This window comes from Thermobia domestica, chromosome 15, assembly GCF_964235325.1.
Source record: "Thermobia domestica chromosome 15, izTheDome1.hap1.1, whole genome shotgun sequence".
NCBI classification, from domain to species: domain Eukaryota; kingdom Metazoa; phylum Arthropoda; class Insecta; order Zygentoma; family Lepismatidae; genus Thermobia; species Thermobia domestica.
In genome coordinates this window covers 21,024,806-21,096,894 of record NC_137468.1, presented here as the reverse complement: position 1 = coordinate 21,096,894, position 72,089 = coordinate 21,024,806, and the positions used below count along the sequence as shown (strand labels likewise).

Sequence of the window (72,089 nt, the reverse complement as noted above, 5' to 3'; positions counted from 1 at the left end):
AACTTTCGAGTAATACTTTGGACATCACATTAGCTCCTTGATCGTCCGTTTTCCGGAATGCTTCAAAGATCTCTTTTTTCTCTCCTTCCAGTTCGATCTCAGGAGACAAAGTGTGGGAGCTTTAAGTAGTTCAGTGCATTAGTAGGAGGATGTGAGTGGATTTTGGTTAGGGATAGGAGGTAAAAGTGACTTCTTTAGGAAAATCAACTTTGTTCTCAGATTAACTTTCCATTATCGGATAAAATGAGTTTCTAATTGACTAGACAAAGGGAGAAGAGAAAGAGTAATATTTTCTCCCAACCATCGAACGAAATCATTTTCTTCCCTATTAGCAACGCTATGTCTTTCTTCTGCCTTTTCAATTCCTTCTTTGGTTGAGTAACTTTTAGCACTGAAGCTATATGAAGCGTCAATCTATAGTTTCAGGTAGAATTATAACCACGTGAGCTCCCACTTAGAATCGAACCCGGATCTTCCGCACCAGTTAATCACTTTTAAATGAATTATTATGCGATAATCATTGAATTATTTAATTAATGCTAATCCTAAACAATACAATTTACTCAACTCAAATATTAACTAGGGGGCTAGTGGCTCAGTGATTCAGTGGTTACGTATGTTGTGTGGGTCCCTGGTTCGATCCCCGGCCAAGTAAGTTTGTGCTGGACATCGTATTCGTAGGTTTTCTCGGATTATTCCTGCTTCTCTCATACTTTCTCATTCTACTAATTCTTCTATCATAATTTATTTGCTTTAAACACCGACTCCCTTAGCCTAAGGGACATAATCGTTTGACGTTAAACTGAAATATTTGATTTCATTCCATTTTATAATATGACTTAGTTTAACTTATGTAGAATTTACTTCTATCTACGACTTTTTGTAACAGTAACCGACTACCCATAAGTTTGATTAAGAGTTTCAATTACCATCTTTTGAGGAATTAGTGAAATATATTTTAGGCTCTTCTGATTATAATGAAAAATAACTGGTTTTAATATTCTATTAAAAATGTAGCGAAGCTCCTCTTTACTCAAGCATTCGTTTGTCTGGATACTCTGGTAAATGAAATTTTCAGCATTAGAAATAGGGCCAAGCTCTTTCCGTTTTATTCTGAGAACACAATTTTTCAGACTAAAGCGAGCATAGTGAGCGAAGCTCCTCTTTAATCGACTTGCGCGTTCGTGTGTCCAAATACTCCTCCAAGATGCCTGAACCAAATTTAACATGGTGATTCGAAAGCACGTACTAAGTGTCGCAAGGGGTCGTAGTCCCGATCGGATATACCATTGAGGAATAATCATCGAAATCAATTTGGGTGCCCATAGACTTAACATCGAATAAGCATTTGGCGGTTGAATTCTCATTCTAAACATTGAAAAATAGAATTTTCAGCATTAGAAATAGAACGAAGCCTTTTTAGATTTGTTCTAGGAACTCAATTTTTCAAAGCTATTATGCTTTCTGCTGATATGCCAAATTCCGTTATTTGCATGTCGCGTTCGTTGACGAAAACTATTGCTTCACTAAAAATAGGAATAGTCTATAAAGGTCGATCGCTTTGCTTCAAATTTGCGATTATTGCATAGTTAGTGATACTACTGATCGCTGACCGCTAGAAGCAGCAGCATGTTCAATGGCGGGCCTTCTATCTGTTTATATGAGCGATCTCAGATTGATGATCTGGACCTCATGAATGGGTAACAACAAATTCAGCCTTCATTCCGTGTGGCATTTTCTTGTGTGGCTACACGAAGTAGAACATGTACGTAGATGTCCAAACCTCGTACAATGGAGGAATTGGAGGAACAGACTCAAGAACTTATTACCAACATCCCATTTGAGTTTGTTCAGAACAGTATTAATTATATTCCTTGTCTATGAGGAAGCTCGTTAACAATATATATACCTATGTTGAGATTTTTTGTTCTTCTTCATATTTTCTTTTGTTTTCTTATCTAAAGAAGGACATGTATATGTTATTTTTCTAATAAATAAGAATCAATACTACGAAATTCATAACAGTATTTTTATATATAATTGTTTTTCATCCACCCTGTGTCCTGGGACTAACTTCGTCACTAATACCAATTCCCTTTATTATGTATTCAAAACCCAGGAGAACATGCACTTTAGCTTCCATAGTAATGATTACATTCTCCCTTAGGTAATTAGTAATGGACAAGGGAAATTCCCGGATTCAAATCAAATGCTCTTCAAAGGGAATTACTCTGCTTTCAAAGGGATTTTAATGAGTTTCCTCCGCTCTCACCAGTTAAATACCTCTTATTTCACGTTGAATAGTCAAACGACAGTATGCAAATATGTTCATCACAGGTAGCCACAAAAATTCTCATTATCATCACAAGAATAGTTTTGTTCAAAGACGTAAAGGTAGCGTCAACCACGTTAGTATTCGTGCTTGACTGAGTTAAGTACGTGAGTCAAATTCATTCTTAAACGAAATTCATTTGACTTTTAAATATTTATTTTAAAATATATATTTTTCTATAAAGGAGAATTTTAGTAGTATTTTGTGACTATAAATGATTGCGATGTTTATTGATTTATGATAGCATTTGACCAAACAAAAAGTGCTCAAAGTCAACCAATATTGAAGAGGTCCTTTCTTGTTTCTCGTGAAGGTAATTACCTCAGTTTACTGTCATTTAAAGAAAATCATCAGAATAATTGCAACCATTTTCGAGAAAGAGACTAATGCATTTTTGTAATTTAATGATTGTTTTCAACACATAGTACCGGATTCGGGTCTTCTCCACGAAAGAAAAAAACGACAACCATTAGTGACGAGAAAGTTCATATTGTTGTTATCTTTCTTGTTTGAAGGATTCCTGGTGGAGATTCTGTAGTTAAGATTCAAGATTAAAGCTTGGTAAACCGTCACGTTAAACAGGAATTTAAAAAGAACCCCAAACAAACCGTTACTGATAAACTGCTCTCAAGTTTTGACTTTTGCACGTCCTCATACGCCGACAGAAAAATTCCCATGCGTAGACCAGACATTGGTAACAACAACATAAAAAAATGAAGGACGTAGGTTCAACAGTAAGGGAGATAAAAATTCGGAACCGTGGTTCTATTTTCTACTGTGGTCTAACTTCTGTTTCTTGGATCTAGCATCCTCCCTAATTGTCACAGAGACATGAAGCTTACCGCATTGGAAAGCTTATGGGATCCACTTGCCAACGACGTATCGTTTGTGCCCCCTGTACCTAACCTGTAGAAAAAGAAGAAGAAGAAACCTTGAAAAAAATTGGGAAAATCTACACTTTTACCTTTCTTGGGCTCTGGCAACCCTAATAATCGTTCTACGCATGAAAAAATCTTGTTTCTTTCTTTAAATCAAAGGTCGCTTTAATATAAGTATTATACATAAAACGACTTTGTGAGGCAAATTACACATCTACATTGTCATTGCCTACGTTAACACTGTCCTCACCATATTCATTTAAACAGTTAAAACATTCAGTTTCTTGGCACACACCACAAGCAATAGCAAATAGAAGGTCATACCATAATACAGTGTACAAGACAATTCGTTTTATAGAAACATAACACCTATATATAAAGCAAAAGAATGGGAAGACGAAAGACTTTGGGAGGCAAATTACACATATACTTCGTTAACGCCTACGCTAACACTGTCCTCACCATATTCATTTAAACAGTTAAAACATTCAGTTTGTTGGCACACACCACAAGCAATAGCACATGGAAGGCCATGCTTTCTGCAAGTACAATACGTTCTTGCACACCTGGTAGCACAGTTGCAATGAACAATGGTGAGCAAATTCCATACCCATCAAACACGATGGTTGATGTGCCATATTTACGAACCGTATACTCACCAAATGATGTAGCGATATTGTCGTACGAACTGCCTTTACACCATGGTAGTCTATGTAACAGAGATCCTCCGTCTAAGACACACAGAATATTGTCTGGCTCCATTTCCTCAAACTGTGCGGTCTGCTGCTTGCTGAACTCTAGTATCGCATGGGCCAGTGGGGCTTTGTCTGCCTTACGCATCATGCTGGGTGACTCAAATAAAGCTGGTGGCTAGGCACATAATTCATGCGCTAAGGTCTCCTCTAAATATGTGCTGCCGCATTAGCGACAACTAACTGTCTTTGAAACAAAATATTCGAATCGACGGAGATATTGCTGCTGATATTAACACTACTCCGGGATGGTAGAGTTTTGACTTTGTCTTCACGTTTCCACTTCACAGTGAACAGGTCTTTGCCAGATAGTTTCTTCGCAAGCTCTGCCCCAACTGAAAATAAATTATGGACGTTGACCGAGGAATCCGCTGTGACGCCAGTGGCAATGTTTCTCAACGATTTGTCTCCGTCAAATGATGAGATGGGCTGCAGTCGTGCAAGAATGCGACTTGTGTCACTGATATCACTTAACATTCTTGATGTTTTGGCTTCTTTATGTTGTTCGCTAGTGACATATGCTATGTGAGTAAGAGTTTGCATCGCCAGATTGTACTCGGAGCATGCTGGCATTGAGAGCACCCACAAAGATCGTTGCATCTCCGACATTCCACTCCCATGGGTTAGACCCCCAGTATATTTTAGCGATCTCATCAGAACCTGCTCTATGACTAGATCAGAGGACAACCCAGCCCAATAACCGTTGCTTCTTCTAATAACTCCGAACCTATTTTGAAAGCTTTCGCAAACTGTTGGATTAACCGATGACTGCGTTAACATTGTTTGCAGGTACAAGCACGTCGACTTCAAATAATTGAAGTGTCCTGCTGCAGCGAATATGCGAATGCACTCTGCTATAGCATCAAGGTGATCCTCCCAGCTTCCTGTTCGGTCTGCTGCCACCAGTTTCCTTGCTGTAGTCAACATGCCCTGATATGCAAGCCACAGCTGACTTGTTTTTGATGTGTTAATAAGTTTTGACTTTCGTTCTTCTATTTTTTTCTTAGGCTTCTTGAAGAAGAGGCGAAGAACTAGCTCCAGTTACAGTAATCTCACCCGACATCAGGCTCTGGTAGAGAGAGTAAGCATCGTTGATAGTTCTCTGTGTTCCGTTATCGGTCTCCAGAAAAACGTTCTCCATAAGCAATGCACTTAATGCGAGGCCAACCATCATGCGCGCACGGAAGGCTCTTGCTACGGACTTGCCACTTAACATATGTACAACCGAATTTTCTCCATAAACCTCATGCAAGATTTCACGTAAGCCTATACTATCCATCAGGGAACCAATTGCTCCTAGAAGGTTCATCAGAGTATGAAATAAGCCCGACAGGAGAACCGTGTCCTTAATACTAGTGTTATGTGCTCTGTGATGCAGGATACGTGTAACTTTCCAAAACAGTGGTTGGTCTAAGGTGATGATTGGTGTGACTTTATATTTTCTCTCAAGAGTATTCAGGTACACTAAAGTGGAATTGATGCATAACATATCAGATGGATGGAGGTCAATAATCGGTAAGCAGAGAACAGTGGATTTCCCTAGATGATGAAGAGATGGATCTGTGTGAATGGTTCCTGACCAGTTTGGTGTGCGTGACGGAAAGTGCCAGGAAAGTTTCCAAAAAATATCCTGGGAGCTTTCGTTCGGTGATGGTGCTGTTACCAGTTCACAGTTCACCTTTTCAAGAATAGCTTTGGCTTCAGTGTATGCATGAATGGGAACACTGGCAATGGACTTCACATCAGCATCAGAGACGGGCTTCCGAAGAATGGTTAGACTGGTAATGGTGGATGGAGTAATGGCTGCCAACATCCCCATACCATGGAATGTGCCTAAACCACTCAGCGTTTGGAGATTATGGTCTACATTATCCACCGCAAAGAGGAGAGTCTGGTCTGCTGACATTTCGATCACATGAGTACCAAATGTACATGCAGCACAGCGTTCAAACCGCTGCACTTCCGCGTATAAAGAGCAAAATCCCAGGTGATGCAGCGTGTCAATCAGATGTTTCGATCGATAGTGGTGGTGCAACTGCAAAGCAACATCTAACTGCAGAGGAGTTAATATAGCTCTTGGTCTGGCTGCTTGCATCAAACACTGGCCAATCGATGCTATTTTTGTTTCATTGTCCTTTTCGGCAAAAAGTGTGGAACAGAATAGTTTAAGGAAAGGTAGAATGTACTAAAGGGATTCCTTAATGGTCAAGTCGCTGCGGTGAAGGATATGTTTTACTTCCAGTTTGTAGTTTGGATTTTATGTCGCTTTTGATCAGTCGAGCAACGGTTTCTATTATTCTATTTTTCCTTTTCTTGGTCATACTCTCGTGGTAAATTACGATATTCCCGTAGAATGTGATTGGCAGTTTCTCGAAGTGTAACGAAGTCGTTTTTTCCACTGTCACTTGAAATTATATTTTTTTCACCGAACTACTCCGTTAGTTGACGCTTCATGTGCCGTCTGTCATATGCAATGTGATCAGTCCCTTCGAGAAATGTGCCCATTTTTGTAACAAGTTCTCTCACAGTTAGTTGCTCATCATCGCGCTCTTCCAAATAACTACAGATGCACTGAAATGCTCGAATTCTCTCATCATTTGTAGGTCGCCCAGCCCGGAATTTTTTTTGACGCTGACTGACTATCGGTGCAGTATTGTTGAGGAATTGCTCTACCTGTTCGAAAGTTGATACTACATGATCTTTGATAGACACAATCTGCTGCATGAAGATCAGATGAGAAGTACTCAAATCGACCTCGGACAGTTTGTGACCAGGTATCATTTCGTTCATTGCAACACTTTAAAATGCTGTGTGAAAATGCTTGTGTTTTCACTCGCACATTTTCTGATTTCAACACGTGACGGTCATCAAATAAGACAGACGCTAAGCAAAACAGGCAGTCACTGTTGCTGTTGAAGGACCCATCCGACGAGCGAGTAACTCGTTTTTGAATCGGCGATGACGTTTTTCTTTTTAGGGCAATCGCAATATTGTTTTAATCAATGTAACGTTTGCGACAAGAGACATGAACCATCATACCTGCAGCGGCGAGAATGTTACTACCGCGAGCCTTACTGGCATTGTTCACTCCTTCAGCTCCCTTTTCTTGAAGTCTGATGAGGTTATCGTCAGGATCTAGGGGTCTGCAGATGATACACAAACGTGTAAGGGAATCAGCCATGGTTCTTCAGTGCCTAGGTTCATGCAAGACTATAACATGTAGAAAAGCTTATGAAACCCCATTTCCAACGACGTATCGTTTGTGCCCCCTGTATCCAACGATTATCAGGGTTGCCAGAGCCCAAGAAAGGTAAAAGTGTAGATTTTCCCAATTTTTTCAAGGTTTCGTCTCCTTCTTTTTCTTCAGGTTGGGTACAGGGGGCACAAACAATACGTCGTTTTTAAGTGGATTCCATAAGCTTTCCAACGCGGTATGTTTCATGCCTCTGTGACAATTAGGGAGGATGCTAGATCGAAGAAACAGAAGTTAGACCACAGTAGAAAATATTCAGAGTGACCCTCCTTGGTCCCCGGTTTCGAATTTTTATCTCCCTTACTGTTGAACCTACGTCCTCCATTTCTTTATATTGTTGTTACCAATGTCTGGTCTACGCGTGGGAATTTTTCTGTTCGCGTATGAGGACGTACAGTGTTGCCAGGGTCTAAGAAATATCAATTAAAAAAACAAAAATCGACTTCTTCTTCTTCTTCTACGGGTTGGGCATGATGGGTACAAAAGTAACTTCGTTGGAATTTGTGGTCTATGAGCGTTCCAGCGAGGTATCATTCATGTCTCTGTGTCAATTAAGAGGGCTACTAGGGCCGCTAACGTAAAGGTCTACGATTTTTTCGAAAAACCATGGTCCGCCATTTTGAAAACCGGTTTTGGGGGTGTTCCCGTGGTCCGATTTTGTCGGATTTTGAATATGTTATTCAGTAGTAATTCCTGAATCGAAAATTGTTTAAAAAGCTTGTGTTGCAATTTTGCCCAGCTTGAGAGTAAAATTGCTCTAGATTTCCTGGACTACATAAACAAATGATGCAAACAAATTTATCATTGCAAGATTGGAATAAGAAATCCTATTGGAGTGTACTTTCCGATATTATAATGACTTCCGGGGTTGTTTACTCTTAAAGTATTGATAAAAAACTATAGAAGAATGCACATTTTCTTCCAGCTCTACAATAAGCAGGCTGTGATTTAACGTAGTGATAAACATGTACAAGATAATAACCATTTCTTTCTTACTTGTTAATATGGACTGCAAACACTAAAATCAATTTTTATTTCCATCATGTACACTATATGCTTTTAATTGTATATACACACTAAGGATTTTCAACCTATAGATCATGACCTAGTGCTAGTAGGAAAAAGATGCTTGATAGTCTCAGATAAGAATAACCTTTCTTGATTAAGACTCTCGTCATTGGTCTAGTGGATAGCGGATATACTTATGGTGATCTTGCGTTCAATTCCAGCTGGGAGAACATTGTACAAACTACAGTGATTGCAGTCTACACTATAAATGGGGTCTTGTAAATCCTTTCGGCTGCCAAAGAACAAAAATGTTTAAAACAATCAGTCGAATCTTAAGGTTAACAAGTGTTTCTATCCGTAGAAGAATATTTTGAATTATTGAGCAAGGAATTAAGTGATCCATGTCCTTCTCACCAGTAGAGTATCCAGATTTTTGTTTCGGAGGGGCCTTAGTGCCATTTTTTGTTGCTCAGGAAGATTTAGTTTTAATAATAAAAATAATATGATACTTACACATTTCTTTGAAATGCTGGCTTCTTGAAATATTTTTCGTTGTTTTTCGATTACTGTTTTTGCACTTTCTTCGACAAATTTCACACCACTACTGTGTTTTCTTTCGCTCTACCCACTTTTCCCAAATGGTTTTCGAATTTTCATCTGAATTAACATCTTTAGAGTTTTCTCCGTTGTTTTTAGTTTGTTTGTTCATTCGTTTTCCTAAAAGAAATTAACACAATTGTCTTTTTTCTGCTTGAACCACTTTTGTAAAATATTTCCGACATTTTGTAATTCAAAATAAGTTATTATTTAGACACACTAAACACGTCTAATTTAAGCAAATCTTCTGAACTGCTCTAATTGATCAAACACTAGAGATTGCCGTGGCATAGTCACACGCTATAAGTCGTTACTATTGTTTTTCACCCTCTCCTGTTAACAGTTTTCCATCAAATATATTTTATCTGAATGAAACCAAAACAGCAAGGAAAAATCTTTATTTCTACCCCTCCTTTGTTTATTTTTCTTTTTTCCTTATAGTTTAAGGAAACTAGCTGCAGAGCATTTAACGAAATCAATTGATCACCGTTATCTTTGATGCTAATTGCCGCTAAAAGCTAATTGTATTAAATCAAGATATACTGTTGTAGTTAATCATATTGGGAACGACGGTGAATGATTCAAAATAGACAAGGACAGGTCACAGTTTTGTTATTTTTGGCGAGGTCAATGATTTCTTAGGCTCAAATACGTCCGTTGCTTCTTGAACTAAGGTAAATATTTTTCTTTCGGAACCTTCTTTTATGATTAGAAAGGAACCAATTCTTTTCAGTATTGCCTGGCTCAGTCTGCAAACTTTGGCTTTGGGTCAAAGAAGATATGTGAAAACTTGTGCCATTGCTATGTTAAACAATAGAATAATAACTTTTAGGTTACCATATGCATATAGGTCCTCCACATTCTCTTTATTTCTTTCTTTTGAACAGCAGAGATCCTTGTAAAACTCGAGTTCCATACACCCCAAAATGCAAACACCTTTAAAGAATAAAGACGACATTGGTGAACATATCTTGTCTAGGAAGTGTTTAGTGACATGTTTTGTTTTGAAATAGAGTTCATGAAAGGCAATTGTTTTCGTTCCGAGAAAAGAATTACAAATATCAAAGTACCAAAGTACATTGTCGGGACCCTGTGAGGGGGGCGTCCGTCCTTGCCCCCATTCCCTACGCCACTACTTTTTACTATCTTAAAGTGAGAAATGGTGTTCTTGAGTCTACGTAGAGACCAAATCGACTTGAAGCTCTTCCAGATTTACTATTGAATAACCATTAAACACAAAATAGCCGACTTACGGAAAAAAGAAGGAAAGAAAGAAATCAAACAAAAGAGACATGAAAAGTCGAGGAATTCAACAAATACACACTCAGTCTATGAATATAAATTCTCTTAAACATCTTCATTTGAATAATTTGTTTCAGAAGTAACAAAAAAATCTCTTTTATATTTTTGGTTAAGTCAAGTGTTCTCGGAATGAGTTCTTCATTTTGTCCTTGTTGCTGACAATTTCATTCAAATAATGCTTCGTAAGGTTCTTGTACTACTAGGAAACCGTTCAGCTAACGGACTTTCTTCTTTTAACAATATTGTAGCTGGATATAACACAAGTTTACAACTTGTCAATCTTTTAAAAAGAATATTCAGAATCAAATATATTTTAACTTCAACTCTTTTTTTATATATATATAAACTTGAACTACTTAATAAGAGGGCCACAGTTTAGTCTTCGTCTGTAATAGCTTACAGGGATGGCTCGTGCAGGGAATTTCTTCTCCGGAGAGACAAATATCCTCCTCGGGGCCACATATTTTATCGTGCACTTTGTATATTTTTGTTATGGTGCTATACACACCCAATGTATTAACATCATTTCATCATTTTCAGCATCCCAAGTTTCAAAATTACAATAGCTAAATATCATAACGAATAGAAAATAAATATACTCCATAGGGTCTCCACAAAATCTCTTAACAACTAGGAAAGCAAATTATGAAATATGTTATTAAAATTTATTCTCACTCAGTCCTATCAAAGTTTGTAATCACATTGCTTTTGTATAATTTAAAGCATCTTGTTGATGAAAGAGAGACTGTTGAATAAAGTCCTTTAAAAATGGCTATTCCTCTAGAAAAAACAATGCGTATTTTAGTTTATTGAAATAAAATTGGATACACAGACTTAGTGAAACTACAGGACTAAGCACTTAAAACATTCATGGTCAGGTCCATCAGTTCACGCATGTAACAAGCATTTTATGAAAACAGGGATAGTATTGGATAAAGGAGTGGTTGGCAAGAACAACGCAAGAAAACGGCCATGCAAAATAATATTTTGTTCGTTTTCTTATACAATATGTCCCTGCTGCTGTCAGATAATTACAATTACCACGACTTCTCAACTGTGGATGAGTTTCTACACAAGAACTAATGATTGTACCGTTATAAAGTACAGTTCTTACAGTCAGTCGAGCTAAATGATAAACCAAGACCGAAAGAGATTACACTTATGTAAATTTCTGGAACGAATGTCTGAGGATACACGGTTCATCAACCGGATTTGCTTTTTTAGTGCTACAACTTTTCAAGTTTCAGACAAATTGAATGCACATAATGTAAGAATGTGGGAGTCAGACAAACAAAAAAGCATGTGATGAGGGAACTTCACCAAAACATTTGAAAAATGAATCCTGGTGCAGAATCGAGTGCAATCGATTCATTCGCGGTTTGTTTATGTAACTATGTCTTATGACTACTATTCTTTCTTACAACTGACATCATTCACAAAATCTTAAATTTTCCAATGCTATATTAGTACCATTAACTCGTACATACCTTAATATAATGATTCTGTAAAACATGAAATGTAAATTGGGGAGTTATAATGTCTTTCGTCGAACTTCTTAGATATTTTGTTCAACTGAGTGTAAGCTATTTTCCGCAAATAAATCAACCTGCACACATGTATCTGTCTATTTATCTACCAGTTCCACCATAATACTTATAAAACCACCAGATATTTTTAACTTAGTTAGTGCTTCCTTCAACTTTACTAAATAAAACTGCTCACTGTAATCTGTTCAGAATAAGGAGGTAAAAGAAAAAGTGGTTGAACTCCATTCATGTTGTAAATTTGAACATAAAGTAATGTAATAACAAACTAATTCCCAAGAACTCAAGCCACTTACATATATTATAAATGTTACACTCAAATGTTTCAAATCTTGTGTAATTTTCACCCAGTGAACATTAGTGAAAATATTGTGAACATTAAGGAAGAGTGTCTGTCACTGAATCAGAGAACTACGCGTAAATTTGAAGGTATTTTTATCACCATCCCATCTATCTTGCCAAAAATAGGTGGGGTTTAGAAGCTTAATATGATGAATAGGTATCGCGATACCTTTAAAAGAATATTTGGGAGTACATTTTGTGATTGATGTAAACCATTAATTTTCTTGTACATTTTTGTCGAGCTTAAGCAGACGGTTACGTCAGCTTTGCAGTAGTTAACCTTTAGTAGTTTTTTGTTTTATAACATATTTTAGTGTAGATATATTTACACTTTAATGTCTGGAGAACATAAGCTTAAATTGAGTAACACTGTTTTCTAATTAGAGCTCGCAAAATACCGTTTGGAGCTGAATTACTATATTTTGGCCAAGTAACAAAATGTATTAGATACGCTACGCTGCTCTAGAACTTCAAGCGTTAGTATTATTTCATGCACTTCCACGTGGCTGTGCTAAAACGATTCTTGTTAACACACATTACCATTATTACATATGCAAAGCCCATAAGGACATGCATGTAAGTAATTCTCTAATCAGTGTTTGATTCTCACTACACAATTAATTAACAATACCTGAATAAGCTAAATGGATTAAAGCCAAACGCCTTGTTAAGGGATTGCGTTGTTTCCAAAAGGGAACCAATGGTCTCTCGGGCTTTGTCTGTCTCTTATTGCATGTACAGTGATGAAAGGACAGAATGAAGATACCTCAGGGTTTAGAAACAATCATCCTCATTAACATCACATAGTTCTGTTCATAAAAGCAAATTATAGAATAAACCGCTCTGATAGTCTGGCTCAATCGAGTTTGATGTCAGAGTCAATTTTTGTATTGCTAATTTAGGCTTTCAAAGAAATAAAAAAAGTTTCCATTTTTTTCCGAGAGTAAAAATAAAAATACTAAAGGATTAGTATTATACATATATTTATATATTGTATGGTATATGAACAAAAACGTTTAAGGGTTTGACGTGAAAATTACAGCAAACGATATTCACCTCAGCAGGAATAACTGTTTCTCCTTTGTACGTTGAAATAATAATGTACAGGATGAGCTTATTGATAATAGTCTTATATTGTGTTCTCAAACATGATCACGATAGTTTAAACTTAGCCCTCGTTGGTAAGTAGGCAGCGTTCTTACTTTACATACATACTTCAAATTCTGTTGCCAGTAATGAGCATTTTATGAGTTTTAGAAGCAAATACTATGAAGACCTCTTAAATATAAACCTATGTTTTCATTTAGTTTTACAAGGAAATGCCACGAAGGCCTCTTAAATACAACCCATGGTCGACTCCATTCCACTAACCTTACCACAAGAGTTGATCCGTTGCACACTGTTCTGGCAAGTTGCTCCTGGGACTAATTTTAAGGAATAAACTCCTTTCGAAGAATACGTGATGCTGCTGTTTGTAACTAAATGTTTCTGTACCTAAGATCAAACCTAGATTTCTATTCGGAAGGAAGAATGTTTGCCATTTAACCAAGAGGGAGTGCAGAAACAGTTTAATGCGCTGTCTGAAACCAGAGTGAACAAACTACTTTTTCATGTTTTATGAGAAATTAACATTTTTGGAAAGAGTAACAACTTGACACGAACTGCTGCTAGTGGAAAAGTTTCGTGTGTCCGTTTCTTCAGTTAGTTTTCATACTCAGTTCGTTGTAGTGTAAGATTCATATGCGTAATTCACATGGTTTTATCCCTACACTCCGAAATCGTCGAAAATGTAGTTATTTCACGTTGGTTTCAGGAAGCTCAATTATTAGTGGTACTTCATTTGATGCAAGAAAAATTTTTGGTGGGAGCTCATGAAGTTTGAAGTTTGAATATTTTGTTAAATTGTAGTCTCACATCTTGTAGAGCTTCATAATGAGTTTATAATTTTGATATTCCGAATAAGCTCATCAGAATCCCTCAATATTTTCCTAGTCTGATACACGTAGCGTCAGTGTTTTCAGTGTATGTTTTGCAGGAGTTCATCTCTCGATAAACCCGTTTATCGTTCAACTATAAATTTTGTTTTGACATAGCCTGTAACGCAGTAGCTGAGTTTAAATTAAACATCAATAAACATTCCTATCTGAAGTAGGATGGGTAAACTAAGGTACATTCCCCATTGAGTGATTGCCTCAAATAAATACATAAATAAATAAATAAATTTTACAGCTATACGCTTTCAAATACAGACATACGAAGGTACATCTAAAAGTTGTTGTGTATAGATGAAGGACGCCTAGTTCCACAACTTTTCCCTTACGGCTAAAATAACAAAGCAGGAGTTTCGTCTGCTTATTCAATATATTTGAGGTTGACTTTCTTTTTATCTAGAGGCCTTACCCTCGATCCGCAACTTAAGGGTACATCATGTCATGGTGACAAGAACCCATATTTCTATTTATATCCTTTGTCAGCAGCGATATAGGCAGATCCTTGCCTCCCTATGACACAGGCATTAATGTTACAAACCACGATGAGAGAGGAAATTGAGAATCTATCCCCGCCTAACCCCCAACCACTCCACCTATTGTTCTGGGTCCGCCCCTGAACAGTGAGTCTCAGCAAGACAAGACGTACAGCCTAAAGTGGGATCTTAACCACTGAGGTGGGTTCGATGCTCTCCTATCGGAAATCGGATCCGAGACCTGATGTAGCAGACGGATATGCTAAGCCTCCAGACCAGCGAGGTGAGTACTATTTATATTTGAATGGGGATTGGTGCATACATTGACCCATTTCATACATCATCCACTTACAACATTGGAGTATATTTTTATTTATCTTATGCAAAGTTATACGTTACTGTAAATAAATGACTTGATATACTATGAAAAGCTAAGTCGCTAAAATAGTAACTTAGTGGTTAGTGGATTAGACCCATGATACCAGACAGTATTGTCGTGGATGTCGTTGCGATATATGAGATGAATATTATAGTGTAGATTAGGGCTGTTATAAAGAGCATTCCTAACAAGACATGTGTGATAAATATTGGCTGGAACTAGCAATAGATTTTAGGTATCTACTGTATAGTGTTTTTAGGAAGCGCCATGTTAGCATGATTCAAAGCGAAGGCAAAATTTAGGAGGGCTTTACGTAACCACCCATCTCCATCTGTGGAAGTGAATAAATGGTTTTCATTACTCATGTTATGTAGTAAAAAACACTGTATTCTTATTTTCCCGTACTTTTGGTTGCGGCTGCAAATGTTCTTTTATTATTATTATTATTATTATTATTATTATTATTATTATTATTATTATTATTATTATTATTATTATTATTATTAATTCATCCTGAGAACATTTCTAACTGTTGTAGTTTGTTATGTCTGACTGAGCACTTTACGCATTTTCCACTCATAGTGGAAGTATGAAATAGTTGATATATCTTCTGGTTTTAGTCATTTTTGTACTTCTGTAGAACCATTTCTTCGTATTTATTTCAGTTATGCCTTCGTGGGCTACCAAGCTACTTACGAGTCATATCATACAGTATATTACGTATTTTATGAAATAGGAAACGAAAAGAAGATGTTGTATTCTTTCGTCAAAGTAATTCGAGAAGAAAATGAAAGTACTTGAGCATTAATTAAAACTGAAAACTAGAGATTTGAAAATCAGTATTAAAGAGGGGTGGAGAGAAATTAACAAGAATCATCTGAATTATAACGCTGTGACTCCGAGTTTCCCCAGAGTCAATTACGTTCTAATGTAACTGCTCTTCTACTTTTGAGACCAGAAATTCGTCCGTTTCTTACCAAAGCACAGACTAATGGAATCATTAGCACCTAAAGCTAGCACTGCAACAGATATTCATTTTTCAAACTACTACAAAACTCGATCACCAAATGAACAAATTCTAAACGTTGATTACATATAACATTAAAAGGATTTTGCAGTTTATTTGAGCAGATAGTAAAGATTTCTTTATATTATTAAAAATTAAGTATTATACCAGCGCTGCGTTTAGACAAGTTGTAACGCTAGCAACCTTTAGCACAGATAAAATTAATAGAACATACAATCATTTTGGTTTGGATGATTTTAATATTAAAAATGGCTCTTAAAATCAAACTTTTTACTTCTCAGGTTCTAATTATTTGCTCTATAACTAATAATTTTTGTGCCTTACATGATCATATCTTGTTTACATGTTTATAAATTGTTCCTGGTGTGCGCTGAATAAACGTATATATTATTGGCTGTTTTATGATACCAACTTTACGTTTAATAGTGGTTGTGTGGAGTATTGCATAATAAAATGTCCTCTTCATATCGTAAAGAGCAAGCTACCGTTTCGCCGCGATGCTAGGTAACTTACGTGTATATCATAACTACGAAAAGAACGTTGAAAAAAATGCTGTGAATTTTTGTAATGTAATTCAATGGAATGGAATTCTTGAGTTTTAGTATACGTCCCACGGTTATGCCGGTTAGGCTAAAGGAGACGGTGATTATCAGAAATGAATAAAATGGTGGAATGAAGAAAGTGGGAGGAAATGGGAGAACCCCGAGAAAACCCACGAACACGGTGTTTGTCCACCACAAAGTCCACACGGCGCGAGATGGGATCAAACCAGGAACCCAAGCACCGGAGGTGAACGCTCTATCACTGAGCCACCGCGCCCCTGTAATGTAATTCACTTTGCATTACATCAGATTACGGTATATAAGATATAACACTTGTGCTGTAGTCCCTCTTATGTTAGTTTCTTCTCTCTCTCTCGCATGACTGCTCGTATTGAAGATGAGCCAAAGCCGAAAGGTAACTATAAACTGTGCATGAAAAGTGTATAAGTGGGAAATAAGCTTTGTATTCCAAGCATGTTTCTCATGAAACCAACACGCATGCTTTCAATGCTTTCAAAGTAGAGTATTGATTTAAATAGCAATTTGTTTTCGAAATATAGTGCTGATAATGTTTAATGTTTATTTTATTTCTATATACAATTCACATAAGATGCCTATTTATAGAATATATAATCTCTTGTTTTATGAGTATTTATTAACACTGCTTTATTTTCTATTCGTTCATATCTCTTCATAGTTTCAGTAACCAGGCCGGTAACCAGCCCAAAAATGTAGGGGGGGGGGGGCTGAAGTTAGGGTCCTTAATCCAACCATATTATAGTTCATCACCATATTATAGTTCATTTGCAAGCCTACCTTGAAACTTTTAGGGAGACCCGGGCCCCCTAGACCCCCCTGGATACGAGCCTGACAGTAACACGATTATATCGAGTATTGATTCTTTGTCGTAACATTTGAGTTAAAATTTTAGATTGTCAAATTTGTGATTAAGAAGTCTCTCGAGGCGATTGTTTGCAGTATTGACAAGCACACCAGCGCATGGTGTTAGATGCGTGCTGGAAATCGTACACGACGCATCCCTAGTACATCTACATGTTAAATTATAAAATCATTGTGTATATGCATATTTTACAAGTGAATTTAGTGGTAACCTATAAAACGTGTGTGCTTGAATGTGAGTAGAATTTGGTGAGGTACCTATTCTTTCTTTAAGTCTATAATTTTCCACATGTTCTAATGAAAACTAACTATTAATTGATTTGTATTGAATTGAATTGGAGGAACATATTTGGATTGTTATAAATAATAATTCTTCTTGGGAATTTAGATTTAAATCTAATTAAGTACTAACTAAGTAGGAACTTCCTTAAATCTAAGATACGTTGTATTGTGAGATAAATGTGACAATTTCTAAAAATGTATTAACGCCAAAAGGATTGTTATAAAGATATATACGTTCATTGTAACTAAATTATTATTGAAATAATATACTAGTAACATTTCAACCTAAAATTCAGAGGTATTTTCATGCCCTATTGCAATTCTTTTCGTGAACTTGGGTGTTGATTTCAATATATTATGTCTATATATAGATATATTTATTTCGTCGATATTACATATATTTTTATCAACTATAAATATGAAACTTCGTAATATTACTTATTAAATGTGGTGGATCTCCAATTTTGGAAGGGCAGTGTCGAGTAATGACCTGCTTTTTTAAGGAACGTTACAAAAATGAATTATTTTAGTTTCTCTTTCATCTGAAAATGTCCTTCCTTAACGAGAGCTACTGTAACAATTATCATTCAAAAACATGATTTGTAACTTTCACGAAAGTTGCTAAATCTGGGAAATAATGGATTTTATTCTTTTACTCAACCATCATTTGTTTCTGTCTATTCCGCGATAATTCTTAAAATTCGTTCTATTCTAATGTTTCTAGGATGTCCCTTTCTCACATCTCCGACAGTTCAGAAATTTTTTACCTCTTAAACGTACTTGCTGATGATATTTTCCAAATCCATTCCAGGAATTTCAAATTCACAAAGCGATTTCCAAACGCCCTAAAATTAACGTTAAGATTCTCAATGATTCTGCATTATATATTTTTAAAAGAAATAACTTCAGTTAACTCTAGCACTTTCTTACATTAAGGAAATATTACTTATTAAAAATTTCTTTTAAACTAATAATTGAATGAAAAGAAATCTCACACGGGATATTACTTTTTAAAAATAAATAAATATCCGTAAAAGGGACAGTTTTAAATATAAGAGAGGTAATTAAATAACGTTTGCAATGTCTGCTTTCATTTGGCAACATTGTTAACTTTTCTATGGGAATAAAATTCCAAAACTACTTTGAAAGTTGTATGTTTAAGTGATCGATTAATCAATTCATTCATTAGAATTTCCCGTTTCAAATGGTTCACTGTTGTCACAATGACAGAAAAAACTTCAAACTGTGTTGTTTAGTCGGTTTTGTGTTTGTTTGTTTGCAATGTAGAATTTTGTTCTACTTTCAGTTTTGTATTCTCTCGATTTTCTAAACAAAACAAAATCCATAGTTTTATTTGCAAATTCTGTAATCAATTTTAATTATTTGAATTGTCTTCCTCATTTCTCATTCATGTTTATTTTCAGAAGTTGATTTGGTAACATATGTCAAGAGAATTATGTAAACAGTGGTTGAGATTTTTATTTATTTATTTTAGAAGAACATGGAATAATATTTCACTAGAATTTTCACATTTCTACAAATAATATAAAATATTTCATTTCTATGAAAAAATGTTTAATACAATTATAATAACAATGTATAAAATTAAATTAACTTCGTACAGTTATCCCCAGTAGACTAAAGCAGACGCTGGTAACTGAAGTAAATAATGTTGTTGAATGAAGGAAAGAGAATGAAAAGATGAAGAAAGGAGCAAAGGAAATGAAATGAATGTAAGCCATTTACATTGAACTAGACACATATATACCAGAATTAACATGACCAGTGAGACACCATGCCAATAATGGAATAGATCGGCCACTACTTTTGTCCGGGTCATTTGGATTTACATCTCGCTTCAAAGATCCAGTCTAACTCAGTGACCCATACAAACCTGGTGATAGCGTACGCGCCTTTGGAGCGCGAGACCTGGGTTCGATTCTCGGCGGGAGCTCATGTGGTTTGGATTCCACGTTACGCAGTAGGTCCATGTTTCACATAGTCTCGCTGCTGAACGGAACGTTAAACTCAACTCAACAAATCTTTTGACTCAGACATACTCGGATAGACCAGGAGACCCAGACAGTCCTGGTGACCCAGTCACACCCGCTGACTTATACTCAATAGACTCTACATACTCGGCGAAAAGACAGTCCTCATAACCCAGAGAAACCCGATGACCCATAGAAACCTGGAGACCCAGACAGTCCTAGTGATCCAATCACACTTGCTCATCCAGTGAGACCCGCTGCACTTGCCCGTTCAACCCTGCAACTCGACAGTCTTAGTGTCGTAGAAGCCCTGGTGACCCAGTTACATTAGGTGGCTCAGAACAGACATTGATACCCAAACCCATGACCCAGAGATATCCGATGACCCGCAAAGATCGGAGACAGACAGCCCTTGTGACCCAGTCACACCTAGTGACCCAGAAGAGACCTTGATACCAAACCGGTGACCCAAAGAACCCGGAAACGCAGACAATACTGGTGACGTAGTCACACCCGAAGACCCAGATGCAGAAACAACAAAATTATCATCTCTGCAGCATTACTACATAATATTATACTTTATTGTTGATGCCCTCTGCTTGAACTCGGAAATTCATTTGTTTCCTTCTCGGTGTGTCGTTTGTTAATCAAGATACTGGGTTTTGAATATCTCATGTTCTAAAAAAAAAAAAAAAAGTAATTTAATGTTTATTCGTTTTCTTACACCTGGGTTTTGCACATATTCTATATAAAACTAATTAACAAAACACCGTTTGGGATCAGCAGTAAATTATATATTCTCAACATGTTTTATAGATAGATTAAACTTTGATGATTGCTCATAAGAGAAATATGCAGCTCACTTGTTCTGTGATTCTGGCGCATTTGAACTATGGTAAACCTTATAGTTATCTTTCAGTGCAATATTTGACACACACAGACGTAAACAACAAGTAACATAGAAAATTACATTTAATGAAAAAGGTAATGAGAGAGGATAGAATCATCTTTGTCAAAATTGCATTAGTACCATCACACATACTCCTCATGTGTATGAAGAAGTTTCGGATCGGTCACTCCAGGTTATCGTCTGCTAGATTATGAGTCTCACTATCTCTGGTTCCTCCGGGCCATGGAACACGAAGTTAGCGAACCATTCCATCACTGAATTATGCATCTCACTATTACTCGCCACGTTTTGCATATTTGTATTTATTATAAAACTAAATATTATTTGGAAATTAGATTTTATTCACAATTTTGCAGATTTTTAACTCACTTGTCTACATTACTATAGATGTGTTATGACGACTTTCGTTAAAAACAAAATTTAGAAGCAACATCAATGCCTCAAACCACCTGTCAAATGGTTATGCATAATATGACTTGTTAGCTTGAGTCGTTTGGTAAGTGAATTTACATACAAACGAGTTTATTGGCAAAATATATTGGCTAATATTATTTTCTTATCTTTCTTTACTTTTAATCCTTTACTTTACATGGAAAGTGCATTATAATCATATATTTATCCAGTCTTCTTTAAGTTTTTTCGTTGTATATTTAAACTGTGTACAGACTAACAGAAAATATTTGCCTGAAAGAGAAAGAATCTTGCCTTCATTAAAGTTTAATATATGTTATTCCTTAGTAGCTAACGGTTAGTATTTCTCTTCGGTTGAGATTTGTTAGGTGTTGGGAATTCTATTTCAGCCTTAAATTGATTTCATGATCGTGGTGGGGCTAAGGACACGCCTTTAAGAAAACAGAAGCATTCAAATTAAAGAATTTTAATCTGTAGAACATGAGAAATCTGTTAACTATTTTGTTTCCTAATCATCGATGTACATTTGTGTTAAGAGAAAGGGAAAATTAATCAAAGGCGAAACATAGTAACAATATGTTTTTACATTACATTTATATGTAAAAGGCAATAAACTAAGTATGCATTCGTGGTATTTCTCCATCTAATCATTTTTTATTATACTAATACGATGATAGTTTTTTGAATAACTTCATTCAGGGTATCACGTCTTTTAATGATTTAAGACATATTGTTGTGATGCCAATCTTAGCTCTTTCCACATTCAAAAGATTGGAACTTGTGTAATGTTATTTTCATTTACGTGTGTATTCCTTTCTTCTTCATTTTTCAAATGTGCGTTGCAATTTGCGCTTGTCATTCCACATTTACATTGGACTATCTAGAATGGTAATATATTTAGTATTGCAATCGAATGTAATTGTATCATTATATCGCTTCTCGTGTCTCGTTACTTGCTTTGCATATATATATATATATATATATATATATATATATATATATATATATATATATATATATATATATATATATATATATATATATATTCGAAAATTACTACTTTGTTAATGTCAATCGGATTACGTATCCAATCTCCTTCATGGTTCTGATTGAAATTTAGTGGTGATGAATTAACTTAGGTAGCACAATTCTCTGAGTCCACAAACGTCTTCATTTTGATAATGTATTGGTCATCTGTCCTTTCGGGTCGATTTTCACTCCCTGCCCCCTCCTCTCTATCACACACATTTTGTACCAGAAATTTAACTATCACTACTTCTTCTCTGTATTACCGTGCGACTGGAATTTTCTTTGATGCTTTTGTAACGATTTTAGTTCCATTTAATATACTGTATATGTATATCATTACTACGATAAAGCTCTATGCTATGACATTTTTGTTTGTTTCTCTCGAGAAAATGAAATAATAGTCTACTAAAATGGTAGCCTACTGAACTGGTAATGGTAGTAAAGTAATGGTAGCATTTACTAGTGAACCGTTATTCTTTAATTTTTTTTTTTTTTAAAAAAGAGGAAAAAGCTTTAATAATTTTTTAATATTCCGCACCTTTTGCAACGATAACATACCATATTAAATTAACGTAGGTGGTTAGAGCATTGGATTCATGTCCACGTGGTCCTGGATACGATTCATATTCGGTGCTTTCCAATTGTTGGTGTCTACCCAGCGTCGTGAGGGAAACTGGGGATTCACGGAATGAAAGACATGACGGACTAGAAACTGCTGATGCGACTGTTAGGGACAGGATGACGCAATGTGCTCACCAGGTTTTACCGCTAGGCTGGACGTTTTATAGTAGCTAGTGGCTAGAAAATGGCGTTGGAGCGGCTCAAACACACAAAGGACTGTTACACCAAGTGCTTTGGCCTTATTAAGTTATTATGTTGACTTGTAGTTAGCAAGAAGGGCTTTTGTATTGTACTGTAGCTGGCATCAAGAAAAAGAGACATTTTTAACATAGCTTTTATAATAAAATACTTTCTTACGAAATGGTTTATCAAATGATACAATACTTTAGCTGTGTTTCAAACAAGGGAAAGAAACACATTAAAAATCTATACAAGTTATTAGAAACAATCAATATTTATATAGTACATAATAATCTATTAGCTACGCTTAAATACAATGTTCCTGATAATAACTTAACAAATAAATCACGAAGAGTCTTCTCATACTATCTTGAATGAGCATGTAAATGTAAAACATAAAGACAACAAACGTATATGGAACTTACCTGCTTGACGTAAAGATCCTACCTATCTATTATCATTCACTGAATGTGGTGTTAGATACGTATTGAATATCTTCAGTGAAATTACTGAGTTCACATGTAAAATAGCTTTAGACATTCGTTTATTCAGACCATGTAGAATTCTGTTGGACAGCGGGGAAACGAAAAGCTTTGGAACACAATCCATTTGAGTTTATACACATCAACATTACGGATGAAGCCTCTTTGCGTCAACCTTTTAAACTGGATGATGCTAACACCAAGAAATAATAATAACTAGAAAATGTTACTAGTGTTTGAGTCCCATTAAGAGCGTTGCATGATCTTTTATCTGTTTTGACTAGCGCATTTGTGACTAATGGAGTGTTACTATCCTGGAAACCTGAACATCAAATTAATCTGGTCACATTTTCTCCTCAAATTTTACACCTTTTAAAGATTCATATGTATGTGTGGGTGTTTGCTGGTTGATCGAACGTAGTTCATTCTTCATTCTACTTTCCACTTCCCCATAATTCATTTTGTGAAAGAGAAAAACAGAGAGCGAGATAAAGGCATACGTGAACGACCATGCGTGTTTCAGAGATATCGCGTAAGCCCTGCATACACGGAATTTATGTCAAGTACCAAACACCTAGCAGCCATTAATTTAGTAGATTTGGCTTTCAGAGAAAGAAAAATAAAAGTGTCATTCATATATAAATATGATCATTTACAATTTATGAAATACTAAAGTGTTCCGCAAACATTTTCAGATAATATAGTTGATATCAGGTACGTACCCAGAATTTTTTTATTAGGAGGAGTCCAAAGACTTTTTGGGGTCCAACACTTCTATACAGTATTGAACCTGTGTTACTCTGCACCCGAAAAGACGATAAGTAATTGTTAATCATTGCCACCTACATTTTCAGAAATACTGATGTAACTAAATAGTTGTTATATAAAAAAAAAAGAGTAAAAAAGAGGTGCAAAGTAAAATCTTCAGTTAAATCCATCATTTCTTTGTTAAACAAATAAAGTTGTGCTAAGAATGTGTACCAATGTTGCACAAGATACGAAGTGTGGGATTGGTCCGGACCCATTGGACTCCCGCGTGGGTGCGTTCCTAATTGATGGGTAAATATCATACACCCAAACGAAACAAAATGCATGTTAGAAAAGATTGATTTCCATACACGCAAAATTTTAAGACGGTGGCTGGATTTCTTAAAAATGTATTTTGATTTCATTATCACAATTCTTTGTGATTAAACTGGATATTTAAGTTTTTATTAAAAAATGTTTTTAAGCTGCAAAAAACAATAGTGAATTGATATTAATTATGAAATATCTTTTAGAATAATAAAACAAATAGAAAAAGATGAGAAGTTCTGGATATTCTACGTACAAGACATTTACAGTGAAATCAATTTAATTAATTTATCCACTATTATTATGTATTGTTAGTTAAAATGGTTTTAGTCGATGCAGGTACGCTTAAAATTGTTACAAATTATCTCAAGCACTTTACATTTTAATTTCTGAATAATCCTTTCATTTCAGGGTTAGGACTCTTCTTCAAAAATCTCAGCCAATGATATATGACCTTAATAAAAAATAACAATGTGTTGTATGGTGACTGGATTTTATAAATGAGGAGAAAATGTGATTTTTTTTGGCAAGTGATTGAAACCCAACTGTTGTTTTTTTTTATAATTCCCTTTTTGAGTTTTAATCACATCTGATATTTAACCAGTCATATATCAAGTCATAGCTGTTTAAAGAGAATAAACAATTTTCCGGTAACTAATCTTCAGGTTCCGTTTAGTTTTACTACCAATAAAACTATTAAATCCATAATAATATGCTGCTTTTACTTTACATCCTTCAAAAGACATGCGAGTGGGAGTTCGCTTTTGTATAAGTAACTTTTTCATTGAAATGTAATTTTAAATTTATTTCATTTACACCTAACTTTTGCTGAGAGCTCCGTTTTCTCTCTGGCGTTTTTTCTGCAATGTGGTTTTAAAAATTCGGCAATATGGTGCAGATAATTTTGTAAGTTTTTTTATACCAAATAACTTATTCAACTGCTACTCCTATTTTAGCCTCCAGATCCGAAAATCAGAAGGATATTTGTGAACTTGGAAGTGGAAGGATCATTACAATCTGAAGAATGTGATATAAATGAGGGTTTTAATTCATATTATTCCACATTTATATTCGTTTCCGTCTTGTCCACAGCCTACGCGATGATTTATGTCGCATGGTTTCTTAATTGGCACTCAAAATCTATATAATTATGTATGCTTATTTTTTAATTTGAATGTGATTTCTGCAATCTAAAGAAATATTTATTTTGTATAAAATATCTTAACAATCGTTACAATGTTTCTATACCGTATTCATTAATTTCTCATTCTCACCGTCTCCTTTATCCTAGGCGCCATAACCCTGGGAAGTAAAACTTAAAGATTTCATTTTTCAAATAAAGATAAATCTATTTTCTGGTATATTTTTATAAAGTAGACCGTTGAAAAATGTCGTGTGTATATAATGTAATCAACTGATATTAAAATGGGACGATTAAAACTTAAAGAGGTGTTGTTGTTAGAATATCTAATAAAATGGTGAACTTGAAAAGAGACAGAAGAAAAAGTAGCATGAAGTTAAATTGAAGTAGCTGCTTGTATGAAGACAGCATCGTCATTAAAAAAAGGTATTTATTAGAAAGAAGTCTTGTCTAACGCATTACGAAAACATAGTAGCTAAGAAGAAATTGTGATGTAAAACAAAAGAGATTTAACTAAGAAGAGCTAATTGAAATGATGAGGCGTACCAGAGAAGTCCACACACACAAAACAGCCATCCGGAAACAGTTCTTGACCTATGCTTCTTGAGAAATCACGAGCTTCTAGTCAACTAATTGAGAGCCATAATGATTCATTAAGATTATTTTTGTTTATTCTATTGCCTACGTTTGAATTTGAAGAATGAACATCTGATTGTGTTTGAAATGAACAATGGATAGGAGCATAGACAACGGGAAATATTAGTCTTTTGTAACGTTTGGCCATTGCAGCGACAGCTTCTCTAGAGAAAAAACTGCTGATTGGTTCTTTCACTCCCCCCTCTCTTTTTCTCTCTTGGTTGTAATGAAATATGAAAGTCCCAGCTTTATATTCATACATATCTCTATCTCTTCTGCCAAAACTGGGACCAAGTTCAGTGTATCTGTTTTCCTCTCGGGCTTCTTTCAAAAGGTTTGAGGATACAGTTCTCCGACGAATTCCTCCCAGTAACAATAAATATGCTGATAATGTTTCTCGGTCACCGGAGGCTACTTTGTACCAAGTCGGCTTATTTCCATCTGTATATTTCTAATCTATTTTCCTAACAAAAGTAGACCTAACGTTTTATCTGAGAATCTTTACAATATCATCTGTATCTTATCAAATGGATAATTTCTTCTCAGGAACTATTTACTCTGAGACACCTTTTCTTGAATTATGCTTTTATTTGAATTTTTCTCTAGTTGCATTTAAAGAATTGCCTTTTGCGACAACACTTGCATGTGTTTCTATGGATATTGCTCTCAACAACATATGACCGGCTGGCATGATCAAACGTTCTAAGGTATAGACTGACGATAACATGATATTTTTTGTCTCCGGTTCAAGTCCCGTTCAACGTATACATGTTATATACATCGTCCTATCATAATTTATTTTCGATAGTTCATTTCTCTTGGTCTGTTTTAGCCTAGAGGAACAGCCATGGGGGTAAAATATTTTAAAAAAATACATTGAAAACTTCGTGAGCAGATAACACTCCGTCTTCAAAAAGGATGAATTGTAAAATAAGTATTTCTAAGTAATACTTCCACGGAGGATAATATTGCTTACACCAAACAAATATCAAACATTGTCTAGCCAATGGACTGCAAACATTTTTTTCTGGGATAAAAGTTTGCCTTCTTTAATTCATCAAGCGAATTGTACTGTAGTTCATCTTTCTTTTTTATTCAGTATTAGAGAACTAGAAGTATTGTGGTGATAAAGTTCAAATAAATCCAAATGATAGGTTAATTTGATATTTGCATGTTTTGTGTATATTTAAACATGGAAAGTTTTCTTTATATGTTTGACATAATTTCATGACGAATGGAAACTATTTTATATTAATCAATCTTACAGTTCTTTCTCAACATTGAAACACTATAATTTCATCAATAAGAAATTCCCTTACCATTGACCTAATTGCGAAAACAAAGAAACAATATTAACTTTCCGAAGTAGCTATTTCATTCTTTATAAATAAACATGAATATGCAGCATATCATAGATGGAGACACGGAATAAAAATATTAGAATATACAATATTCAGATCGTGCACACGCAATGTGTATATACATTTACATGTATATTCATTTAAAAAATGAGTCGGTAAATTTGAGTGATAAAATATCTAATCTTTCTTGACGCTTTTATGAAAGACCTTCCTGTTCAATCATTAATACATTTTGTAGGAAAACAATAAACCACAAATATTCAATTTACAAGAATTAATAAAATTGATATCATCTCCTAAGTTTGTCGCATCTCTAGTGCAATGATGCCAACCTGAAAAGTTATAAAATCCCATCTCAATAAGAAAGAGCTCCCATTTTGCATCTAAATTTCCCACATTGTAATACTACTACTAGTAATAATAACAATAAAATATAAAAATGAAACTTATGTATGTCATGTGTTACTTTTTTCAATTTCTGGTCAAATATTAAAAAAATATGTTTCACGTTTTTGAAATAGATTGTAACATTTTCCTTAATCGAGAACAAGTATATTTTATTATGTTGTCAGAAATACAGTGACTCCATCACATCATTGTACTATCAGCTTATACTCAGCCAAATGATATTAGAATAATTTTGTTCTCCATACATTTTGTGCGGAACGTTTAGGAAATTCTCCGTTTGATATTTTACATTCATTCATTCTTTCATTGTTTTGTGTTCTTCTTTCTTCAAATACCAGATCACAAGTTTCGTTTCTTGGTAATACTTGTATTTTAGGAATCACATATAATTACGTTATTCTTCCCTAGCTCAGTTACTGATGCACTATTAGTATCTAACTTCTCAAATTCCTCATATCTTTATCTTTCATTTAAAGAGGTCCTAACGTATATCTGATCTTACTGAAACCTACTTAATACTCACTCCGAGTTTCCTTTCTTCTCTTTTAGATATTGTTTGTCTTATTGAATAACAATGAGGATTCAAATTAATAATTCATTATTGCTATAGGCATTACGCAAATACTGTTCCTTCCTCTGAAGAAGCTGATAAAGATATAATAGTGGTGAGTACCCGGATAGTGTTCCCTTTCTCACCTTTACTTCTTATTCGTCTCCTCGCTTCTTTTGGGTTCTCTTTAAGCATCTTCCTTGAATGGTGCATAAAAGATAGAGCGAGACATTAATCATAAACTGGGAAAATATTTTAACAGTGACCAAGAACAAGATTGCCGACAGTGTTAAGATATTTTAAGTTGAAAGCATTCAAACAAATTTTGCAAAGAGTTTGTTTGCATCACAATGAGCCGAAAGTTTACCTTTCCTGAGGAGGCATTCAATTCTGGAATAAATTATGCTAATGTAGCTGGATTTATTCTCAGGAGGTTCACTTCATGACCATGAACAGTTTAACGTTCTTGTTAAATAATTACGGTATCTTTCAAAGAATAACTACTTAACACGGTAATTGAAATTCAGTTAACAATTGACCACAATTGTATTGAGTTTCCCATAACTGATTTTCTTTGGTTATTATTAATAATATACCAAATTGGTTATTAGTTGAAATTGGTTGGTATTTGGTATTTGGTTGAAATTAATAATATACCAAAAAGTAATGAATAAGTATGATATCTTGATCTGTATTGATCTTTGTATGTAACGATACGACGCACTTTTGTAATATACGTTACTGCTCCTCTGAAAATAAGTGCAACAATTCATGTGGTAGGTTACCTGGGAAGTTGCCACTCCGGATTTGAGTGGAGTTGAGTTAATTTTAATTTTAGCATTCCCTTCAGCAGGGAGATTAAATGAGATGTGAACCTACTGATTAACGTGGAATCCGAACCATATGAACTCCCTCCGGGATCGAACGCGGATCTTCCACGTCAAAGGTGCGTATTCTAACCGCTTGGCCTCGAAGAACCTCAGATTCCTCATTTTGGTGGTATTTGTTAGAACTTCTAAGAATTCACATATAGACGAATTTTATATTAAATTTGACTCCAAAACATAACTTACTATACCTAATATTGTGCTTTAAGAGAGAGTTCGTTTTGAACAAGGAATCCTTTTGTTACGCCGCCGTCCATAAGTTCTTAAATCTAACTATCTATTCTAAGGGAGACAATGATAAGGATAGTGAACAAAATACTGAAATGAGGAAAGTGGGAGTAAACGGAAAAAACTCGGAAAAACTTACGATTATTATGTTTGTTTACCACAAATACACCTTGAGCAAACTTGGATCGAACCAATGATTCCATGCACCAAAGATGCTCCACAACTCAGTCACAATTCCCACGTCTGTCCAGAAGTTACTGTGAATTTGAGATGTAATGAGTTTTGAAGAAAAAGGTGTACACGCTTTGAATTTTGGAGAATAAATTGTAAGAAAAGTCATAATATTCAGAGTTTCTAAATAAATAAATAAACCATTTTAAAATTAAAGCACTTTTAGCCTTCTCCTTGAATATCATGAATATAGATTTTTAACTTTCCTCTGGCTAGTTTGTGTGTATTACCTGTAAAATACAGTATTTTCAATTAAAATTATTCTCGTTAAGTTCTATACGAGGCGCGACACACACGCACACACACACACACACACACACACAAAATGGACTGGTTCCTGTCGGTGTTGTCACCTTCAAAGTAGTCCCCCTCTGCTTCAACACATTTCTTTATTCGCTGCTGCCATTGTACGTAACATCCTTAAAAGCCATGTTCCGTAAGGGCCTTTGGTAACCTACGTTTTCCGTTTTTACTAACCTCATTAACATAGGTAAAATTTGTTCCTTTCAGTTGAACTTTGATTTAAGTTAACAAAACAAAAATCACAAGGTGCCAAATCAAGCGAGTACGGCGGGGATTCTAACACTGCAATGTTTTTTCGAGTCACAAGTTGCTGTACCAATAGGGTCTTGTGAGCGGGTGCATTGTCTTCATGCAAAATCTAGCCATTTTCCTCTAACTGAGTCCGTTTCTTTTCTAACATTTTCACGAAGCTTTCTCAACACTTGAAAGTAGCAACGTTGATTTACAGTTTCTCCGTCATTTTTGGTATTTCTTTCAGTTGCAGAAGAATGCGGAAGGCCTGTTCGTTCATCATCATCACAGCTCTCCTTAGCCTCTAAATACCTTTTGTGCCACTCAAACACTTCTGTCCTTGACATGTATACTTCACCACAAACTTTCTCCAACATTTGAATGTTTTAGTGGCAGATTTTCGAAGTTTCACGAGAAACTTGATGTTTACAAATCTTTATTCTACTTTCACGCTCGTCATTTCCTGCCAACATACTGACACACGTATTCATTCTTTGTCGCTTATCTCTTGAATGGCTGGGAAGAGTGAGTCCAGTTCACTGTACTAGGAACGAGAGGTATGGTAATTTATCCTTGCGAAAACAATATCCATTAAGTTAATTTGTTTTAGTAACACAGCTAAATCCGTTTTTTAATTAATTAATTATCTTTTAGGGGGAGGACTCACCTCGTATTCTGCATGATTTGTTGTCGTGTGCTAAGCAGTTCTCAGCATGACATGAAACAATCTGAAATACTCGTTACTATCCCTACTCAAATGTTGTCCATGGAGAGACCAATACTGTGAGACTATAACAAGTACTATTTATTCCATTAGTAATGAAAGAAGGAGAGAAAGGTGGAGGAAACGTACCTCATATTCAACTCAAGCCGAGTGCAGTGGAGGCAGTAATATTATTTCAAATGTACCGAGTAGATGAATTTGCTCTCTTTCTTCTTACTTTTACTCAACAAATATATTATTTTCTCTCTACTTTTCAGCTTGTTTTCTATTTGTTTTAGGAATGGTAGTGTTGCCGTTAAGTCAGAAACTTTAATTTGTAAGAGATTTGTAAGAGGAAGATGAAAATGAAATGAAACCTTTTAGTTTAACGTTCTACGGTTATGCCCTTTAAGCTAAGGGAGATGAATGATTAAGGGAAATGAATGATGGCGGAATAATTGGTGGAATGAGAATGTGGGAGAAAACAAGAATACCCAAGAAAATCCATGGACATGATGTTTGTCAGAGAAAAGAGAAAAATACTGGCTCAACTCTTTTTCTGCATTCTGTTAATTAATCATACTCTCTTCTGTTTTACAAACTATCATTTCACATTGTGGCCATTTCTTTCTTTCTGTTTTCATATCTATATCTATATATATATATATATATATATATATATATATATATATATATATATATATATATATGTGTGTATGTCTGTAGCATAGTTTAGACAAGGAAGTTAATGTTCCAACTGGCTATGTACTCATAAATATGAAAGACCGAGTAAAACAGACTATTTCTTCAAGTACTCGAAATAAATCAATAGTTCGAATTGACATACCATTTTAAGCCTTTGATTAACTCATAAAATATCATTAAAGTCCAATATTCCTTACGCAGATGTAATGATATATTCTAAGTATCTACAAATGTGATCTGTTTTGTGATAGCCAATGGGTGATGACACGATCGTAGTTAGTTTTCTAATGCTGCTGTATTTCAATTATCATACATGGGACTATTTGGGAAAACTTACGCAGTAGATTTAATTTCATTCTTTCTAATAGTTTTTTTTTTTTTTAAATACTATATTATCATTTGGTGCAGAAGTAAAAAGTATGGTCCCCGAGACAGGAGTTTGATGACAAATTACAGAGCTAAACAATGTTTGAGTCTATAAAAGGCAATACCTATCGAGGTACTCGTCAAAATGTCATCTTTCAACATAGTTCACAGTTACAGTTTCCGTTCAGTTTCTTCGCATGCCCCATTGCTATTTTCATTATAAAATCCATTAGATGCTGCTTTTAAATTGTGGTAATAAATGAATAAATAATAATATACTATTTTATAAATTCTTTGCAGGAACGTCTTTCTGTCGTACTGTGTATGTAATGGATAAACCAGGCCAAACCACTCTTATCAACAAATGATGTCCTTTCGTACGTGAGTACACATGGGATGTATACTGTCGGATACAGATGAACCAAGAGTAAAATAGTGAGGATATTAAAATTAATTATTATCTATATATAATAATATTAGGGGCATTGTCAGTGCTGCTATTCTAATCTTTTAACAACCGGTTCTCTCTATATAGATATGTATATAGAGTGTTTCAAAATAACACCTAAAACATTTGAGAGGTGATTCCTGACACCAAGATAAGAAAAAAGTATAGACCAACCTGGATGCAGAAATCTGTTATTTCAAGGTTATAGGCTGCCGAAAACATGGATAAATGAACTTTAAAGGTCCATAATTCCAAAATTATGAGATCTACCGTAGTCGGGTTAAGACGTCACTTAGAAACTGGTACAAACTCTATGCAAAAATCCATGTTTCAGAATCCTAAGATACTCACGCAACAACTTTTATAGAGGGAGTTTGGCTACGGGCATATAAGTTGAAGTTCTCACCTATTATCTATTTATAAATTGTTGCGGAAGTACCGCAGGATTCTGAAACATGGATATTTGGATAGGGCGCATACTAGTTCCTAAATGAACGCTAGTACGATAAGTCACATAGTATTGGAGCTATGGAGCTTTAAATTTGATTTTTTTTCTGTTTTCGGCAACCTATGACTCCGAAACGAAGTATTTGTGCACCCAGGTTGGTCTATACTTTTGTCTTATCTTGATGTCAGCAATCACCTCCCAAACATTGTCGGTGTTGTTTTGAAATACCCTGTATATTTGAGAGAGATAGTAGATGAATAAATAGGTGGATATATATAATTCTTTTAGGAAACAAATTATACTAAGTAGACAGAAGAGTTCAACCGTTATAGAACACAACACTAATTTTACCACCTTGGGTTCGAACTAAGAACTATTTCTATTATATTTTGTAGCAGCACGTTCAAACCAAACCAACTTGAAAGAAAGGAAAACATATGAAGAATATACAATAACGTATTTTTGTTAGTGAGATTTAGTGCATGTAGCTTCAAAGCTTTACCAAAACCAGTCTTTCGTTCTCTGAAAATTTCAAATGTTTATTGTCACCAATACAAATATGGAGCACTCAAAAAAATAAACAATGAAGACCTGGAAACCTTTTAATAACTTGACTGCGAAAGTTTATCCCATCAAATAAATTTTTTCCGCTTACTCACTCAAATTTGTCTGTCCATTGAATTGAGAAAAGTACAGAGGTGTTTTCACAGATTTGTTTGACTTCTTTCTTTCACTCTTTGCTAGGTCATTCGTATGTATCAATGTTTGTGTTTATGTCTGTGTTTACAAACGGTTCTGCGAACTCAAAATATTTTCAGTTCCGACTGAATAACACTACTGGGCATTGTAATAGAAGAGAAGCGGACACATCTGGTACGGTGCTCATCTCTTGTACGAATAAATGCAAGGCCATGTGTGCTTGCGATGGACGTCGTCAAACTCATGAGTTCTCTTCGTTCCAATTCTCCCACATCATACATTTAGATTAGGATTATGAATTAGACTTCTATGCTTTCACTATCTATGGCCATATTAACCAATATGAATGAGAGATGACGTCCCTCCGCGATTACATTATGCGAGGAAACAGAAGATAAAAAGGATTGAGGAAGGAACGAAGCCGCCCTGGACTTATATGTTAAGTATCATTCCAGCGTTTGTCTGATGTGAATAAGAAAATCCCAGGAAAACCTCGCTCAGGATTGCTAGCCTGAAAAAGGTTTTACTGACTCTCAACTGAGTTAGTCTCTGATAGAGAAACCCATTTGCACAAGAAATTGATGTGCTGATCACATTTCATCCAGTTGAACAAGCGGCATTTGTCCTACCATTCTCTTCATGAGTTGGAGCGGTACGATATTTAATTCATTCATAATTTTAAACTAAAAGAAATGCCTTTATCCATCCTTTAAATCAAATTACATTTATAGCGAAAGGTACTAGATTGCTACTAGGGCATCCATTTCTCATTATTTGCTAGACGTCGATACTTCTGATTTTCATCCAAGATTATACAATAAGTCTTACACCCTACAGTATCAGTGTTGAAAGAGTTAATTAATATATAATAGAAAGAATGAAATCCTGTCTCTATAATATGATATACAGGATATTGTTTCAAACGTATTAAATTAATTTTGGTGCTATCACGTTAGATGATTAAAACTTAAGATGATTTACAGGAAACATGAACGTATAGATCACACTTTGGTATTCATTGACATTGATATATATTACTGTTCGGAAGGAAAGAGGGTTAAATAAGAACGAATATTTGTTATAATTAAATAACTGAACACAATAGAATTCGATTCTCTCTTTCATCCTGTAATTAAATATTTCCTTTTGATAACATGATGTCGTAAATTCTATTTCTATTTCAATATGTTTCTTAGCACTAATTGTATTATTGTGTTAACAAATAGCAACGGAAGTTTACTTTTTGAATAATTCCAAAGATAATATCCATATCCTGTTGACCATACCAATGATGACAATCAGCATAATAACACATGCCTCGTACTGGTCAATAAATATGATACATATCCGGTCCAAAATAGTTATTGTAGCACTTGTTTTCCAGTCACATGTTATACATTCATTTGATTGGTTAGAGTAAATCAGGCGACTATATTTGCTTAATGCTGATTGGACGACTGTGTCTACCATACAAGCAGACCAAAGGTTTTATCTCTCATTGTAGTGTTGAACACTGCTTGGAGAAGACGAAAAGGTAAGTCTTTGTTCAACAGCTCTTCCCTACTATTCAGAATAGATTTACCTATTATGAGCAATCATCAAAACTTTCTATACATCTACTAATGTTAATACTTTTGGTTCTTTAAGCTTCTTTTATATCATTCTACGATATAAAATAATCACTGTGTTCACCCTGGAACTTGTACTTAGAACCGCGCTTAATAAATTTAGGTGTTCTGATCACAAGGTAACTAGTGAATTAGCTCTCTACTTTGAAATATACTTGTTATATGTTTGTTTCTTTTTTCTTACGTTAGCACCGAGATAATGAGAAGTAAATGTATAGTTAACGTTAAACTGTAGAATACAAGCCACTGGAACTCAATCCAGACTCCTCGCTCCTTAGATGACAACGTGGGTGTTATATCATTTATAAATTAAAGGTTGTATCAGGGGAAAAGTGAATCAAAAGTTTTCGTTAAATGCCATTTTATGTTCAAATAGGCAAAAAGGGTTTACAAATACACTTCTTTGTTTCATGTTGTTCTAAACAATGATAGAAGTGAGAGTGACAAATTTTCCGAACTAAAAATATTTTATAAGATAGAATTTGCTTACCAACTAACTGGCCAACATCATAGGATGAGTCACAATCGCAAACAATCTCACTTGTGAGTGACATTTTGTACCAAACTGCCTACAGTCACGAGTGAATTTATCCTCTACCCTAAGATCCACATTCATACTCAATTTTATCTCTATCATCTGCAGGGCTGTTTTTTTAGATGCATTCTAGGTTTTACTCGTATCATATAGCATAGTTATTACAAAGGAACTAACGAATGAAATCTTATAAATAATATTTCAGTTGCAGGAACATCCAGTATGAAAGTCAACGTTTTTCTCGGACTTTTGGCCATCCTCGCCTGCTGTTGGTAAGTAAACAGGGACCATTTTTCATCGTCCTTTGTCAATTGAAAGGATTTTGACATTGCATTTCACATTATGGTGGTAATAATGAAAAGAACTTTTATCTTCAATATCGATGCTATATGCCATTAATTTTCAAACAGTAGTCCCAAGTTCTATAAATGGATCATTACAGGGTCATCGGTAAATCTTTCAATGATATACAATGCGATAAATTGAATCTGCAATCTCTAATGATTCTTCAATAGTACAGATATGAGTCATTGCATAACATTATTGGATATTTGGTTTGGTTTGATTTTAATATAGAATCATTTTCAACAGCGAAGCTATATGAAAGGTGGACCTACAACTTAACATGGGATTCGAATCACATGAGCTCCTGCCGGGAATCGAATCCGGGTTTCCCATGCTAAAGACGTGTACGCTAAATTATTATGTGTTGATACGTTATTTGTGGAAGGCTACATCCGAGACATTCCTTGGGGCAAGAATCTCAAATATCAAAATTTTATAATTTTATGTTAGCATCCCAAAAAGTAGTTTATAGACACTTAACTGATGTAGTTAGGGAACTAATAAGTTAAATGTTTGCTACTAGAATGTCACGGTGAGCAGTTTGTTTCTCTATAGCATACAAAGGACTGGGCATTATGGATAGATTCGGAATTATTATTAGAGATATCATGAAGAGAAAAGAATTAGTAATTATTCTTTATCACTAAGGCACAATCCCAAATTGTTATTATTGCTCGAATACAATATAGTTTCTCGAATATTATTCCTGTAGAGTCAGAAAGACCAATCGTTAATGAAACCTATATAAATTCGCCACACACTTGGTTCTATTGAAAATGTACAAGTTACGGAGTAAATAGTCTATGCTATATCTGAATAGTTTTACTAATGTAAAACCTCTTATTATCAGTGACGGATCCAGAGTTTTAGTACGAAAAAGTATATTCCTGATTCTAGACTATGCCTAAAACTGATATTAGATATTAAATAATGTTGAAGTAGAGGGACAGAAATGTGTTGCACTTTAATTTGATGTAATCCAAACCGTTTGGAGTAGGTCTGGTTAAAAGTATTATCACCTTGATAATCTGCAGTGTCGTTAGTTAATATTTGAACTGTAAAATATATAATTTTACCAAGAATTGTCCTACAAGATTGCAGACAAGTATGTGCCCTTTGGTATTAATAAAAATACCAACTGTGATGTTCCATGTCATTAGAGAAACATAACATTATACGACTCCAGGAAGTAACCACTCAACAATATTTGCTTCGCAGCACTCAAACTTAGATTATTTTGAAAAAACGAAAAAGGATTTATCGTCAAGTTACACTACTATCTTTCAAGTCAATAGTATCCATATCTGATGTTCTCAACGCTATGTTTTTCACGCTACAACGTTGACAACTCTAGTAAGAGGTCTCGAACTCAGAATCCAAGAATGAATGTTGAGATAGTTCTAATTTAGTGTTACAGACAGTTTCAGATGCTACTTTGAATTCCGTAGACAGTTGCTTGACAGCTCTTTATAACTACCCTTTTCAATTTGCGATGATCCTCTCACCTAAGATTTCTTAATGTCCTAAATTTCTCTTCTCTGACGATCGCCTTGCAACACGTTGTGTATCCCATCATCAGCATGGACTCTGTTAGAACAGATATACCTAACAAATTTTAGCCTTGGACAGATATGCTCGAACTAACTACGCAGCCACAATTTTCCTTTTAATAATCGTAGAAGCCTACCATTTCACATTTCCCAAGTTGTGACCTTTCATATACTCGAGTACGTACCACACTGTCTTGCGTATTACTTACTACCATCCAACACAGCATTAACACATGTAACATATAATCCATGGATTTTATGAATTTTATGTCACTGGTTATTAAATATTTATAGAAAGGTGTCTCTAGGAATAATTTATATTATTTTGTACCGAAAAAGCTTTTTCGCTCTTGCCTATTCTTTTGTTTCTGTTGGTTATGCCCTCTGGTGGGACGTACTAGTACGACGCATGAGCTCTCTCTATAGGTGGCCATAGTTGGGCTGGAACGTTCGAGAGAGGAAGTATAATAGTTACGTTTCGCTACTCTTATCATATTTTGTGGTCGAGTTATTATATCAAAAAGGTTATTCTATACACATAATCTACGAGTGATATTCAAAGTATAATTTTGTTGAAGTATAAAATTCGAATGTATTCATGAAGTTTAAAGTGAAGTGCTGTAACCTCATGTCGGCTAGTTGTTCTATTTGATAGCACGGATTGGCTTAATAAGGCAGCGAGGTACGCAAGATATATGCTTTTCCTTCCTTTATCATATTACTCTTACATTTAAAGGGCAGTTTGCCATTTTGTTTATTTTACGCACTTTGCCTATAGCTTTTCTACGTTTTTTCTCAGTTGAATTAGATTCCTGCATTATTACCAATCTGCGTGACTAATTAGAACAGGTTAGCTGTTACTGAGGCAGAATAGTTTACGTTCTTAATTGGATAATATTCTACGATTGAATCTATTTAAATTCTCTTTCCGCTATCATGAAGACCATAATGCAATAGTGCTTGTTGAATTGTTAAATATATGTTGATTATTGGGTTCTTAAAAGTTTAAATACACTGTTTGAATTTCTAAAGGAGATCGATTGTACGAGTATTATTTTATGAACTCAAATCCTACTACTACTACTATTCAGAGATTTATTTTCATAGTATTGCTTGTTAGTAGCGATAATAGATTACGTATCCTTTCTATATTTCAGTGTGGAATTACGAAACCACTAAAATTAATATCGGGGGAACCGATCGATGTGTTCTCCTCTCCCACCCATACATATACTCTAGTTTTCGAATCGGAGGTTATATATGATTTAATTGAAATTACTAAGATACCGAAATTAGCGTAATATAACTATAGTTACACACATTTTTAAATATTTAGTGTTATTGACTCACAAAGGTTACTCGTTGCAGTTCATGAGAATTTCCAGTCTTCTGACAACTATCCTGTATGCAGTGCATATATAGCACCTGAGTAGAAGCTATAGCTCTAAATAATTATACTTGTATTACTTTGTGCTGAATTAGGGAAGGTTAACTTGCTTTTCTTGCTTCACAATTGCCATGTCTCAAATTGAGCTACGAGAATTCCTGAGGTTTTCCGATTTCCCTCAGTTTCACCAGTCGGATACATTCCCCCATTAAAGGATATAAATTTCCGAATTTTCTACAAAAAAGTCCTCTCTATATTCTAATGTTAACTATTTCCAGTTTTAAAGATACCAGAATCTGTATCTGTATGACTAGACGCTTTCGAAATGTGGGTGTGGAGAAGAATGGAGGTAATTCGCTGGCACGTTTGGAAAACGAGTAAGATGGTATTAGGTATGGTGAGAGAGAAAATAATAATTTTATATATATTGAAAAGAGAAAGAAAAATTGGTTGGGACATTGGCTCAGAAAAACTATATCATGATGGAAGTGCTAGAGGGTAATGTGGCTGGAAAGAGAGGGTGGGAGCAAAAGGAGGCTACAATTGATGGATGGTATCAAAGAGAAAAACCGTACGTGAAGACGAAAACGTTACATGAAGACTGTGAATCATTGAGCCTTTTCAGTACCGGCAAGTGACCAGTCAATAAAGACAGAATACCTACGATTATGGTAATGTTGATGATTATTTCGTTTATTATTACAAAAAAGAACAGTCGATATTTCATTCAATTCTTTTAACAATGACCTATATTTTATATTTTTGTTGACTTTTAAGGATGCGAAACTTGAAAGTCTCGGAAAATCTTCAAATGTAAAAAGCGGAAAAATGGTAACAATTTTGTAGATCCTGGAGTTAATTACTCAAGTCAGGAATTCAGAGAATATTGTATATTCGTGCAATCAGAGTTACAAGAAGTGATTGTAACTGATATTGCAGTCTACGAGCAAGTGTATCAGGTACATCAAGTGGCCAGTTATCAGTAGTTGGATGATGGATTGTGTGTGCCTCGACTTTTGACAACCAATATTATTGTAATATTGGGTTTATTACCTGTCACTTTAATTAACTCCGTAATTTCTTCACATTGCTTCTCCTACCAAAATATCCAGATATCAAACGATAATTTCATCAGGACTATGCACTTCAAAGAAAGATTCCCTGACTATTTGGCAATACGCTTATCAACACTTCTAATATAACAAACTTAGAAGTAAAATATTTTCGATTTGGAAATAGTTACACAGTGGTAACATTTCGCGCTTCTAACAAAAATACATCATATTTCGTCAGACCTTTAAATACAGTTCTAGCCCCACTTGAATCTTCTAATTTGCAACGCTAGTCGACATAATTCTAAATAAATATTTTGGATGATAAATCTTCTAATAAAATATATTTTTATAGGGCGAATGATATTGATGAAAGAGAATTGAAGTGTGTTTGCGGAGTCTTCAATGGCACCATCGTTGACAGTGGCGTAGGAACTGACGAGCCTCTTGTGAAGACCCCAGTTGACATCGAGATCACCTGCGATGAGGAAGGTCAACTCAAATGCAGCAAGAAGTGTGTTGCCGTGGTAAGTACCATACTCTTAAGAATGTTAAAAATCTTAATTTGTTCTGATGGTGCCAGTAAAGAATTACTGGCTTAATTCTCCTGTAAATATAGTGTTTATGTTTTAACTGTACTCTACTGCTTATAATCTTAGTTTATTTACTGTTTGTTAGTAATATATGATTTTTGAAAAGAATAAAGTGTATTTACTTTATAGTGAAACAATATACACGAGAAAAATTAGTCGTAAAGTATAAAGGACGATTATAAGTTTTACATGATGTATTTGCAGCTGAACTAGGGTTTCAAACTGACAGGTATTTTATTGGGTGTCTGGTAGTTTTGTCAGACTCATTTATATATTTTAAGGTCTAAAATACAATTCCTCTTTATCTGTTTTGGCGACTAGAGCAAGTGCCGGTAGTTTTATTGTGCAAATTTTGGAACTCAATAACTTATGTCAACTAGAGGTGCTGGTTATTCAAACAGTTTACACTGCAAATGGCGATCACAAAAACAGAGCGTTTGTAGTATATGATAGAATTTGCACGACCATTGTCTATCGTAACAGTGCAAAGACATTTTCGTACAAAATTCCAGGAACAAACACCACCATATTTTACGCTGAGTACAGAAATATTCATATACTGTAGTATTTTTAATCGTAGCAAACAATTATTTATACCTTCCAATCTGAAAGTCTTGGGTTCGAATGTCCATACTTAGACCCTACGGGGTTTTCCACTGTTTGCATACTCCCGCTGGTGAATGCAACAATGAAATCCTTACTACATCAGCTTTGGCTCCCAACGTTGTTGCTCCCAACTTCTATTTCTCTTGTTATTAAAGGTTGTTAAGACTTCTGTGTAAAATATCCTTTCCTGATGTGTAAATAAACTTTCTCAACACACACACACACACACACACACACACACATGAGAAAGTTTATTTACACCTCAGGAAAGGATATTTTACACAGAAGTCTTAACAACCTTTAATAACAAGAGAAATGAAAGTTAAGTGAAACATTAAAAACTAGTTAATTTCTTTTTATCTGTAAAATGCTTTCGTATTTTGTGACTTCAATCTACATATTAATGTGTGTTCTTGGTTTTTAATAAAAGCAAAATACTTAAAAGTATATATTTCAAAGACATTAATGTTACAATCTTTCAACGAAAGCATATTATTTAAAAAGAAAAAATTCTGTCAAAACGCTTATCTGGAAGGTTTTACAGATCAATTTGACCCATGTAAGGTATTGTATGATAAATTGATTTGAATTGATTCACACATAATCTATCTTTGCTACTTGTCATTATAATACCTTTAGAAGTAATGTTTTATCCACAGAGGAGAGCTACCCTCCATTAGGTACATCTTCTAATTATTTACTTTGAAATAAGTTTAGTGATAAGTTAAAAGAATGGTTGATTTAAATTGTAATTTCAAATGTCCAAGCGTTACACTAAAGATTCAAGCAAATATATAATTTTCTTTCAGGCCCATAGTTTTAAAACTATTTCCGGCGTGATTCTGTGTTCACTGGTAAAAGACAATGACAAAGAATTTAAGGTAAGACTTTTCTTAGAATATATTTGGTAGAAATAGTTTGTAGTCTACATATACGTGGAGTTGCCAAATAAAACGAAACAAAATTTTAAAAGGTAAACTAACATCATAGAAAAATACTATTTAAAATGTAGAATTATTTAGAAATATAGAGTACAAACTGTGTTGGATGTTAGAGTAGAAAACTTAAGATTTAGTTTATAATTTGTATGTCACAAATTAATATCCTAACAACCTAACTAATATACGTATAAAAAACTACATGAAGTGACACAAAGTAACGGATACTTTCGGTTGACGTCGAAAGCTGAAATTTAGCATGATTGTAGCTTTCAGGGATTAACCCACAGGAAAATTTGCCAAAAGTTAATATTTTAATTTTTTATGTAGTCTAAAAGGGGGAATGAAGAAATTCCCAATGTTATTTGAATGAGACTTTTGCGGACCTATAATATCATATTTTAGATACTTGAAATGAAAAGTTAAAATTCGGTAGGCTTATACGTTTTCGTTAGCGTTACCAAAGTAAATTACCAAAAAGAAAGATGTTCCGCTTTAGAGTGTTTTTATGAGGAACTGTAAAATATTTCCCATGTTATGTAAACCTCTATAGACATCTTCTACACTCCAAAATGTTTAGGCACTTCCACCAGAATTAGAATGATGAAACTTGGCATGATTGTAGCCTTCCGAGACTAATCCAGAGAAAAATTACCAAAAGTGAATAAATTTAGTTTCTAATGAGTCAAAAGAGGTAATGAAGAAATTCTCATGTTATTTAAACAGACGTTTTCTGGCATACAAAATCTTATCTTTTAGATATTTGAAATAGGAAAAGAAACTTTAAATTCGGTATAATTGTGGGTTTAAGAGATGCTAGGCTATAGGCCGAGCAAGCGCGAGTTGTTTGTGGGCGGAATCCCCAGCTACCCAAAGGCTAATATTAATATAAAGTCAATTTTTCTAACGTTAAGAATAGTTTAAATGAGCATATGCTAAAAGTTAAGATTTTGAGGTAGCTATTGATATCATATCACCTACATTAGAGAAAAGAAAAAGAGCTATTATTTTATTGTTATGTATTCAAGTTTTAAATTTACTTGCAAGTGAGAAATTTTTATTCATATGATTCAGGTTATACTGAATCATATTCATAATTTAACACAAGGATACAAGTTGAAACGGAAACTGATTATATGTGTACTCGAAAAAATAGACAGGGGGAAAAGGATAAATGTATTAGCATCTTTCATTAGTGCAACTTAAAAGCATTGGTCAGGTCAACGAAAACCCAGTTGGTGGAACAGGGTGATCTGTGGATCAATGATGGTAAAAAGTACGGCGATCGTTAATGTATATTTAAAGTATACACGGGCAAATCGTTAAGAGGCCTAATCACTCCGAAATTAAAATACTGCTAATTTTACAGTAATGATGTGATATCTTCAAATAGATAAAAGATAAAAGCGCCATAGACAATATTATTTTGCATGAGGTATCGTTATCACGAGTCACCCAGTAGCTTTCAGTTTGCAGCCCTTTAGAAACGCGAAAATAAATGTCGATTTTCTAAATGTCTGGAAATCAAAACCAGACATGCGAGTCGTGATAACGGTATCTCATGTAAAATAATATTGTCTAGTGAGGTCTTGTTTCACTTTTCGATTATCTTTTATTTATTTGAAGATATCACATAATTACTGTAAAATTAGCGGTATTTTAATTTAGCCGTGATATGGCATCTTAAGTTGCCGGGGAAAGCGAGGCAAATAAAGATAGCAAAAGCGGTAATAGATAGCAAGAATCAGTTTCCTTCAGTTTCCTTGGGACCGATTAAGCGTCCCAAGAACGCATTTCATGTCCATCCTTAACTCTGTAGGAAAATCGTAGTGATATATATCCACTAGGAACTTCCATTACTCCATATGTCTCCCCATCCGCAAAACAACAATAACAAAATAAAAATATGTATGTATCCATCTGTTCTGAAAACAAAAATCAATGGTAGAGCGCTTAGCTCTTATGTGCGGAATTCCTGGTTTAATTCTCGGACAACGTAAATTTGTGATGGACAACATCCTGTTCGTAGGTTTTCTCGAGGTTCACCGGCTTCCTCCTACATTATAATTCCACTGATTCTCCCATCATCATTTACTTGCCTTAATCATCCGTCTCCCTTAGCCTAAAGGGTTAAACTTAAATATTTCGTTTCACTTTATTTTAACATTACTAAAACTGGAATGGATAGATATTAATTCTAATTTCCGGTTTCAACATGATTTGCATGGAGCAAGAACGCTAAGAGATACGAGAAAAGGTTTCTTTCTCTCTTTTCTTTCGTTCTTTCCCTCTGTCTCTCTATCTACCTTTTTTTATTCGATTAAAATTATGAGAATAGGTACCATCTTCTGTCTTAAGACTCTATTCAGACCAGAAGTTGCAAAAATGAACTAGTTCTAGATTTACGGCGATCGCTATAGAGTAAAATTTGTAATAGATTAAGAGAAGCTATTTTTTTTTTAATTAAGGGTCCCAATAACCAGTCTAATTTCTATACTAAAACTAGAAGTGATAGCACTTCCAGTTTGAAGATTAATTGAAATAGTGTCATGCCTTGTAAACTGAAAATCCTTTACGCGCTGTACACGTGAGATTAATACGTGTTCAATTAATTGCTTAGAGAAATTAAAGAGGACATATACTCAAATTCCATTGTTGTATTCTCTTCACCGTGTAAATATGCGTTGGAAATTAACTTCAGCATATTCTAAGCATAATTTTGTTCCTATTATACACTATTTCATAAATGTCTGAAGAAAAGTTTATTTTAATGAAAAAAAAACGATGACTTGTGCTTTTTTTAAAAAGATGTGTACATTTATATACAGGGTTTCCCAAAAGTAGGTATATACCCTTGCGTTGATCAAGTATAATATTCTAGCTTATGAATTTATTTGCTTCGACTGTACTGAGCTTCAGGTATAAGTAAAAAAAATATTAAGAATAAATAATAAAGTAACTAGGTCTACCTGTTTGATAACAGTACAAAATGATATGAAATACAGTGAGCTGATCAGTACGGGACTGTATACTTACTTTTGGGTCACCTTGTATATTAATTTGCATCCCTAATAAGGACATATAAGGATTAGCATCATTGCCTTCATATTACGTGCCTTGATTTGCCAAGAAAATATATTATTAATTATTCTTTATATTCGAGGGAGCTCCTTGTGGCTAATTGGTTAGTATATTAACCTTTGGCGTAGGAGATCCGGGATCTCATGTGGTTAGGATTCCACGTTAAGTTGTAGGTTCACGTCTGGTACACAGGGGTAAGGCAAACAGGGCAGGACGCCATTCCTCCACTTTCAAAAAAATATCTGTGGCGTCCCTCCACTTGCTAAAAACTACAATCGGCAAATATTACAATGATAAAAATAAACGGTAACCTAGTCGAGGTTAATGGACAATTTGGCTGCTAGAACCAGTTAATAATTTGTAACAACCTTTCTGAGACAAAAAAAGTTAATTTTACTAGGTCACCGGTAATCAATCGGAAAAGTTACTGAAAATGCACAGAAACAATACAGTGTTTGGCTGTTATTAACCTATAAAGTAAGTTAGAAGAAGGTAACCAATTCAGGAAGGTTAATTTAATTTTCATACACTCTGTTGTTATCAACCGATTTTCACACAAGGTAAATTTAACCCTCCACAACTTGTTTACTGGTAACATTACATTACCAGAAGCACAAACAGTAACGTCGCCATTTGCAATTTTAAGAATGAAAAGTTTTAACAATTGTGAATACATCCGAAGGAATAGGAAAACAGGTATTAAAATTTGGATTCTACATGAATTCATATTGAAATGTGAAGGAAAGTTTATTTACGGAGGTTTATGCATTTTATGACATTTAAAGAAATATAATCTTATGAAAGTTTTATTCTTCTTATTTACTGCTCTTTTGACATGAAATTTTCCACATACATGTCTTTGCCGATTATACGCATAATAACACTATAAGAAATACCGGACGAAATCGTTATCAAATTATATTCCTACAAGAACATATTTATAGACATGCTACAATAATTTTGGACATGAGTGTACATTGTTTAACGGTAGATGAAACGTGATCTAATAATGGAAGTTTGATATCGAAAATTACTTCAAGATCTTTTTAATGTATATTTTACTTTCAAGTTTTATTGTTTTTTTAATTGTCCTTCAACTTTATTTTATAATTATTTTCTATTTCTTAATTATAACATATTTTCTATTTTTTTTTTATAACAAACTGTATATGAAAACAAAATTATCAGGAAATGTAGCCTACATGTTGCGCAAACGACAAACAATAAAAATGGCACATTTATTAAATAAATTTATGAAACAATTAAGAAAAAATAACTAAGTCAACAGGAAACATAATTTCGATAGTCGAACCAAAGGAAGAGGTAGAAAACCACCTATCAACAGCATCCCATCCAGTGCCACTGCCTGCCTTTCCACGCCATCCAATGACACCACACCCTACTTGCATAGCACGTCGTCCTGTTGTACAAATGTTCAGTATTGTCCTCTGTGTTAGAGAAGAAATATCTCATCTAGTTGTTTTCCATGTGGTAAAGTGCCAAGAACCGACGATACGTTGCCACGTTGGATAGCAATAGATATGCGTTGTATTAAGAAAGATGTTGAAGGAATATCTCCAGTAACGATAGAAATGCGTCTGCCTACTTCTCTAATAAAATCAAGGCTTGCAGATCCCCAAGCACCACTAGTCTCGATGGCAATTGGAGCAAAAATAAATTTATCAAGGAGGCTGTTATATTTACTTTGCTTTTCTACTTCTCTACGACTAGCAACAGCCCCAGCATTCATAACAGCTAAAGGGAGACTTGAATGGGCAAATGTATCTGAACACGTAAAGTCCCAAACTAGTGATTTGCCTTTCAACCAAGGAACTAATGGTGGGGAGGGTAATGCATTCAACCATGCCCCAGCATGTAGGGATGAGGCAGCACGAATCCTGGCTTTATCCTCTGGAGCAATAACTGACTGTAAGAGAAGTTCATGAAAATGCGCTGCAATTGGTATGTACCAATATGCCTGAGAACCTATTTTATTAATCTCTGGAAGATCTGTATCTGTTAAATTTTTCCATTTGGTAGAGCCTTCTTGAACTGTGCCATCTGGGTCTAGGAGGTAACCTTGCGGAAGAAGAGCCTCAACTAAACGAAGAAATCCGTGGTAGGACGCTAAAAAGGAAGGAATCGCCATATCCATGGATCGTCGAATACCAAGACCCCCCTAATCTCACAGGTAAGGATGCTTGAATCCAAGATTCGTCGCTTAAGGAGCAGTTTAAAATTGACTCCAGACCCATTTTAAGGATATGATCGTATTTCTCCAGTAATGGAGTCTCATTCCAAGAAGGAAAACATCGTAAGAAGTAGTTTAAACGAGGGATCGACAAAGAGGCACGTAGAAGAAAGAAAGCTGCATGGACAGAAATCGAGGCGAGTCGAGACAAAAAATATTCTAACTCCGATATTTTGCTTAACAGGACATTTGTAAAAGCTTCCTTTGTGAGAGCGGCTCCTAGAAGACAAGCATCCTGATTAGTTAGGAGACGTATTCCTGGGGCAGTTTCGTCAAATTTTTTAAATAATAGGTCGAACTTGACTTCGTCTGACCCAAGGAAACCAACTTCACACTTTGAAAAATTTAAATATAGGCAAAGTGCAGATTCCTTCTCATTTATTTGTGCTAGAGTTGAAAAAACTACTTCAGGTTCATCAGCGATAGTTCCATCATCCAAATACCAAATGTTTAATTCAGTGTTGATCGATTTCACTAAGGAATGAATGGTTATAGCAAAAAGTGCTGGGCCCAGGGGATCGCCTTGTTGTACTCCTCTCTGGGATGAAATAGTGTCTTCACCTAAGAATAGATCACTGGGTTGAGCGTAACATTGGTAAACATACCGTATGGATAGATTGAAGGAAATTCATTCAACACTGTAGTGAGCATGGAGTCCCGGCGAAGCTCGTTAAATGCGTTGCGAAAATCCAGTTTTAAGATAGCCTTAGGAGTATTGTGAATAGAGGAAAAATAAACCCTGGTTGCATGTACAGCTGCTTCGGCTCCGTTGGGAGTACAAACACCAAGTTGATGGGGAGACAAAAAGTTCTTAAAATGCTCCCGTGTTCTGAAGCATATAATTTTAGCTGATATTCTGCGCCAGACATTACCAACAGCAATAGGTCTAATTCCACCAGATTTCTTTCTTAGAGCAGTAAGTTTGGCTCCGAAAAACAATAGCCGAACTTCAAGGGAACTTTTCCTGAAATAATTAAATTAAACAGATCTCATAATGATTTTAAGAGCTTTTCCTTCGATTCAAGTACTTGACAGGATAGGAGATCTTTGAGAATCGAAGGGTGAAGACCATCGAGACCTCCCGCGCTACCAGATGGAAAGGAATTAATAGCTACCTTAATTTCATTAATTGAAACTCCTTCACAGTTGTTTGAGTCATCTGGAAAATTCGGTAAAGTAAATTCACCAGGATGGGCTTGATGCTTCTCCAATAGCGTCTCAAACACAGAAATGTCGGGGGCTGCAACAGTATCATCTGACATTAGTAGACGGACGGCTCCACGGATGTCACCATCTGCAAGTTTGTTTTCTACAATCTTAAGATTGGAAACATTCTGTTTTGGAAGAGATTTCCTGATCTTTGTTGGATGCCAGGTTAAGGCGTCAATACCTACATCACACCAAAGACGAACTCTTTGTTTTACCCACGAGGTAAGATTTTTTACATTTTCAGATAGATCTTATGAAACATATTTCTAGTACAAATAATCACACTAGATGATAACACTACTGATCACGTAACTGCCGTCAAATAATTCATACATTCGTAACAATAATTTCGTGTTGTTTGCAGAAAACATGGCCGTTGTAAATTGCTTTGCTGTAAATACCAGAAACCTTTTACAGCTTTGCTTGTAGGAAAGAGTAACGCCCAAAGAAATTCTCACTTTTAATTGTTAAGTATTTCTTATATGGGTAGACTATAAGAGTATTACATAAGTACAAATGAATAAACTCAATGTAGTTGTTACCTATTTTAACACGCTAGCTGCCAATGGTGAATTTTGTTGTTCACCGGTAGAGTGCCAAGCGTAATTACTTACATTATTCTTGTTTTGTTCATATTTTTTAAACATAATATTAATATTGAAACATAATCTAAGACAAGGTATTGAATCCGCGAGCATAAAAATTGGGAGTCCGATCGGATCTACGTGTGTATATTTTGTTTATGGGCAAGGGGATTACAGTTGAACTGGTAACTCTGTTAGAAAGTTATTTGCTTATTACTACATGTGCAGAAGTGAGAAGTGTGGATATATTCATCTTTCTTTTAGCGCTAAAAAGTAGTATCTTTGTGCAATGGAAAACGAAGAAATATACGTAGAACTCGATCTCATTAGTAATAGCAGTGTAGTGATCTAGACTTTTCTGAAAATTCAGCAAATGACAGGGACACTGACATCTTGTGAAAATAAATTAGAATAAATAATAAATTCATTGTTAAAGTTTTTAACATGTCATTGAAAAAGCAACACATAGGCCCGATCGGGTCTACAAAAGCAGGAAATGCTTGTTACTTGGTATTTAGCGCCCCTAGCGGCGTTAATAATCAATATCAAAGACCAAAACCTACAGTGTAAATTTCTCATATATTATGTGTAATAGAAACACAACAGTTCATTAACAGTAGAGACATTTTACAATACAGGTACTCTAACGTCAATTCGACGAATTAAAAATTGTGGGTCCAATCGGACCTACAAGAACATTTTCTTAGATTATTAAAGTAGGTCCGATCAGACCTACATGGCAGCTAACGTGATAATATTGCATTTTTTGGTATTTTCATATTATCAGAGATGTGATTGAAAGAATAATACCAGGCATTGCAATTAATTAAATATATTATATTAACCCTTAACGAGTTTTCGTAACCATTTGGCTACACATTTTTTGATCTTACCTATTGCGTTTGAAGACTATTATTTTTAGGTATTGTTCCTTGTGGTTATTTGTGTACATACTTTCCGCGATCCAGAGAAGCTATTACCTCCTGGTGACAACTCTGGTAAATTTTACGCGGAAGGTGGTCTGTGGATATATTGTTTTGCAAGCAGTGCCGGAAACAGACAGAAAAGATAGTGAACCGTTAAGGGTTAATCGAAATACGGGGTTAGAAAGTTGACGCACCCTGTTTCGTTAACCGAGCAGTCGGTTGTTCTGACATGCTAATTAGGTTACCGGTTACAAGCTATGATCGGTAGTGGTAACTCTATGGCCGGTTAGCGTACCCCTGTGAGTTATTACACTGTAATCTAGCAATATTAACCTGTAACGCAAGGTTGTGATCACCTTCTTTCGTTAACCTTTTTCTCTTGGTTGCTGGGACACAGACTTTGTTGTCCCTATATTGACAAAGTAACTTGATTACTATCCACCTTTTTCTTGTTTACTAGTAACCTTTAGTTCCACTTTTACCTCTGCTCATACATCCTGGTTACTGAAAGGGACACTGAGACAAAAATTACATCAAACCAATCTTTAGATTTGAAAGTTTCATAATCCATTTATCTACCTCCACACAATTTAAATAGGAAGTCAATATGAAACACAAGTTTTATGAGCTTTACTAATGACTATCCATACAAAGTCACTTCTTGATTTTTTGTTTGATTCCTTGAAAAATGCTAGTAATCATATTTTTCTTTAGTAAATTTAACTAAATCAACCTAGGACAGTGACAACTAAATACAAGGTATTTGAGTTCAGGAAAAATGCTTTGGGAAAACCTGAACTGAGTGGCCAGTAGTGGAGTTCAAACTCGCGACCTGGCAATTAATAGGCAACAACATCGTAATATTAATTCACGCTGCTGTTCATGAAACAAATAAATAGAACAGTAAGAATAATATTTTAATTTATCATTATGTAATTGCTATTAAATTTTGAGTATAAGATTCTTGAATCTTTGACAGGTTGCCGTGTATTACAACGGGTGTAAGAAAGGTTGGTTGTATACAGGATTCACTTCAAGTGGGACCTTCTGTTGCAAGAACTCTAACTCCATCCCTTGCACGAAGTAATAGACACAACGAAGGAGTGAACACTTAAGACGACCCAGGCTCGATAAAGGATATTGGTTTTGATTTACAAAGTTTCATTTTGTAAATATATAATTTCGTCTTCTACTATCATGTAACTTCAATTAACAATAAAAAAAAGCAAATTATGAAAAATATTTCTCATTTGTTTTCTTTCTATTCTTTCCGGAGTTCGGGCCACGGGTTTACAGAACATCGTAAGTTAAACCTTAATGCAAATAAATGTTATTCAGAAGTATTTGTACGTCTGTTTATATGTGTCTTCAGGTGTTTTATTCTTCCACGTGAAATTAAAATGTATCTTAAATAACCATATATTATATTTAATTTAAGTATTTCGGATATTAGGTGTAGTGTTAAGGCTTTAATGTTCCAACTAAAAAATATTTCTAACTCATACATATAGAAATGCTTTCCAGTTCCACTCCTCACACACACACACACACACACACACACACTCACACACATAAATATAGGATGAACAATTTAGCTTGAAAAGTCATTGTAGTGTTTAACCTTATAAATAAAACACGCCGAAATTTTGCACGATGAAATTATTAGTAGGAAGTATTCTGACGTACTACGCAATACCACCAGACTAACAGTGTTGCCAACCCAACAAAGAGATCCGTTTTTTAATAGCGCTACGACAGGTGTATGCTGTCGACAGGTATACGCTACATATTTCAAACCTACGTATGAAACAAACCATACAGTACCACAGTTATTGTCCAGAGTTGCAAACTCAGTCTCTATATAATATCGCAAACATCGAAATATAAATTTTGAAAGCCTCTATAACAGTAATAACGGAAGTGGGGCGCATACAGTACTTCAATTTAGAATACTATGGCCAAAATATGTGGTATTTAGAATAAACAGGAATAAACTTCGAAGGTTCATGTGGCATATGATTCTTAAGTATAGGAATTTGTCGATTTGTTCTACACTATCTACCCATCCTATATACTGAGCAGATATTGTTTGACTATCCAAAAAGGAATTTTTCAGCATCCATTGTGATTGCAAAGACTGAGCATGGACAGATCTGGATAATAGAATTAAATGATATCTTGAACGTTGCATTTTGTATCCTGTAACACTGAAGAAGACATATAGTGTAGTAGAATACATATGAAGAAGACATGTAGTATAGTAGAATTTTAGGAATGATCCAAAAAGTGGATCAAAAAATTGCGGTTGGCCAATAATTAGTTTCATACGACCTCTAACGACTCCTTCCAGGAAACAATCTGATAGATTGGGTTTGGCTACACTATGTACTTCTTCAGATATAAATCCTACAAGAAAATTTTTTATTAAAATATAATGGATCTTTTGATCCAATAATTAGTTTTTGGATCAGGGGCCACAAAATTTTTGAATGGCCCATAAATCGAGTTTTGATTTTTCACGGAATAAACACATCATACTCTGTTAACTCATAGTTTGAGTTTGGCTATATTATATATAATTCTCCAGATATAAGGCCTACTAGAAAAGTTTTGTTTTAAATATAATGCGTCTTTTGATCCGAAATTGAATAATAAAAGAATAGTTGTAAAAATAGGAAGGAGAGAAAACACGAACAAAATCCATCAAAATCTCACCAGAGACTGAACCAGATACTCGTCCATCTAGAATTAAACACTACAACCTTAAATCGCATATATTCAAGGATTAGAAAAACTGGTAAGGTACAGATTTCGTAAGCGATATAACTTGTATATATATATACACTCAAGAAGTTGTCATATATATGACATTCATTTCGCTGATACTGAGGTATTCATGAGGAGGATTTAAATGAAAGTAGAAAAAGACAGCAATATCACGTTTTGTGATGTATTGAAACTCATCAGTAGCTCGCTGTTGAATAATAACTAAATTTTATTGTCATTCTGTTTGGTGTCAAGATAAGTAATTTTACATCACCTTAAAATTAACATCTGTCACACCCAAACGAACACATTATTTACATAAGACAGTATGACGAGATATTTAGAGTTTGTGCATATGTTGACACATCTAGGAGGCTCAGGTGAGCAGGTCATGTAGCCAAAATGGAAGAAAGTTGAAACGGTTTCCAAGTTTTAACTGGGAATTCAATCGAAAACGTCGATTGGGTAAACCTAGGTGCAAGGGGGAGGACAATATTAAGACAGATCTAGCAGAAAAAGGAATACAAAGTAGAAACTGGATCCAGTTGGCTAAGAACAGAAGCCAATGGAGAGCTTTTCTGAACGTGGTATTGAACCTCCGAGTTCCATAGTCATAGAGTTAGTTAGTATATATGTTGACACTATCCATATTCTGTATTCTTCTTCTTGGTATAAAATATAAGAAGTCAAATGACAGCTTAACAGAAAACTGTGTTTTCATTTGTATCTAGGTTGAGAGATTAACTATCTGATTAAGAACGCTGTTATTATGAAATCCTATTGTTAATAAATGATTTTGTTCAATTGTCTTCTATTTTTTGTATCTATTTGTTTCTCAGTAACTTCGTATATGAGGCATTAACATTTTAAATTTGGTAATTTCCAAAATTTAAGGTGGGGATGTACTCCTTCCAAATTTTCAAAGGGATGCGCTAATGTACCTATATCGTAAGAGCTTAAGGTGAACACTACAACCTTAAGCTGAACTGGAGCAATTTATTTAAAATATCTGTAAAAGCAAGTATATAATTGTATAAAAAATTATAATGGAACACTGCTCGGAATCAATAAATCATAAGATTATATTAATTCATCTTTTCTTTTAACTTTATAAACTTTGATTTTGCGTTGATGTATCTTGAAGACTGTATTTTCAAATCTATAAAGTCAACTACACTTATAATACGGTTAGCCGTTCCTAGGTACTTACTACCTGTTGTCTCTCTCTCTTTGAATGATGGTATGTAAATCCTGTCAAGGAAAACAAATATAAATACAACGTTTAATAATGTCAACAAAATTGTGAATCTTGAAGATGAACTATTTATGTATGGTAACCTGTAACAAGTACTTATAGGATGATATATTAGATTAAGATAATACATCAATGTATTCTTTAATTTTCTCTATTTTTCTAATAGCACAGATTTTACGAAGTACGCATATTGCCAATTAGTTCTGATTACACACAACTTGAATTATTGGCATCGTATGTATAATTATATCTACAATACGTTTATAGGTCTATAACTTAGAGAATAGCATGACACACTGTGAAGAGACATTTTTGTTTAGTGTTTACTGCATTAAGATAGTCCTTTTTAAGTTGTAACACATGTAGGATGCATGCTATAGCATCAATCAATATGTCGAGAACTATTGTCAATCATTACGCCAATCACATTTGGCAGACATGAGAAGTCATATTGATGTGCTGCTTGGTAAGAATTCTCAGCGTAACTTTATACATCACGTACTATTTCTTCCGTTTATAAGCATTTCACAGATATAGAACTATATCTATTGTATATGTAAAATCTATTGCTTATCCTATTTAATGCACTTCTTAAAATCTAATATTTGACTCTTCTTTTTTAAGTTACTTTGGAATAATAAAAAGAAAACTATGGGAATGTAACTTGGAAGATAATTCCTTAGGTAACTGAAGTAAGTGAGCAAATAAAAGAGAGGAAGAGAAAGAGAAACAGGAGAACGAAGAATTTAATTTAATTGACTCTAAAAGGAAAAGACCGTGATGTACGGTCAACATTTTATCTACTTCACACACAACATCCTTCTCTGAGGTCGTTGGAAGAAGCTTAGAGTTATATCTTTCCACTACAAAGTAGTTTCGCGTTTCCTTTTCGAAGGAGATAGAAAAGAGAAACAAGATTGCTGTTTTCTAGTATCTTACACGCTTCCAGGATCTCTGCTCAACAGAGACGAAGACAGGAACTGAGAAAAGAGTTTTGAAAGAGCAACAAAATTAAAAATAATAAACAGAGATCGTAGGAAGAAAACACTTCTTGTACGATGCTCAATTTTCTCCAGACAAAAATGTAGCTTCACCAGGGCCTGACTTATTTGCTGTAGGTAATATGATGAAAAACTCTAAAGACAATAGGCATTCACAGTGGAAAGAGAACAAGTTAATGATGGTGTTACCGAAATGATCAAATAAATCTTTTAAAAACATTGAGGAATCCTTTCCATATATTTCAAGAAATTCGTAATTTTATTTTTTCTTCTTCTTGTGCTTTCGATCCGAATCCTTGAAACATGATCCACCTTTAAATAGAAAATATAATTTACTGTGCTTCCAGTCTCTTTCCTAATTTAAGCTGAAACACTTCTGACAATCTTTATGATTCTAAGTTTGTAATAAAACATATACGTATTTTCATTTTCCTAGTATGTAAGTTATGCTAGAGTATTACTTGATTACAACCTACTGTGAATATTGTGGTATTTGCAATGCTACTTTGAATGAATAGTCTTGAAAAAAATCTTTAAAAATATAACACCAATATAGCTACACATTCAATTTCTAAGCTTTCACAAATTCCAGGAAATTTCATAAATCTCTTTACATCGAGCTTGGGGAAATTATTTTATTTTAGTTGTACTTTAGTGATAAATTAAAATATAATTTTGAAACACAGACCTACCTATCGTGGCAAATTTCTAAAACTAATATTTTAGGAAATAGATAGAAATATAATCCCTCTGGAACTTCTGATAAGTTTTAAAAAAATATATTGTGGAAGTCAAAAGAAACACAGTTTATCTGTTCTTTTGATAATTTGGTAAGCAATAGATCTTAATATTTCCATACCTAATATTTTCTTAATCATTGCTGTTCATATCCTTGAAGTAAAATCTTGAATATTATTCAAATATCTCATGAAATCAAACACTCTATATCTTTGAGATATGTTGCTAGGGTATACGGACAAAATATCGCGGCCGAAACATCGCCGCCCAAAATCTCGCCGGCCAAAACCTCGCGGGACAAAATCTCGCCGGGCCAAAACCTCGCCGCCCAAAACCTCGCGCGACAAAATCTCGCCGGGCCAAAACCTCGCCGCCCAAAACCTCGCGTGGCCAAAACCTCGCCGCCCAAAACCTCGCGGGCTAAAATCTCGCCGGGCCAAAACCTCGCCGCCCAAAATCTCGCCGCGAATGAAACTTTTCTTTAAAATTTACCCAATGTGTTTCCTAATATGCAATTCCACATTACAAATAATAATAATAATAATAATAATAATAATATCGTGTGCGTGGGCTTTCTCGGGTTATTCCCGTTTCCTCCCACTTTCTTTATTCGATCATTTCCTTCATCCTGGTCATCTACGTCTCCTTTAACCTATAGGACATAATCAAGGGACGTCGTAAAAACTCATATATTGTTTCATATTTTCATAAATATTATTAGATTTTTGTTAAAATTTTAAGTTTTTGGATGTTCCAAAGTTCACGAAACTAACCTCGTTAGTTGTCATTACTTTCCTTATGCAGACTTTCTTTCCCTATAACCAGTTTAAAAACATCCTGTCGCCCTACCTTCCCATTGAAATCCTCTAATACAGAAATAGAATTTTCATATGGTATCGCGGGACTTGGTCAAATACCCGTGATACTTCTTCTGAAACAGCGTCTTTTATACCGTCATCCTTATCATCTGTTGGAACATTTACATTTTGGTCAGGCGAGATTTTGGGTATGGCGATATTTTGGGGCGCGAGGTTTTGGCCCGGCCAGATTTTGGCCCGCGAGGTTTTGGGTGCCGAGGTTTTGGACAGGCGAGGTTTTGGCCCCGCGAGATTTTGGCCCGCGACGTTTTGGGAGGCGAGGTTTTGGCCAGGCGGGGTTTTGGCCCGGCGAGATTTTGTCCTGCGAGGTTTTGGGCGGCGAGGTTTTGGCCAGGCGAGGTTTCGGCCTGGCGAGATTTTGGGCCGCGAGGTTTTGGGAGGCGAGGTTTTGGTCCGCGAGGTTGTCGCCGCGAGGTTCTGGCCGCGAGGTTTTGTACCCAAACCGTTGCTAGATCAATTATACCTCTCTTACAAGGTGTGATCAAAAAATACGGTGAATAATTTTGTTAGAAACAATGTAATAAGCTTACTTGGAATTTGATCTAATCTCCTTCAAAGTACTCTCTTTAGCTAGAAATGCATTTATCCTAACGTTGAATTCAAGACTGGAAGCCTTTCTGGAAGGCTTCTTTCGGAAGGACTTTCAGCTGCTCCGTCGTACCCTCGCCGGTCGTACCCTCGCCGGTCGTATATTCCTTCGACCAAAAACTCGCAGGTTAAAAGTGGGGTGTACGAACGAATTTTACACTGACTTTTCTCATTTGCAAAATGTTGATTGAAAAGCTTTGCGCAGACCCGTACGAGATGCTAACTTCTTCCGTAAGCTCTCGAATAGTTATTCGTCTGCATGAATGAACATTTTTGTCAACAATTTGATAATAATAATAATAATAATAATAATAATAATAATAATAATAATAATAATAATAATAATAATAATAATAATAATAATAATAATAAACGCTACTATATCTATAGCTGTTATATGCTAGCAGACAGATTCTTAATCTGCGCTATTCAATATATAGTTCCCCCAATACCGTGGACAAATTTTTGACATCTTTATGTAATTATGTACTGTATCGAGTTCCAGAAAACACAATGTACGTATGACTAAATATATGTAAACCGCATGTAATAAATTCGTGCATTATATGAATATTTAATCAGAAATATAGTTGCTGGATCTTTTCAGAAATATATTTAAATATAAAATAAAATCTAATGTCCAACTTTTTGGAGATAATTCATTAATTTATATAAGCTGTTTCAAATGTGTAATGTTATTATTATTATCACTACGCTGGTAACGTTGGGCCTGTGAGACCCAAGCCATTACAAAAAATAATATAACTTTAGTTGGCAACACTCGAACTGCTACATCCTCCCCCTACCTTCCGCTCCTAAGTTGTAGTTTAATCATACGTAGCCTGTTTTAATTTTCGCTTGGTCATTGTTGTGTGCCGCGTGCATTTTCATAGAGTGGGCCAGACAGACCCAACGTTACCAGTGATGTTATTTTTACTAGCACGATTAAATAATATTATGTAGCGAATTTAGAAGAGAAAACTTCATATTTCCGTGTGTTGATTTGCATGTCTTTTAAGCACTTGTCGTATATTCAAGTGAAGCATGGCCGAAAGCTATGAGGCATATGTTCAAAGAATAAGGGACATGTTAGAGCAAGAACTAAGTGATGTAGCTTGCAAAGAAGATGATGAAGATTGTGATTCTGACTTTTGTTTGCCTAGTGATCATTATACTAGTAATGAAGGAGGAAACAGTGATGGAAGTTCTGATTTTGAAGAAACTGTGCACAAATATTTTGTAGGTAGAGACAAGGACACGAAATGGAGGAAGAAAAAAGGAAATGTGAATATTCGTTCTCGTTCTAGTAACATCGTGACTGCTCGTATACCGATGTCTAAAGAATTGTCTAAAGAAGTGCTACAGAGCCAGTTGATGCAGACAGCACAAAATAAACGCATTCCTACTGATCTTCGAAAATCAGCTGCAAGATGATGTGGATTAACCCTTGAAGAGCATGCTCCTATGCAGCGAGAATTGAAACGAGGACGTTGCAACATGTGTAAAGACACCAAAACCAAGTACTTTTGCCAAAATTGTGGTAAGTGGATTTGCCTGGGTCACGCAATAATGTTGTGTGGTGAATGTTCCGATCATTACATGTAAAGATGCCACTAAGAGTGGCTGCAGTTTTTCATAAATTCGATGGAAATTAGTGCAAAGAAAAATTGAAATAAAGTTAAAAGACATATTTTCCTTCAGTTTCAAGTAATATCGTCATTACCTAACACTTTTCATTTTTTGTATCATGTCTGGAATATTGTTTTACGTATTGACTACTGTGTTTAAACCAAACCTAATTAAATAACAGCTGAATGAAAAATGTTCGTAAAATACTTTCATAACAATAAAAGACATATATTAATTTTGAATTTGGCATTCAAAATGAATTACTGTACTCTTTCGTTTAATGTAACTAAAGATAATTTCGTCAATGTAAGCTCGAAGTAATAAAATATTTTTCTTTAATTGATTTCAGTACGTAAAAACTTGAATGGGTCCCGTAGACCCAACGTTACCATTTATAAAAGTTTCCTGAACGTTACCACTGTAGTGTTATTATTATTATTATTATTATTATTATTATTATTATTATTATTATTATTATTATTATTATTATTATTATTATTATTAAGTATTCTGCCTTTTGGCAAGTTTTGGGACTAATGAGGTTTTTTCTTCTTTTCTTCTTATTTCTTTTCTTCTTAATTTTCAGTTTGGACCTGGAAATGTTTCTTCCATGTTGAATGTTTTTGGATTTTTAGCTTCCTCTTCTAAAACCCCAATATTTTATTCTATTTTTCAAATCATCAATCACTTGTGTTCGTCTTCTTCCTATTCCTTGCTTTTCTTCCATCTTTCCTTCTATAGCCGTATGAAGAAAACAATTTTTTCTCAAGATGTGTAAAATGTAATTGGCTTTTCTATGAAGAATGATGGCTACAAGCGTCCTCTTCCCTGTTATCCGTTTTAAATCGTCTTTCCTTCTTACTCTTTCTCTCTATTTATCTTCTCCACCTTCCGCCAACACCACATTTCGAAGCTCTCCAAATATTTCTTCTCTAACTTCCGTAATGTCAAAGTATCTGAACCATAAACTCCAATGCTCACTCCAAATATAGCACTACACCAATTACTTCTTTAGTCCAATATTGAACTTGCTAGTTAAGAGTGACCTTTTCTTGTTGAATGCTTCTTTGACTATGTCGATTCTGGACCTGATCTCTTTGCTGCAGTACGCGTATTTCATCAAAGTACTTCCCAGATATTTGAAATGGTGAACCTCTTCAAGCACTCTTTGTTCTACTCTGACTCGTAAGGGTCCATTTCCACGGGATATTCTCATGCCTTTCGATTTTTCGAAGTTGATTTTCATTCCATATAGTTTCCCAGTGTCAGCTATTTTATCAATCATCACCTGTAATCCTTCTTCGGTTCTAGCTATAATAACCGTATCATCTGCATACCTGATCCTGTTAATGATCTGCCCTCTAATCTTGAAATCTCCAATTCCCATTAATGCTTCCTTCATTAAACATTCCTGTAAATGTTGAATAATTGGGGCAACAAACTACATCCTTGTATAACTCCTCTTCCAATCTCCACGCTATTGCTTTCTCCTTCATTCAAGCAGAACTTCACTCGTTGTCCTATGTACAGGTTGCAAATGAGCCATCCGTCTCTCCAGTTGACCCCAGTTTCTTTAAGTATTTGTGAAAGGTTCGGCCAATTGAGCCTGTCGAAAGCTTTTTGCCAGTTTATGAAGCACAAACACAACTCTTCCTTTACGTCCAGAACTCGTTCTGAGATATTTCTCATCAACCCAATTTCCTCTCTGGTGCCTATTCCTTTCCGGAATCAGAATCGAACTTCGTACAATATCTCTTCTATCTAGTTTTCCAGCCGTCTGTTCAGTATGGGCGCAATTATCTTTCCAGTATGGCAAATATGAAAATAAAATATCCAAATTATTATGTAGACATGTTTAAATTAATATATAATGCACTATTTAAACAGAATGTATTCATCAGTTAGGCACGTGACTTTCCTAAATAGAATTTCCACTGTTGTATATTATTAGTAGTATTGTTTTAATTACATATATATACGAAACCAAATTATTACTGCAGTTATCTCTGGCTCTCTGTTTTGCTTTATAGGAAAACATAAAATAATTAGTTTTAATTCCTATAATGAAATTCTGGGTAGAAAACGATCAAAAAATGGAGCATTGAAAATTGTTAATCCACTAGCCTTTTGCAGTTTATTAATTCAATTGAAATAAAAAGTTCGTATATGAAAACATTATTATCTGATTTTTTTTAATTTTCTAATACAATCATACAACACAGTTCTATATAATTACTGTAAATTGTTTTCATTATACGAAGAAATATGTTTCTAATTTTATTTTGTTTTGTATTTACGAATAGTATATTTTCCAATTTTCAAACAAAATTATGTTCATTCATCTTAGAAAACAACGTATCTCATGGAAGGAAATTTGTTTGAAACAAACATGCAAGGAATGCATTTGGTATAGTCACTAAGTGAGAAGCTCCCTGTTTCATGGCAACTAACATCAGCGGCGCTTCTTCAAATTCAACCAAGTCTTCAGAGAGCAAGAATGTGGTTTTGGAATTGGGCAATACAAAAGTTTCTTACTTGCGTTCAATGTGCAACGAATATTCGGAATAGTATCATGTTGTAGAAATAGTTAGTACGAGAAGAATCTGACTGACAATTTGCTAATGTAACATGTACTGTAACATAGTGTCGTCCTTCTTATGTCTTATCACATTTCACCTTGTAGTTCAAACGCTAAATTTATGTTGTATTACATTTTACCTTATTGTACAAGGGCAAAATTTAAGAAGAGAAAATCAAACAAAGATAGAGTGAAAGCTCGCAAGAATTGTTGCGTTTTGTAATGCAAACACCAACATTCAGATCTGTATTCTGAACCTTTTCCACTTATATAGCACCATATTTAATATACGGAATATTAATGTTTTACTTGCTAAATTATTATGAAAGAATAAAATTTATTGAGCAAGTAGCAAAATTACTTACCTCTTGACTTATTTTGTAACATGGTAACTAAATTTTATTTCTTCATACTTTCTTCAGTGCAGAAATACTCGTATATGTAAACAATAATCATTATTCTTATTATTTAAGTACGTTCTTATTCCAAAGTTCAGATGATAATGCTGGAAACGGATAAAATAAAATCATTATAGTATGAGTTATTTTCAACCTTGTCTGTGGTTTGTTGTCTGTTCATAACTTTTAAACATCTTTAACGTTCCCAACAAAGGAGGGAAGATTATTAGAATGGAATAGTTTCATGAAATTGCTAATTTCATCAGATCTTCATGTTTTCTTCTCTGAATAAGTTTATTGAATACCTTTCTGTTGTTCTTAGAATGATGTATGTGAGTGTGTATGTCCGCAATTATTTCATACACGATAAGAAAGAAAACGCTTTAACCTAGTGTTTCCCAAGTTTACTGTGAACAAAGTAAAATATTCAAATTTAGTGTCAAAGGAGTACTTACTGGCAAGATTTTGGCAGAAATAAAATAAAGAGCGTAGAATAAGGCAGGGTTGGTAAAATCTCTCAACGCAATATATTATTATTATTATTATTATTATTATTATTATTATTATTATTATTATTATTATTATTATTATTATTATTATTTACCATATAGTTCCTTGGCTCGGCCACACTTCAAATTTGTCGTATCAGTCAAGAGAATATTGTAGATTATTTTTGTTTTACTGGAAAATTAATGTCAAATCACATATATACTCATATTTCGAATCTTTTTTTTTTCATGTTACTGTAATCTATAATAAAGTCATGGAATGGAATTCACAGAAAATATTTTTTTTCTGTGTGGTGAAATTTTGCAAAAGTGTAAAGTTTAATGTTTCCTACATTTACATTTACGAAATGAGCTTTCTCTCTAGATAGACATATCAGTCCCATAATTACTGGAAATGTGCCACTACACTTTTAAAATAAATTTAATTTCATACATGACAATAAAATTGAAAAAAATCTGATGCATGTAGATGGAAAACTTCCACAAAAAAAGACGTTTAGATAGGTCGTGAAAGGCTAATGTGACATTAAATCCTAGGTAAGGAATGTTGATCTGGATTAGGTTGTTTTCTCATAAGACATGATCCAAAATCTGTTTTGCCATAATGAAACTTTAGATTCCTTTTACCAAATATTTACAATTAGTCAGCGTTTTATGTAGCAAGTGATAATTACAAGTAAAAATCTGAAGCGTGGACAGGATATGAAATCAGATATATGAATAGCGTATGAAGTCTTTAGGAAATAGAAAAGCGTATGCATTGATCGTTAAGTTATGATTTATGTGGAAAGACGAATCAAATATTTCGTATGGAGTCTTGTAGTATATGAGGCAGAAATAGTGCTTGAAAAGGCAATAACCATTCGTAATGCAAGTATAAAGTCTAGTGTAGAAAATTAGCTGAGTTGAAAATAGGAGGCTAATGAAAATTATTAGTAGAAGCAGTGAAGAGTATTGCATAATGTATATAGGTTGCAAGAATACATGTTACAAGACAGAAGATGGAAAAGAAGAAGAATATTATGAATTCGAACTTGATTAAAAAGTAGAAAACTGAAGTGAAGGATTGTTCTAAATTTTTGACAAGTGAGTGGCAACTATTGCAGAATGATATAATGAAAAATATTTTTTCACATTTTCTTTTAGATTCTCTACTACCCACTCTTCTATATGCCCAACATGCAAATTCGTAAATATCTTCTGCGATTGAAAATATCTATTTAAAAACTAGTGTTGATAACTTTTAAAGTGACTTCACGAAATAGCTGACATTCAAAGCTTATATGTAAGTATTTAAAATTAATTGTGCATCATTTGTTCTTTGTGGCCTGACTTCAGTTCCTCCAAGATTAATTACTGCTTTTCTAGTCTGAGAATATATTTCTTGGCACAAGTTCGGAAGAAGAAAGGAAGATTGGGAAAGCGTAGGGAAAGAAACGGAAAAGGCATTTCTTCCAAGTTTATTGGAAAAACTTTTTCTACAGCAACTCAACTTGAATTCAAGTTTGCTAAGAAATTAGACACGCGTTCTGAACTTTTTTCACTCTTTCTGTTAACACAATTAGTTTTAATACTTTTGATATTGAGTAACAATTCTGTATTATCACCAGAAATTATTATTTACTACACTTTGTTTTTTTTTACTCAGTAATGACTTTTAATATTGTTAATAATTATTATACTTATATGGAAGTACGTACAAAATTAAGTATAATCATTTCCCTCACATTACTGTCAATTGTTTTCTACTATAAGTTTTCAATATCGAAATTAATATTATTATTAAGTGTTCTCTATTGAGAAATTGTGGAATATCAAAAGTAAATTTATTACTTTACTGTTTTGTTGGTTCTCCATTCCAAAATTTTATTATCATAGTTATTTGTTATAGGTATGTTAATTACTATTTTGACTCCCTTCAAACCATTTTATTACTACAGTTTTCCATACTGAACTGTCCTGAACTGTCCCTGTCTTGTCCTGTCTTCATCACGATTAACGTTGTTTGTACAATCCGTGGCAAAAAAACCTGCAACATGAGCATATACGTTTATTGTGAAATGACGAAGTCTTTTGCTCCAAAATAAGTGTGCACGGGAGGAGGCCGAGGTTTATCCTGGCGTGATTCGTTCCACTTAGACGTTGTGTTCATTCCCTGTGCTGTTAGGCGTAGTTTCACAATAAACTTACATCCTCATGTTGCAGGTTTTTTGCCGCGGATTGTACCAGCCACTGAGGCCAAGTGTGCCAAAAATATGAGATTATTGAATTACTTGTATAAAAAATGAAATATTTTTGTAGAAAAATGTTTAAGAATTTTACAAGTGACGGACGTAAGTTATTTGCATTTATTTTATGTCCGACATGAAAGTCCTAGTACTGAAATATTTATTTAGGAAATTGACAGAAGTTAAAAATAGTATTCATTAAAGTCATGATTAAGGAAAGAACATGCTAAAATCAGGCAAATTATAGAAGTGTCACAATAAAGATGAATCAAGGTCAAAATCGCGATGGAGTTCAGCGGGATGGGAAGGGCCAGGTACCCAGATGGCCAGTGTGTAAAAGTTAGGAAAAGTGAAAAATAACTGAAGTGAAAATGTGTAGAGTTTATGTGGATGTCTGTAGGTGTATGTGTGGTTAAATGTAAACGTTTGTAAATATTGTAAAATCTAAAATTTTTGTTTGATCTCCGTTCTCTTTTGCACACCACATGCTAATGTAAACAACTGCTTTAAGTTAATCTTTACACAGATACGGAAGTGGTGATTAGTGCTATCTTCCTCTATTATTTGAACAAAGATTCTTGACAATATCCGTCCTTTCTATTCTGTGCCTAGGTTCATATTTCACTTTCACATTTCTGTGACTATTATGCTTAAAATAGTAAATTTGCTATATTAGTGATATACTGATAATGACTTCTGCAAGAATAAAAAAGAATATTATAAAATGAGAAAGAGGAAAAGGAATGGATGTGCCATTGTGATTAGAAATTTGAATGTTGTTGCGAACACGAACAGGAATATAGTGTAGTAGGAAATATTATTTTGGTTTGGGCCAAAGAAATAAGAAAGAAGATAGTTTGATGATTTTCTGTAGGTGAAACTAACTTATACGAACTTGCTTCTTTCAGTACAAGAAAATATGTAAATGAAAATCTATACTTCATGTTAAAAATATAAAGTTATTTTAGTTTCATGGTTACCGTCAGCCAATTTTTTTAAGCAATTCCATTCTACAAAAGCCGGTTTAGAGGGCATCTCTTCATAAATGTATCCGCAAGCCTGTTGAAATTAAAACTAACCATATCCCATACGTTCATGCAATACTTTTCAATTGTATTTTCGAAATTAAGCAAAAAAAAAAAATGACCTAATGCTCATTACAACCATCTTAACTGATGTTAGCAAATTGCATTGCGCAGATACATTGCAGTTACATTACAGTTTAATAATGTCCTAAACCTTCCAATTTTACAACAACAAATGACCGATTAAATTACAATAGTTCTTTCTTAGCTGCAACAAACCGCAATATTATCACTTATGTTTTAAACATTATGTCAAATATAACAATACGTGAGTCAAAGAATAGTTTTTTTTTTCATACGTATTCTGTATACATTCAGGGAATTTTTGTTACTCTTAGTTTTTTTCTTTTCCTATAGAAATTTGTTTAAGAAATTCTGGTGGTCTTTTAAGAAACACAAAAAGTAACAATGAGTATTTTTGAAGTCTCTTAACAAACTCAGAAATCCATTTTCTGTCTCAATTTCTTTTCTTTCTTTCCTTCGTTTTCTTTCTAGGAAATAGCTTCATTTCCCTTTGTTCATTTAGGGATCAATTTACTTTCTGGACTGTTTAAACAAATAACTAAAAGGAACTAGCAAAAGTAATACGGAGAAACTTTGTTAGGGTCATTTCACATTAAACTGAATTACACCAAGATATTTGACGGGGAAGAAAATATTAGTATAAATTGTGATATAACTTTAAGTGTCAGTAAAAATCGTATTTTAAAACAAAATTAAATAGTTCCTACAAATTTGATGAAGGACTCTCCAATGCTTTTATGTTTATTCAGTTCTGATTAATCTACAACTGCAGATGCTATGGTATATATGACTTAACGATTTCGTTCCTTGACTTAAATCGCACCTTTATCTGCGTTTAGTACATTTTTAAATGTGTCTAACAGATAGTATAAAATGTAAGCATTCACAATTCATGACAAATTAATCTTTAAACATTCTATTTTAAGATTAATACATTTATTGATGTTGTTTGGTGAAATTGTTACTATAGTAATTCAAACAAATGCTCTTTTATTTATACGAAAAACATTTCATAACTGAAACATAGTGCGGATAAGGGTTATAATGTGTTTATAGTTATTATCATTCGGTGAAACTTTCACATTGTTTACTATATGTTACGTTAAAATGTTATGAACACATACTTTCTTAATGACAATCATACGTCAAAAATACCTATCTTTACCCACTTCCATTGAGAAATTAAAAAAATCATCTTTATATCGAATAGTGCACATGTGTAATATCGGATTGAATTTCAACATTGAATTCTAATTTTAAAAAATCGTGTACTGCAAACGGCTGTTTACACTTACTATTAGAGCTATGTTCTATATTTATCTTTACATAATGTTATACGTAGTTCTAAAATGGCTATTTGTTTTTACTTACGGTTATACTTAGCATAATAGTTTCGTTAGAAATATCACAAACACACATAATCCTTCCAGTTGCCATTTTAGCGTATAATTCATGTGCCCATCAAAGGCAATGAGTGCACCGAATCCACTACATAAATTTTTTAAAAGAACGTCTACCTAATACCGGATGTTCGATATTTAACAGACCTAAGTATTCGATATTAGAACGGAAGATTTCACCCTGGAAAGATAACCATATTCACCAAACAAATTCATTTTGCGCAAGAATAATAGAATATTGTTTTCCAATACTCAGCTATTTTATCTCTTTATAATAAATTAGTAGTAGTAGTATTTTTGTATTTTCGATTTAAGAAAAAAATGTTAAGCTGCTTTTTAAAAAAATCCGAAAGTGGTAAATGATGTATATCTTCTTAATCAACGCACAGTTTCTTAGACGACAACGAAAATCTAGTGGAAATTCCAGTTACAGCGAGTAGTGCTTATTTTCCGAGAATCGCGAGTATCTGATACTCGGTTTCTTTACAGAATAGATAGTAATTTATATGGATGTGAATAAACTCGTGTAAAATTTTATTCAATTACCTAGGTATTTGGGGAAAAGAAAATATTTGAGTAGCTAATACTGCTCTCCAAGTTACAGTAAATTTACTTGAATCGACTCTCTTACTTAAAAGTTTTTAAAGAAAATAAATTGTTTACATTGTTATTCACGTTGCCCTGTTATATAGAAACATTTAATTTGCCTCGGGTGAATTTTCAAAATAAAGTTGAATAGCTATGCAACGTTATTTTTTAAATTTAGTTTCATGACTTTATATTCACAATTATTATGTTCGTGACTTCATAACTACAAAATGCATATTCTTATAACGCGAATGACAAATATTATCATTATTATTATTATTAATAATAATAATAATAATAATAATAATAATAATAATAATAATAATAATAATATGACTATGGTTCAAATTTAAGAAATATTGCTTCCTTGTTTATCCATCACATGTCCAGTTCTGATAGGATAATGGATGTAGAGTGTTTCAGGAAAAGATTTTAAACTCTTTTTCTTCCTGGATCAGAAATTCTACCTGTGTGGTACCGTAGACTATAATAGAGACTCAATAATTTAAGTAAAAGACTGAGCAAACTTGTGCTTCAGTCTGCAATGAATCATTACCTGCCAGATATCACATATTCACGTATGCAGTAAGGAACTTCCTGAGTTCTAGACCTCTTGATTCAGTGAAGTTCCAGTTGTCTCACAAAGCAAGGTGAGATTATGAAAACCTATGTGTAAATTCTGGAAATCGAACTCGTTCCAATGAACTGCATAGACAGAGATTGCCAAATGCAACATGATAGGAAAGAACTGTTGCGGAATATTTGTTGTTCTTTCCTTTCGTTTCTTTACTTTCAGAGACACAGTTAATAAATGGTAGTTCCATAGTCTCTGATGTGAGTGTTTTCTCGTTCTATCTGAAGATGTTTGATTTTGTCATAAAACAACATAGTATCTTCAGATTTTCAGGTTTTGCCGTTTAGCACTACAATTTTTATTTGAAAAATTCTCTTATCTCATTCAGTTACATCTTCATGCACCTCATATTGCCTAAAGGGTATAATCATGGGATATTTAACTAACTTTATTGTTTATTTATGTCAGTTTCTCGTTAAATATTTCTGCTTCTCACACAAGCCTGATGAACTAACAGAAAGAAAATTATTTATTTACAACGCAATCGTCTATTTTTCAAGTACAGGGTGTGTATGTGTTTCTAAAGTAGATTGCGTGCTTGTCTTTAAATAAGTTTAATATATATTTGCATTTTGACTATAGAACACTATACGAAACACTTGCCCAGAGGCTACCAATATACTTCTCCATTTCCATGACAAGATGTAGTTAATTTTCTGTTGAGATCGTTTCGTAAGTGGTAGATGATAGATTATGTTGTCCTACAAAACTCAGGCATTCATATGTATAATAATAAAATCCAGACGTTCCGTAAGTTATTACCTAGAAGCTCTATCGAACAACTCTTCTATGCATAAAATCACGGCATGATAACTATAAAAAATTCATTAAAAGTAGCAGAAAGTATCAGCTTCTGCGAGGAGATATTCTCGAGAAATCTGTATTCATATGCTTACACAAAACCTTTTCATAACACTATGGTTGTTCAGTGTTAGAGTGGTTATCTCAGGTGTGTGGGATCTCTGATTCAATCCCTTATTCAAGTTAGTGGTGGACACAATTGTGTCCGTCTGTTTCCCCTGGGTACTCTTGTTTCTTTAAAAAATCTTATTCCACCAATTCTTTCATGATCATTCATTTGCCTTAATTACGCTACCCAGCAAAGCATCTGGTAAGACTGAATAAGTTCTCCGGATTACACAAATGTTATTGGTTTTGTTGTATCACGTCTAATGTTTGTTTTGATTGCCATTTACTGTCTGAAAATCTGTAAATCAGCGCTTGGTGCTCCTTTGCAATAACAGCGAATCGGCTGCTGTTAGTGTGTACACGGTTTCCGTTGTTATTTTTGCGCGTGTTTGTCAGTTCGACTGCTCCCTACCAACTTCGTCCTTTCCATTTAGCTTCTCCTATTATATCAGTCTAATTTTTAGAATAACACCGCCTGAAATGATTCCAATTTAGCTTTCCTCCAAACCAGATCAATCGTTTCTGTAGCTAATGGTAGCGGTAAAACTTTACTTATCTTGCTTAGGTCAAAATCTAGCATTCTTCTGCTTTTAACAGGAAGAACAATCCGTTCCTTAAAATAATAAACCCATGTATACGCTCTTTGCATCAATTCAAATAGCCATTAGTAAAACATCATACTACATTAAGCATGCTTGACGCGAAAGAGGTTAGCTTTTTACCTCCGTCCCCACGGTGAGCCCACCATCTTTGGCGCCATTCTTAATGTACCCTAGTGCAGTAGTAGTCGGTTGCGCCATGACTGTGGTTTATATTTGAGCTGCTGTGAAAATGGTGAGTTTGTCAGAAGTTAGAAAAATATGTCTAAATAAGAAAGACTCGTCCAGTTTCATGCATGGGTATTATATAAAAAGAAACAGATTTAATAAAACGTTTACAATTTGCTTATTTTAAAGTAATATTATGATGCTTGAACAAAGCATAGGCTCTCCACGTAATTGTAAAATGCGCCTCGAAGATCTACGTCAGTAAAGTCAAGGGAAATGTAAGGGTCTTCTATTAGGTATACGGATTATTTGGAGTTAGCCCCAGGACCATAGAAGTGACTGTTGCTTTTGCCTGTGTAAAGTAGTTGGATTTAGAAGAAAAATAAGGACAGTATTGTGGAACCGAATTCAAAGTTGTGAACGATATCCGTTTCTCCTGGACCTGACATTCCAAAACCTTCACCTCTTATCACTTTGCCTGACTCTGGAGCCTCCTCAAATTCCAAAGATGTGCGAAGTGATATGGATTTTTCACCATCCACTGTAGCTGTAAATCCTCAATAATTATTTAACCAGTCGGAGTTGAGTAAACTGATACGATACGAAGGGAAAACTGAACTGCCATGGTCCGATTGAAAGAAAAATATTCTTGGGCCTGGAAATACCCTTTCTTGGTATAGCCCTTTGGGTGTTTCACGGTACATTGCATTATAACATTTCTATTTGAGCTTCTTCGTCCGTTTTTTTCAACTCTAGAGGCATTGTAGAAGACCTTACGTACGGTTTCACACCTTCCTGGGTCCAGACATAGGAGGTGATGACGTCATAATTTAAAAAAATATATTTTCTCTTATTAAGTCTATGTTCATTATTTTTTGGTGGGCTTATTTTTGCACATAAAAGATTGAAATTTTGCACAAACATTCAGTCCACCGAGTAGTATTTACCAGATGTTTTCAGACTTCTGCCTTAAAACAGGGGGAGATCAGGAGGGGCAAAGGGTTGAAAAAGGGGTATTTTTACCAAAAAATCCCTTTGTTCTGAATTTTCCCACCTTAGATACATGATGGAGACTCTTGAGACAGACCGTCTGAAAGGCATTCTATTCTGAAGAGAATGATTGGTGAAACATGACCCTAGGGTAATTAGGGATGTCTCAGGGAACTTTTTCAAAATATACTTCTGTGTAGGGGAATATGGGACATTGTCGGTATTTTTTTTGGCGGGCTTATTTTTGCACGTAGAAGATTGAAATTTTGCATAAACATTTAATCCACCGAGTAGTATTTACCAGATTTTTCAGATTTCTGCGTTAAAACAGGGGGGTTCAGAGGGGCAAAAGTTGAAAAACGGGATATCTAGACCAAAATATCCATTTCTTCGGGATCTTCCCGCCTTAGATACGCGATAGAGACACGAGAGTCATACCGTGTGAAAGGCAGTTCTATTCTAAAGAGAATAATTGGCGAAACCTCACCCTAGGGTAATTAGGGATGTCTCAGGAAATTTTTTACCTGAGATCATTGTCTTTTGCGGTAATTTGGGGCTTTGTGGGGATTCTTAATAAAATTTCTCCCGCCCTTAATATTCAAGATAGAAACTTGAAATTTGGCACACACATTCAGTCTACCAAGTACTATTTATCAGATATTTTGAGATCTCTACGTTCACACAGGGCCGCTCCAGAGTTGCCCAAAGTGTGAACAAAATTTCCCTCCGAAATTTTCCATTTGACATCAATTTTCCCTCTTCTCGTATACGTTATGGGCATACAAGTGGTACCA

At 34.4% G+C, this 72,089-nt stretch overlaps 1 protein-coding gene across 1 annotated transcript; it reads left to right on the top strand.

Annotated features, from left to right (window-relative positions):
• The first annotated feature begins 35,072 nt into the window (after positions 1 to 35,072).
• On the top strand, positions 35,073 to 51,556 carry LOC145671825 (uncharacterized). The gene is made up of 5 exons (XM_081741053.1): positions 35,073 to 35,179; positions 36,014 to 36,080; positions 40,498 to 40,669; positions 42,151 to 42,222; positions 51,310 to 51,556. The coding sequence occupies exons 2-5, from the start codon at positions 36,031 to 36,033 to the stop codon at positions 51,415 to 51,417; spliced, it is 402 nt and encodes a 133-aa protein (XP_081597179.1). The 5' UTR covers positions 35,073 to 35,179; positions 36,014 to 36,030; the 3' UTR covers positions 51,418 to 51,556.
• The last annotated feature ends 20,533 nt before the right edge of the window (positions 51,557 to 72,089 follow it).

What these genes read in the sequence shown, in the direction of transcription:
- LOC145671825 (XM_081741053.1), top strand. Translation starts at nt 36,031, where the DNA reads ATGAAAGTCAACGTTTTTCTCGGACTTTTGGCCATCCTCGCCTGCTGT. An exon ending in GCAAGAAGTGTGTTGCCGTG is followed by an intron (nt 40,670 to 42,150) that starts GTAAGTACCATA and finishes ATTTTCTTTCAG; the next exon opens with GCCCATAGTTTTAAAACTAT. An exon ending in ACAATGACAAAGAATTTAAG is followed by an intron (nt 42,223 to 51,309) that starts GTAAGACTTTTC and finishes AATCTTTGACAG; the next exon opens with GTTGCCGTGTATTACAACGG.